The sequence below is a fragment of the Neoarius graeffei genome, chromosome 2, assembly GCF_027579695.1.
Source record: "Neoarius graeffei isolate fNeoGra1 chromosome 2, fNeoGra1.pri, whole genome shotgun sequence".
Classification (NCBI taxonomy): domain Eukaryota; kingdom Metazoa; phylum Chordata; class Actinopteri; order Siluriformes; family Ariidae; genus Neoarius; species Neoarius graeffei.
In genome coordinates, this window is record NC_083570.1 from 71,486,615 (window position 1) to 71,547,562 (window position 60,948).

General features: G+C 41.8%; 1 protein-coding gene across 1 annotated transcript; it reads right to left on the reverse strand.

The window, feature by feature from the left end:
• Window positions 1-5,674: 5,674 nt before the first annotated feature.
• LOC132881871 (proprotein convertase subtilisin/kexin type 5) lies at window positions 5,675-59,025 on the reverse strand. Its single transcript, XM_060914875.1, has 16 exons — window positions 58,591-59,025; window positions 48,093-48,296; window positions 46,691-46,759; window positions 44,296-44,338; window positions 42,523-42,668; window positions 41,419-41,613; window positions 38,612-38,698; window positions 38,278-38,476; window positions 33,195-33,418; window positions 32,261-32,503; window positions 26,101-26,346; window positions 17,811-18,009; window positions 14,900-15,105; window positions 12,193-12,293; window positions 11,225-11,396; window positions 5,675-6,833 (listed from the first exon to the last, which is right to left on the reverse strand). Exons 1-16 carry the CDS (start codon window positions 58,781-58,783, stop codon window positions 6,427-6,429), a joined length of 2,934 nt encoding a protein of 977 aa, XP_060770858.1. The 5' UTR covers window positions 58,784-59,025; the 3' UTR covers window positions 5,675-6,426.
• Window positions 59,026-60,948: the final 1,923 nt, after the last annotated feature.

The window sequence follows — 60,948 nt, forward strand, 5'->3', positions numbered from 1 at the left end:
GCGCTGACAAATAGTGGAGCAATATCAGAAAGGAGTTCAACAGTGTAAAATTGCAAAGAGTTTGAACATATCATCATCTACAGTGCATAATATCATCAAAAGATTCAGAGAATCTGGAAGAATCTCTGTGCGTAAGGGTCAAGGCCGGAAAACCATACTGGGTGCCCGTGATCTTCGGGCCCTTAGACGGCACTGCATCACATACAGGCGTGCTTCTGTATTGGAAATCACAAAATGGGCTCAGGAATATTTCCAGAGAACATTATCTGTGAACACAATTCACCGTGCCATCCGCCGTTGCCAGCTAAAACTCTATAGTTCAAATAAGAAGCCGTATCTAAACATGATCCAGAAGCGCAGACGTCTTCTCTGGGCCAAGGCTCATTTAAAATGGACTGTGGCAAAGTGGAAAACTGTTCTGTGGTCAGACGAATCAAAATTTGAAGTTCTTTATGGAAATCAGGGACGCCGTGTCATTTGGACTAAAGAGGAGAAGGATGACCCAAGTTGTTATCAGCGCTCAGTTCAGAAGCCTGCATCTCTGATGGTATGGGGTTGCATTAGTGCATGTGGCATGGACAGCTTACACATCTGGAAAGACACCAATGCTGAAAGGTATATCCAGGTTCTAGAGCAACATATGCTCCCATCCAGACGACGTCTCTTTCAGGGAAGACCTTGCATTTTCCAACATGACAATGCCAAACCACATACTGCATCAATTACAGCGTCATGGCTGCGTAGAAGAAGGGTCCGGGTACTGAACTGGCCAGCCTGCAGTCCAGATCTTTCACCCATAGAAAACATTTGGTGCATCATAAAACGGAAGATACGACAAAAAAGACCCAAGACAGTTGAGCAACTAGAATCCTACATTAGACAAGAATGGGTTAACATTCCTATCCCTAAACTTGAGCGACTTGTCTCCTCAGTCCCCAGACATTTACAGACTGTTGTAAAGAGAAAAGGGGATGTCTCACAGTGGTAAACATTAGCCTTGTCCCAACTTTTTTGAGATGTGGTGTTGTCATGAAATTTAAAATCACCTAATTTTTCTCTTTAAATATGATACATTTTCTCAGTTTAAACATTTGTCATCTATGTTCTATTCTGAATAAAATATGGAATTTTGAAACTTCCACATCATTGCATTCCGTTTTTATTTACAATTTGTACTTTGTCCCAACTTTTTTGGAATCGGGGTTGTACATTTTAGGCACCTCATTGGGATTAATCCTGAGATGGGAAGAAAGACCAGCCAGGGGAAGGTGGTGTCAAAGAAGACGGGAAAGCTGGTCCACAAAAAAGCAACAATGGTGAATCCCCATGTGGCCACTCTACTAAAAAATTTGATGGACTTTGAGTGGGGCTTTATTTAGCCAGTATAGTTCAGTCCATCTATCTCAGATGTCCAGGTTCATTTTTGGACCCACCATTGTTGAGAGCCTCTTTGATAATGTTTAATTGTTATTGTTAATGGAATGTGTGTAATTAAGTTAGCTTTTACTTAGTTTTCTTAGCTGCTATGCAGTTGATGCAGTGACTTTAACCCAACTGTTGTCTTTGGGTGAAGGGAGAAGAGGAAGGAAAAAAACTAGACCGGACAATTCCCCGGGGGAAATTGTGAGAGGATGCAGTGCGCGAAGCAATTCGGTCACGCATGTTTGCTGGCCGTGAATGTGTGACCTGCAATGATGTTTCAATGCAATGATTATGTGTGTGCTTGAGACAGCAGCCGTCATGAAGAAGAGCTATTCAAGAGCATAAACAATGTGACTACAGGCGGAAATTAGCATGTACTGCTATAACCTGGGACAGACATCTGTCCTTACCACAAGGATAATGTTTAATTTGTGCACTGTCCCTTTTAAAAATAAAATAAACTCTAAAAAGAGTGTTTGTAGTTTGTATGTACGAACAGAAGTGTTCCTAATAAAGTGGGCGGCTAAAGTGAAGTGTCATGCCGACCGAGGCTGTTTTTTTTTTCACAAAAAAAAGAAATTTACAAAATTCTTTCACAGTGAGCGCTAGAAGGGTCTCCTGAATAGACTGATGTAATTTTTTGTCCGTAGTGTTAAAAATGAGGACACTAGAGCGAGTTAAAAATGAGTGACTTTTCCGTCACGTTTATAATGGGTGTCAATGAGGCCTCTCGGCTGCCCTGTCCTCAGTTTGAGGCTTGTCATTCAAAAACTGTAAATCCTATCGTTTCGGTAGACACATTGTGTGAATCAGGACAAGTTTTACTACTACTTTTGAGAAAATCATGTCTGTAGAGTGAAATTTGTGGCTGAAAACACAGTTTAAGCGAGAAAGTTTGAGCTTTTTTTTCAACCTCTCTCCACTCTAAGCTAACGAGCTTCACTGGTGTGTAACGCAATAGACACCCATTCAAAAGCCGGATTTTCTCCCGGAACCCACATGGCGTTTGAGCCGGGACTGATCCGAAAGTGTAGAACCTAGCAGAAAAGTTGAATGCCAGATCCACAGAGGAGAAGTTTTCCTATGTTTTAGAGTTTGAATCACGTCTCTAGGTGAAAGCATGCCAGAGCAGCGGATGTTTGAAAAAGTGCTTTTTTTTCAATTAATTCCATAGAAATGAATGGGTTTTTTTTGGGCGATTTTTTCGCGACGTATGTATTCTGTAGAGAAAAGTAATAGCATAGCGAGTCCGATCGAGCCGCATGTTTTGATATATTGTTTGTCTGTGTGCGACGTACGGTTATTGAGTTAATCAAAATCGAAATTTGCGTAGGAATAAGAAGATTAAGAAGAAGAAATACATAGAACAACAATAGTTGCAGTGCTGCAGCACTGCATCCTAACTAGCAGTAAAGTTAAATGAAGTTGAACTGTCTGATAATTTGTACTCTATGCTTTGCAAACAGTCAAACCAGACCTGGTCAATTTTGACCTGGGGAGGAAAATACAAAGTTTAATAATGTCTAATAAATGCCTAATGTTGTAAGGCCATCTCTTGTCTGAGCCATTTCTGTGGTAGCTATTTTCTGTAATTTTTACTGTAATATTTTTACAGTAATAAACTGTTGTAGATCACAGTAGGTACACTGTAGAATAACAGTTTCAAGCTGGCAACTGTAGCTGCCAGTAGTTTACTGTAATTTAACAGGAAAATTTGTTACAGGGGCGGCACGGTGGTGTAGTGGTTAGCGCTGTCGCCTCACAGCAAGAAGGTCCTGGGTTCGAGCCCCGGGGCCGGCGAGGGCCTTTCTGTGTGGAGTTTGCATGTTCTCCCCGTGTCCGCGTGGGTTTCCTCCGGGTGCTCCGGTTTCCCCCACAGTCCAAAGACATGCAGGTTAGGTTAACTGGTGACTCTAAATTGACCGTAGGTGTGAATGTGAGTGTGAATGGTTGTCTGTGTCTATGTGTCAGCCCTGTGATGACCTGGCGACTTGTCCAGGGTGTACCCCGCCTTTCGCCCATAGTCAGCTGGGATAGGCTCCAGCTTGCCTGCGACCCTGTAGAAGGATAAAGCGGCTAGAGATAATGAGATGAGATGAATTTGTTACAGTGTAGGTGCAGTGGTGTATGTTAGGTTTTCGTGCGATTTCTGTATCAGAAATTCTACAAATGGTACCAAAGCCAGAGTTGTTTCTCTGGCTGGCATTTTGCAGAGAGATACTCTGGCTCCATGCTTATTTGCAATAGTTTGGGATTATGCTATGAGGCAGGCAGTAGGCAGCAGAGAACTAGAACTCAGATTTACTATTGAGAAAAGGAAAAGTAGCAGATCACCTCTGGCAGCAGTCAGTAATGGGGACTTTGCAGATGATATTGCCCTCTTGCATTACATGGAACTGAGCAGATGCTCTTATCCAGAGCAACGTACAATGAGTACAAAAGTCAGTTACATAAAGTGCTGAACTTCTAGACAAGAAAGTTTTCATGCCGACTGAACAAGTGACAGAATAACACAGTGTAATATTCTGTTGGCATGCCAATACTCAAACAGCCAAGGAAACAAACCAACCATATAAAAGTACAAACTAAATAGAGAACTCAAACAGCTATCACCAGGCTAGACAGTCGACAGCCTGGGTTGGTTTAGACCAAAACACAGTTATACAGTGGGCAGGGAAGAAGGGAAGGAGAGGTGCAGCCTGAAGAGGTGAGTCTTGAGTCTGCACTTGAAGGTGGTCAGGGAGTCAGCAGTTCTGACCTTAACAGGAAGGTCACTCCACCAACCAGGACAGACAGCAGTCTTGAGTGGGCTGGGCAGGAGTGGAGAGGAGGAGGGGCCAGGTGACCAGTAGTAGCAGAGCGTAGGGAGCTGGCTGACATGTAGGGGTGGATCAGACTGTGGAAGTATGTTGGCCCTAACCCCTTGAGAGCCTGGTAAGCTAGCACCAATGTATTAAATTTGATGCAAGCTGCGATAGGTAGCCAGTGCAGATCGGTAAGCAGAGGGGTGACATGGGAAGAATGAGGGAGGTTGTAGACCAGGCAAGCTGCAGCATTCTGGATGAGCTGCAGGGGTCTGATGGCAGAAGCTGGAAGGCCAGCAAAAAGAGAGTTGCAGTAGTCCAAGCGGGAGAGGATCCGTGCTTATCAGAGGAGTTGGCAAAGGAACAGGAACTTCTGATGAGAGTGGAGTCAGAAGCCACTATAGTGGGGCTACAATTCAAGGTGACCTAAACCAAAGCAACAGGATCCTATCGAACTGAAAGCAAAGAATGGAGCAAAAAATCAAATTTGTTGAACATTTCAAGTATCTTAGCTTATGGAAAGCATAGAGAAGTATTTGAATACTAGGAAAGCACGCACACTAAAAGCTTGTCACAAATTGAGCAAGACATAGATTGTCAAAGAAGATTAAGATCAGACTATTTCCAGCTACAGTGGAGTCTGTTCTTCTGTATGATTCAGAAGCTTGGACATTCGACAATGCTTAATGTGTTACGTTCATTATGTCTTCTTATTAAATCAGAAGGGTGTGACTGACCTGTCAATATTGACAGGGAGGTCACACTTCCATAACATCAGCTGATTATAAAGGCACGTCACACACCAACATCCGGGTGACACACTGATGAAGACGGAAGTTACACTGTCGAAATATGTCAGGTAAAGGAAAAAACTTTTACATGTCTGAAACAAAAGAAAACTAATGACTTGATTTGACAATGCTCTTGAAAAGAAGTTCGACGGCACATGTACCAAAATGCTGAGGATAGTTCTCAACGCATCATGGTGGCAACACATGACAAATAACGAGCTTTATAGTGACCTACCATGTGTGTCTGAGAAAATCAGACAACGGAAACTCAGAGTTGCTGGATACCACGTAAGACACAAGGAGGAGATAGCATCACGACTTGTTCTGTTACAGCCCAAATTCAGGAAAGTGAATTGAGGCAGAAGGAAGACAACTTATGTCCATACTTTACTAAAAGACACTGGATATAAGGATGTTGGAGAGATTAATGAAAGCTCGTGAAAATTGGAAGGGTACAGTATTGTTGCTAGAGCCCGATCGAGAGGTTGACATAGGTGAGGTCTGTATCAGACACCAGGCCTACATAGTCCTTAGGACTGCAATATATACTAAGTAACTTTAAAAACGCACAATGGAATTCAACACGATATCACTTTAGATCCATGCATATATTTGAAATTTATGATATTGTATGTAATGCACACACATCCTGAAACATCGATAAAGGACATTTATTGTCAAACTCAAGAATTAATTCACAATAAAAAAATTCAAAATGACAGTTGGTCCATGTTCACGAAATTACAGGTTCAGTATCGTGTATGACCTCCGTTTGCTTGCAACAAGGCGTTCACTCTTCGTGGCATAGACCTTATCAGACCATTGATCTGCCTCTGTGGGATCGCCTGCCATGCTTCCTGAAGTGCTGTTTTATCAATGTGCGTTTTTAAAGTTACTTAGTGTAGAAATGTTACAAAAATTAATACTTTAAAACACTTTAAAGACTTAAAGATATTTTATCGAAATTGCATGTTGTAGTTATACAAATGGAACATTACAAATTGTTACAATATGAACTGGCAATTCAATAAGCAATTCACTGAATGCAGCTATATTTACAAAATGGAACATGCCACCTGATACATATGCACGTCTTTTCCAAGAAAGACAAAACAATTGTTAGAGGAAAACATTCAAAAGGCATGAAACTGGAGTTACAAAGAATTTTTATATTTGTTCATTCAAATTCAGTTCCACAGATGGTTTGCAATCTATCATGTTAACTAATCATTCATGTTCAAATACAAAAACAAGTGTTTTATAGGTTTTGCTTACACATAAAATATTTTTACAATGGGAGAACATGTATGGTGCATGCTAACGTTTATTTAATTGAAAAAAGAAAAAATTATAATATGAAATTTGGAACTATCTGGATCTCAACCCCCTCAGCATGCCCTTTGCTCTCTTTATGCTCGGTTGAGGAGTGTGTTCTCATTAGCTTCATCCTCCTCTTCTTCCTCAAGCTCAGATTTGTGTATGAATCCATAGCGGCGATAGACCGATCCATCTCGACTTGTGTACACAACGTCTGCATCGTCTCCGCTGTCCTCGGGCTCAGGTACTCCATGGGGCATGGGACGTGGATCAGGCCTGGTCCCTGCGGTCCCGCTCAGCCTCTCATAACTCTGCCTCCAGCACAGCCTCTTCTTGGCACGGGCCTTTGCCAATGCAAAGATGCCCAGCGCAAGGATTACAACCAAGATCAGAGCAACAGGCAGGGCAGCAGACGTGTGCTGGTATACCCGAGACCTCAGATTCACCTCGTCTTCCTCAGCCTGGTTATGTGCTGACACTGGAGCCTCCAAACACAAAGCTGTGAAAAGAGTACATAAAACAGAAAAAAAAAAGCCCACAATAAATTCAATTAAACATTATGTTAAAATTAAATGTGATAGGGACACGCACGTGGACGTTAAAGGTTTGTTGAATCGCTCTCTCCGATAGCCACTTTATTAGGTTCTAGCTTGAGCTTTCTTCAAGTAAACTGTGCAGAAGTAGAAAGTATAAAAATAGTTGAATGCTTTATATATGAAAATGGGTAGTTATTAAACCCCTCTGTCTCTGATGAAAGTTTGGCAGCCCTCTGCAGTATTTAGGTAGAAGAGAAGGTTTTTCCACAAAGCGCAGGGGTTCCTTTGGTGATGGGCTTGCAGTTTTCCAACATGATAATTAGGTGTTCCATGTCCACCTTCTCACTCTGTAAGCAGCCTTTTCTTGTACAGTTCATTACAAGATAAACAAGTGAAAACCTAATAACAAGTAAAGAGATACAGCTCAATGCTGTATGGAAACCAGTACAAGCCACCCAAAAACAGAGTGCATTTAAAGAAGAGGAAGTGTGTAATAACTGATGGGCCAGTCACAGGGCACAATATTTCTATTTATAGCAATTTTATTATGTTCTCGCTTGATCCTTCCTAAAGTAAATTGTGTGGCAATTTAAAGTGGACATATTGCATCAAATAGATGCTAATGTAACACTATAGAATTCATACAGATACTAATAAGCAAATGATATGAGAATGGAGATGAGAATGTAGTGAAGATGCAAGGAGTAGACGTAAAGAAAGTTGGTGAATTCAAGTACCTGGGGTCAACTGTGCAGGAAAATGGGGGCTGCGATAGTGAGGTGAGAAAGAGAGTGCAGGCAGGGTGGAGCAGTTGGAGAAGGATTTCGGGAGTCATTTGTGATCGGAAACTCCCAGCAAAAGTGAAAGGTAAGATGTATAAGACAGTAGTGAGACCAGCTGTGATGTACGGATTGGAGACCGTACCCTTAACGAAGAGACAGGAGGTGGCGGAGTTGAGGATGTTAAGGTTTGCGATGGGAGGTTGGACAGGATAAGGAACGAGCACATCAGAGGGACAGCACATGTGGAGAGCTTGGGAATGAAGCTAAGAGAGATGAGACTGAGATGGTATGGGCACATCCTGAGAAGAGATGCAGAGCATGTGGGAAGGAGAATGTTGAGGATGGAGCTGCCAGGCACACGAAAACGAGGAAGGCCAAAGAGGAGATACATGGATGTGGTGAGAGAGGACATGAAAGTGGCAGGTGTGGTAGAGAAGGATGCGGAAGACAGGGAGCAACGGAGACGAAAGGTCTGCTGTGGCGACCCCAAAAGAAGACGACTAATAACGGATGCAAACGGTGCGCCTTTTGGCGGATGCCGCCTTTTTCACGGCTGTCTGGGGGACTTGTGTGAATCGTGCAGATCCGATGAGTTTTTTTTGGGGGGGGGGGGGGGGGGGGGGGGGGGGGGGGGGCGCGTTGGAGTGTCTGATTATAATTTCATCAAAGTAAATTCTGTATTAAAATTACTAAATAAGCAAATGTCGTTATAGTCCATGAAACATAGGAAGTACAGTATGAGAAGAAAACAGTAAATCAGAAAGCTGCGCACGTAAAGCCAATTACGTAACTTACGTTGGACTGATGGAAATCCTTGCGCGTGCAGCCAGCAGCAGATAATGGCGCGCAGCCAATTGGCTTTACGTGCGCAGCTTTCTGATTTACTGTTTTCTTCTCATACTTATACTTCCTATGTTTCATGGACTGTAACGGCATTTGCTTATTTAGTAATTTTAATACAGAATTTACTTTGATGAAATTATAATCAGACACTCCAACCCCCCCCCAAAAACAAACAAACAAACAAACAAACAAACAAACAAAAAAAACACTCATCGGATCTACACGATTCACACAAGTCCCCCAGACAGCCGTGAAAAAGGCGGCATCCGCCAAAAGGCCCGCCGTTTGCATCCATGTAATAAGCAAATGATATATTTTAAAAAAAAAATCTACATCCATTATCTACTGCTTATCCATCAGGGTCACGGGGAAGCTGGAGGCAATCCTAGCTGACTTCGGGCGAGAGGTGGGGTACACCCAGTGCAGGGTGCCAATCTATTGCAGGGCTAACACAGAGTTAAACAACCGTTCACACTATGGGCAATTTAGAGTAGCCGGTTGACCTAACCTGCATGTCTTTGAACTACCAGTCATATTACCTGCTACTGTAGATAAGCACAAGGGTGCAGAGGGTCATAAACACCGCCCAAAAAAAAATCATCGGCTGCCCTCTGCCCACCCTGGAACACATCTCCACATCCTGCTGCCTTAGAAGAACCAAGGCCATCACAGGAGACCCCTCACACCCTGCCCACCCCCTGTTTGATCTGTTGCCCTCGGGGAGACGCTTCAGGTCAATAAAATCCCATACCAGCAGACTGACAAACAGCTTCTTCCCATGGGCCATCAGGACTGCCAACAACTACGGACACATACACACACACACTCTCACAAACGGACTCACACAACACCTCCACCCCAACAACCAACAAATCTACCTCCGCTTCTTGTTTAAGCACCTTATATTTATTGCCTTTTATCTGCTAATTGCACATTTTATGTCTCAATTTTAAGAGACTATAATTAACTCCCTGACGTTTTTTATTGTATATTCTGTGTCTTTTATGTACATTTTATTTTTCTGGTGTATGGTGGCTCTGTGGGAGCACCCTCAATTTCGTTGTATCTCCCGGTACAATGACAATAAAGATTATTCTATTCTATTCTTTGGACTGCAGAACATGCACTCCACATAGAAAGGCCCCAGTCAGCTGTAAGGTTTGAACACAGAACCTTTTTCATATGAGATGACAGTGCTAACCATTACAGCACTGTGCAATGAAGAGCTATTTGTGCATCTGAAAGGGGTGACAAAGTTCAGAACACAAGGCAAACAACTTCTACTTAGAAGAACTACCAGTCATATTACCTGCTACTGTAGATAAGCACAAGGGTCTGAGAAAGCACACTTTAATCACAGGTTTGCTTGAAGAAATTATGTTGGATTTAGAAATAAAATGAAGTACATTTATCAACTTGATGATCTTGTACATCTTTACCCTGGTCACAAACATACACTCACTGGCCACTTTATTAGGAACACCCATCCACCTGCTGTTTTATGCAGTTATCTAATCAGCCAATCCCTTGACAGCAGCACAATCATGCAGATACAAATTAAGAGCTTCAGTTAATGTTCACTTCAAACATCAGAATGGGAAATATTGTGATCTCTGTGACTTTCACTGTGGCATGGGTGTTACTGCCAGATGGACTGGTTTGAGTATTTTAGAAACTGCTGATTTCCTGAGGTTTTCACACACAACAGGCTCTAGAGTTTACACAGAATGGCGTGAAAAACACTGAGCCCATGTTTACATTAGACCGTATCAGCGGATCATCAGATTAACGTTTTTAAAACGATTAGTGTGCACACAGCAACACCAATACACGATTTGCGTGCACACAGCAACGCCAATACACGGATACGCTCGGCTCCGCAGGCATCCTGCGCTCCAAATCACTCCGCCCTGAACAGCGAGTGCCCTCTGGAGGGTGCGCACTCCGGCCCTGCGCAACTCACACAGCACGCGAGTGAAGTGCACAAGCAGTGATTTCGGGACTGAGCCGCTGTGTGTGTGATCCCAGCGCATATCACTTACCACTTGCAAGTGGAAGGATGGCAAGCCTAAAGACAATCATAACTACACAATGGGCAGTATTTGCATCAGTATTTGCAGTATTTTCATACTTTTATACTCTTTAATGAAAGGTGATACAAGGCAGAAGTCCGCGCCGTTTTTCAGCAGTCGCGTCACATGACCAACGCCAGCGAATCAGGAAGGTGGATGTCACAGTGACGTTGTCCAATGACGACGCCAGCTAGAGCTCAGCACAGCGTATTCGCGTATCTCAATGTTTACACAGCACCGGAGCTGACACGATCTGGATTGAATACGTGGACCCTGGCGGATTCCCGTTTCTCGGCGTTTCCAGGCGGTTTAATGTAAACGGACAGTGCATCCGCGAAGAAAACAAGACAGATACGGTCTAATGTAAACTTGGCCTGAGTGAGCGACAGTTCTGTGGGTGGAAATGCCTCGTTGATAAGAGAGGTCTGAGGAAAATGGCCAGATTGGTTTGAGCTACCAGGAAGAACATAGTAACTCATAGCAACTCTTTACAACCGTGGTGAACAGAAAAGCATCTCAGCATGCAACAGCAGAAGACCACACTGGGTTCCACTCCTGCCAGCCAAGAACAGGAATCTTAGAAATCAAGAACAAGTTCCTATTAAAGTGGCTGGTGAGTGTATATTTCCTTTTAAAAGAGGTGAACTGAGAGCGCACCTGAAGCTGAGTGACAGAGACAGCAATTCCTGGTCAGTTCGTCTGGCTGGCAGCAATGCACACAGCGCCGGGTTACAGCATGCAGTCCAAAACCTGCGTGGCACGTCACACAGCTCTCAGGCCCCAGCCCAGAGCAGTGCTTACAGGATTCATTACAGGTCTCACACACCTCCTGATGAACACAATTCACAGACAAGCACTGCATTGTTGAATAATAGTATTAAAACTATAATACAGTAATCAAAGCACTATACAACACATGAGCCGTCCTGCAGTACAACAACTATCAGTCTAGCAGTCTTCCTGTTTATCTCCCATTTTCCTCAGTTCTCTCTCACACTCTTTTCCAACACCCTTACACTTCTTGATTATTAGGGTTACCTTTATTTTGCTTGTGACTTTGTCATCAAAATACTTTTTGGTCATCGTATACCATGAGAAAATAGAAAGGTTCCCCCCCCAATTTTTATTTAAGTCTTTAAAAGAATTAGGCTGGATGTTAACACTTTGAGCACATATTTCTACTAGCACATGCTACAATGTTGTAGTATTGAAGATCCCTACAGCCTTTTAAAAAAAATATAAATGGACACAAAAGATCTGATCCCCAGTTACATTGTGCTTTTTTTTTTTTTTAACCAGATCAGAACAGAGACCCAAATTAAGGTAGCTAAATAAAACACAAGCTCTTGTTGTAAGGGACAGGTGTTGCTCTGCTCAGCACATATACAGTACAAACAAACCCTCTGGGTGTTTATGGCCCTCTCTTACACAAATATAGCAAAGGCTACTGTCACTTTGACACTTAACTTGAACTGCCCCTGATTAAACAGTTACAAAATCATACTACTACAATCTATATTGCTAAGGATTTAGCTGTTCATTTTAACTGCAATGAAGCAACATCAGGCACCCACCCACACACACACACACACACACACACACACACACACGCACACAAAACGCACATTTTGAGAGTAGTAACGGCCTTCTTCACAGCGAGGGTAACACACCCCTTCCTGTAAAATACTTCCCCAATCGCACGTCAGACAGCTGTGAGGTGTGTTATCTGCAAACACGTGCACATTCACAAAGAATAATTGTTATGTGAACAGCTTAGAAAGTTTCCAGTAAGAGTTCAATTTGATAAGGAATTTGATCAATAATTAAAAAGGCAATAAGGAAACCATAAAGATATACATTTTGTAACCGACACTATCCATTCTGTGATAGATAATGTTATTACTTTCTAGTTTTTCCATCACTGGCTGTTCATGACAGCACAAGAGAAATCATTTCATTTCCTAGTTGACAGGATTAAATGTAATATTTCTTATATTATTACTAAGCACCATAGGAAGTTTGAAATGAACACTTTTAAATAGGATGTAGTGTACTCCGATTTGACATTAAAAGAACTACAGCTCATTTTAAAATACAAGCTTTTTCCTCGTGTAAATTTGGACAGTTTCTCACTAGTAATTTTCTCGATTCTTTTTGTTGCATTACACAACCACATTATGATGCACTTTTTAAAGGAAACATTATCAAATATACTCAGGGGATAGTTTATTAGATAGATCTACCTTGTATATACAATCTTTAAACATTTTTTCAGATGCAACTACTATAGAGGTGCCTTGCGCTGGCATATACACTCACCAGCCACTTTATTAGGAACACTTGTACATTCATGCCTTCATCCAACATCATGCAGCAGAAGCATAACACACAGGTCAGGAGCTTCAGTTGAAGTTCACATAAAATACAGAATGGGGGGGAGGAATGTGCCCTGGGTGACTTTGACCATGGCATGGTTTTAGTATTTCAGAAAATGCTCAACTCTTGACATGTTCACCACACAACAGTCTCTAGAGTTTACACAGAATGTTGCAAAACAAACAAACATCCACTTTCACCAGTTCTGTGGGTGAAAATTTCCATCTGGCATTACCATTCTGAAGCTTGATGTGAACATTAATGAAAGCCCTTGAGTTGTTTCTGCATGATTTTATGCATTGTGCTACTGCCACATGATTGGCTGATGTAGGAGTATTTACATGAACGTACAGGAGTACGCATGTTTACATTAAAGCACGGCTTTGAACCGGTTCAAGGAACGAAAACGAAAACCGGGAACTTTTTCTATTTCACATGGAACAGAAACGAAACCAGAAACTTTATTATTTTTTATGTTCCGGAACAGAAACGCTTATTAAAAATAATGGTAACCGGTTAATACCGGTTTTTATTTCGTTCCTCAAAGTTTCCGTAGCCTACAAATAAAAAAGTCATTCTTCTCCTGCACAAGTTTCTATGACCTGCTGGGGTTCACTTCCTGTGTGACGTTCGCTGACTGAATGGAGAGAGCAGGAGGGTGGACTACTATCACGTCTCCACATCTTAAATAAGAGGTAAATATTGCAGTCTATCGTTATTCAAAAACGTCAATTTCAAACACGATATCAATATATTTGTCCACGTTAATGAGAGGCTCGCGAACATTAAATGATGTTAACCTCTGTTAGCCTATCAATGCATAGGGCCTGACTAGCCTTTGGTAACACACTAAATGAATTATCTTTAATTTTTGGCACTTTTTCTGTTTGTGTAGATGGGAAGACATACTGAGAATCCAAATCGCCAACATTTGAAATAATAACTGTTTTGAATTATTTCTTGTCTTATTTAATGAAGGTTGTAATAGAATTAGCCTACATTTGGCTTAAGCTGGATGAGACAAAGACATAATTTTATAGCCATTTGTTAAACAGCTGACAGGGAACGTAATTAACCGTTCCAGGAACAAAATTTTTTTTGTTCTAACCGGTTCGGGAACGTCTATTTAATGGTGGAACCCAAAACTGGAAACGTTAAAATTCCGTTTCTGTTCGGAACGAACCAATAGGAAAAATATTCTGGTTCAAAGCCCTGCATTAAAGTGGCTATTGAGTGTAATTGCAGACCTGTAGCTCACCTGTTGCCATGTACAATTAGTCAGCAGCCCCTTAAACTGCCCATCACTGGAAATGACTGCCATATGACCATCACTAACCCAATATTTTTGGTAGTGAGCCATTCTCAGCACAGCAATTGTGTACACTTGCTGTCTTCATTTACATACAGACATTTAACAGCATTTAGCAAATTACAGACCTGGTTTATAGCCTCCATTAAAACATACCCTTCTCATGCTAGTGTAAATAGGTCTGGGTCTAAGAAAGCGAGCAAGACAAAGCTTGTTAGAGACGTGTTAATACAATATATTGCTACAGCAACAAATACATACCCTTCTCATGCTAGTGTAAATAGGTCTGGGTCTAAGAAAGCGAGCAAGACAAAGCTTGTTAGAGACGTGTTAATACAATATATTGCTACAGCAACAAATAGTAATTACAAATTTTGTTCCATCCCCTGTGCTTTTTTTTTTTCCTCTCTCACTTTTTCCAACAATGATCCTCTCTGTAACTCTCAAGATACTCTGTATTACAGACTTGTTAATTATAAAATAGGTTCATACCCTGCTTCAGTCATAAGGGCAGTTATTCAGATCCTTCACACACAGGATGTTGAAACATTACTAAACCAGGATTTAGATCAGGACAAACCCTTCAGGTTTGTGGACACATTAATAAAGGTATACAACTTACTTATTAAGGTGCTTGGAGTTTGTACCTGTGCACGTCTTGCAGCTAGTGTGACACTGCCCACAGGTGTGCGCGCTTTGGTAGAAACGGGGAGGGCACCGCTCCACACACACCTTGGTGCCCTGTAGCTCCAGCAGAGGTGGGACGCAGACTATGCAGGCATCCGGTTCTGGGCCCAAGCACATTTCACAGGACACATGACACTTCTCACAGCGGTGGCCTGTACTGTAGTACCTGGTGGAGAAAGCAGAAATATAGTACATCTCATCTCATTATCTCCAGCCGCTTTATCCTTCCACAGGGTCGCAGGCAAGCTGGAGCCTATCCCAGCTGACCACGGGTGAAAGGCGGGGTACACCCCGGACAAGTCGCCAGGTCATCACAGGGCTGACACATAGACACATATAGTACATAAGTAACCTTTTGTCAAATAACTTTGATTTCTGAAATTCTAGATCATCTTAATACATTTATCAAATTGTGGGGAAAAAAAAAAAAAAAAAAACCACAGGTCAGGCTCTGAGAAGATCAGGATTTTATCACAACTGCCTAAGTGCTTCCTTTCCCCTCGACTGATTCCTTCTCATTCATTGTATATTCATACGGACAATTTTGTACTGTCCATCTCTGTGACTATTTACTATAAACACCAGTACCCAATGCCATTACATTTGATGGTCCTAAACAGAGCATCAAATATTAATTTGAATGCATGTGAATGGTTTTAGAATTACTCATTAGGCATAATTCAATGTGTGAAGGTAGGAGATCATTTACCAGTAAGCAAAAGTGTCACACTGGGATCCATCTTGGGTCCTATCCTATTTTTATTCATGTAGGATACAATATACTGTTTCAATATTAAATAGTTCTGATATTTATACAATGTTTTGTATTGCTGCGTCTTTGGTTATTAAAGAAGCTTCAAGGTGCCTTTACTATAGTTTAAAACCTTCCCATAAAAGCTAATAACAACAAAAACTATTTTGTTGTTCACCAGAGCTAGAAAGCTTGAGCACAGTGATGTACTGTAAATACGCTGCAACCCTGCTGTAACAAACTCCTTGGGGGACATCCAAATTGTTTGTTATACCGACAAGTTCGTAACACTGAAATAAACCCACTTGTCACACCACTCACTCACTCTTGCGTAAAACAAGACCACTGTGTTTAATTTATATTTACACTTACATATTTACAAAGTAAAGGAAATAAGGTCACACTCGCCGTTGTTTGCTGTCCACATCTTTTCTTTTCAGCCCATCATGTTGATTGCAGTTGCAGACAAAGTCTCCGAGCTCTTTTTCTTTAAAAGTTAAAATTGAATTTTTTGGGAGACCATATTCTTTCAACAAATTCGTTGCTTTCTCACCACACTTTAGCTGGTCCAGGATATGAAATTTGTCTTCAATGGTGTCATGTCCGCACGCACAGCAGCGTGGCTTGAACTGTTTCTCACATACACACGCGCAACGCCATTAGAACTAATTATTATGCACCTGTTCCAAATTAGAGCACAATCACAGCATGCGCTTATAAGGACTCTCACTACTCGCAGACTTTGTGAAGTACACACACTGTACCTTGTAGCTCACGTTACCAAGTCTTTTGTAGCACTGTGCTGATATTCTGGTTTCTGACTCGGTTTTCTATTTTGGATTTTGCCCTTTGTTTCCACCTTTGATATCCTGTCTTGATATCCATTGCCGGTTTCTCAACTGATTTTTGATCACTGATTTGGAACTGTTTGCCAGAGTGTTTTTAAATAAAACTCTTCCAGCATTTATCTTCTCAAACTCAGTCTATCTCCTGCATTTTCTGACAGATGGAAAGTATCTTACATTTACAAATAGCTATGACAACAGCGCTTACGGAGTAAGGACATGAATAAAGCTGCTTTTAGCTCATAATAAAGTCCTTTTAAGGGACTTTTTGACGTCAGTGATTGCTGGTCTTGATAACTGCTAGTGACTGACACCTAAGCAAAGCGAGTTAAGCTTTTGTTTTATGGTGTTAGCATGTATTGTTAATTTGACTGTGGACTTGATTACTTATTATTTGTCTTGGGGGGGATGCATGGCTCTGAGATATTTTTTTTGAAGACTCCGACTTATCATTACAGGCAGGGGACATGAACTTGGTTCCTTATACGCAAAAGTACGTAGTAAGAGTTTGTTATAGTGGAGTTGCAGCGTATTTAGAATTTAGATTGCAGGCACACTCATTTTCAAATGTAAGTACTGTATAAAACAAGGCCAAGGATAGCAGAATTATGATGCTCTCAACTTTAACATCTCTCTTCCTTTACAGTGCTTGTAAAAAAACTCACCTCTATTTTGTAAATCTAAATGTGTCACAGTATAACACGGATGTCAGATTTAGCAAGGCAGTCAACCTGCTCAATGACGCACTACTACTTGCCTAACCTTACCCTTTGATTACAGTTGGGTCTTATCAAGTGCAGTGTTGTCTGTTGAGATCAGCTTGATACCAAGAAGTGTACTTACCAAATGTTCAAAGCCTAGTGACATGACATGCCCTGAGACACGAAAGAGCCCAATTATGTTTGTTCAGTATAATTAGTACAAAAGAACAGCTGGTGTGTACCAGTCAGTCTTTGACAGTGACTTCAGTAGAAATGTTTATCCTGTATTTAAAAACATGCAAATCAGGATCATACAGACTTCGAAATGATAATATATTTTCTGGGAATGTCTTCACACCTGCTCGGTCACTCAGCTTCAGGTGTTTGTTGTAACACCTGCCCAACAATGTATTTTCTTAAATCAATACTCTTATCTGTAAAGCCTCAGAAGAATGAATCAGTAGTCAGTCATCATTTGTTTATGAACATTCTATTCAAACATCATTTAATCTCTACATGTTTGGCCAGTGCTATTGCCTGCAAACTGAAGTAGTACGTGTGGAGTGAGTTTTACCCTGTGGGACAATGGCGGACACAAAGATGAGAGAGCAGGTGTAAGTAACCAGGAGAGCAGCTCAGACAGTCTTTAGGAGATGCTCCAGAGCATGTGGCACACACATGATCACATGGCATACAGAACCCCAGTTCAATGCCATCAGCTTCCTCATGGGCACTGTATGTGTCACCCAGACACTCGGTTAAACAAGAGCCATCTGTGAAGACACAAGCACATGACCTAAATTTTCTACATCAGGAGAGAATAGTACTTACAAAAGAGAGAGCCAACAGGAACTAAAAGCCGACAGTTAATCAAAAGTGAGAATTTTCTTTGGTTTGTGTCTTCCTTGTGTGCTTTTTGTTTATACAAAGAAAGCTAATGTAATTTCCTGGTTATATGATGGCTGTGGTGCTTCTGAAGTCAGGCAGAACCCGGAAGTCACGCACCTGTGCTGTGTATTTTTTAGTCTTCGTTTTTAGTTTTTAACGTCAATTTCGTAAATCTTTTACTTTCCTTGGTCTATAGAGTGCTCCGAGATGATGCTAAAAATAGTAACACTGCGGTCTGCGAGGCCATCTTGGAAGTCACTCGTTCCAGAGCGCTCATAGAGTACACATCATCTATTTACATTCACCGATTCGTTTCCGCGTTAGAGGGCTTAGAAGCTTGGATTTTTTAAGAATATGGAGCACTACTGTGAAAGTTTGGATAAGCAGGCACGGGAGCGTTATGCTGAGAAGTTATGTTTCATTGGGAATGTAGATCCATACACTGTTAGTGAGAAGGAATGGAAAGCTGACCCCAGCTTGTTGCCACATGTGACATACATCGATCTTGTGAACTATCTAGTGTTTCACCCAAGTCCATTTTGTGAACTAAAGGATTTCCAGAACTACAAGAGTATGGAAGCATACGATAGATTTGTGTCTAAATAATGTTTGAAAAACTATTATAATTATTATCAATTATTTTAGTCAGTGAATAAAATGTAGGCCTAGTATGTAACTTGTACTAACAGCATGTGTACATAAACATTACTAGGCCTAGATCTTAAATGCCATTTGATGCAACAATGCACTGCAGTAGACATAAGCTACCTAATGTGACAAATATATCCATTAATCATTGCTGAAAGTACATAGAAAAGATAATAGTTTGTATCACATTTATTTTAGTAACTATGAAATTCAAGACAATATCAACCTACCTGTCACAAAGTAATCAGAACAAATCCGGATACAGTTAAGTTGTCCTAAATTTGATCGGTTAATAGCAGCCAGCCACTGTCGTCTCCTCCGCTCGCTTTTCTCCTGTGCTGCAATTCCCTGGTTAGTCACGACTTTAGGGAGTCTGTAGAAGCTTTTGCCACCCTTTTCCCCCCGGCTACTACAGCCAACAATGACACACGTATTCGGCATCGTCACCCCTTTTTGCTTCGCTGAACAACAACAATGCACTGACACAGCCTGACCCAGGCGACCTTTGACTTCCAATATGGCCACCGCTGGGTTCGCGCTGACCTCGAAGCACTCTATAGTTGAACTTAAGGGTTCTAAATTTTGGTTGAAGTATTTAGTGGCTCCAAGATGTTCTCTTATTCCAGAAATTACTTGAGCTTGCGAAATTGGTGGAAGCGAGTAAATTACTCAAGCGAGTAATTTACACAAGAGTGTTCTACCACTAAATCCATTTACATGGGCTAAAATCTGTGCATTTGGCCTATCAATACGATCTCGTGGATGTCGAGGAGGCAAAAGGAGGAAATCTTTACAACCCATCACTGAATCCAACTCTAATTCTTTACAAAATGGACCCCATATTGTCAAATTCATTAAATAGTCAAGCATCGAGGAGCAACAATGACTCATTTAATATTCAAGGTAATGAATCATTAACAGAAGAACTTATTCCAAACAACGACTCATCTGAAATACAGCATAAAGTTTTTTCGTCCCAAGACGAAACGTTATGTCCCTTGTACCCAAGCTAACTGAAGTTCAAGAATTCATTCATCAAAATAACATTCATCGTACTACTCACTGAAACCTGGTTAAAGGACTCCATACCAAATAGTGTCATCAGCATTCCTGGATATACTGTCATTCGTAGAGACAGAGTTACCAACAACCATGGTGGTGTGTGTGCCTATAGTCGATAACAACTGTAAGCACAAGGTTTTAGAAGACGAACTTACCTGTTGTCATGATCATGAAATTCTTTGGTTATACCGAAGACCAGCTCGTCTTCCTCGAAGTTTTTCCAACCTTACTGTCAGCGTGGTATATCATCCTCCCGGAGCAGATGACAATCACTTTCATGATCATCTGTTTCAATCCCTAACTTTGGCTGAGTCAAAAATTTCCAAATTGCGCTCTCATTGTGGCTGGCGACTTCAATCGCCTTGACACAGACAATACAGAGACACTTTCACCTCAGACAAGTAGTGAAAGTACCGACTCGTAAAGATGCCATGCTTGATTATGTCCTTACCAACATGTACAAATTCTACGATATTCCAGTGACCTTGCCACCTTTTGGATTGTCCGACCACAATACTGTAATGGTACTGCCAAAGTTAAGGACTAAAGCCTTAAACAAACGGAAAGTCATTCACAGGCAGGACTGTAGATCTAGCTGTATTTACATCCTTGGGTAGATACTTAGTCAGTGGATTGGCCAATATTATTTGCTTCTTCTGTAAACTGAAGACCAATTACAGATATTTCAGGAAATAATCCATATTGGTCTTGACCTGCTAATGCCTGTATGGAAAATCTATGTGAACACAGCTGATCCTCCCTGGATGACTCAAAAGCTAAAGTCACTAATCATGAAAAGACAACGTGCGTTCTCCACTAATGGTGCAAATTCTACCTTGTTCAGATATTACAGGAATGCAGTAAGTAGACCAAGAAAGGTGTGCAAGTCTCATTTTTATGAGTCCGAAGTGGAACATATGAGAAGTCAAAACCCTAAAGCCTGGTGAAAAGAGATCAGACAGTTAGGTGGTATGAAAGAACTTTCTGGAGAGCTTCTTACGCAATTAGATATCGAAGAAATGGAATCCCTTTCTCACCAAGAAATTGCAAGTGCAATTGGCAATGCATTCCTAGAGCCATTGGAGGAATACCGACTATTCAAACCACTGAGCAAACTTCCCTTGGAGGAATGTCCAGTTTATCCCCATGTGTCTGAGTCAAGAGTTCTGTCGCTGTTGCTAAAGTTAAACCCTTCAAAGTCCTTTGGTCCTGATGAAGTTCCTAATTGGTTTTTAAAGGAATTTGCTAGCCTTTCCAATTAGAGTCATCTTGAAGTCTTCATTTGAACAACAATGTCTGCCCGCTTTGTCGAAGCAAGCTAACGTGTGTCCTCTTCCAAAGATCATTCAGAACTTGGGAAAAGATCTACAACCAACTTCATTAACACCGTGCATCTCAAAAGTCGCCGAGGATATCATAGTGTCTGACTATGTTAAGCCTGCTGTTCTGAAAGTTATAGATTGTCATCAATATGGTGCAATACCTAAATCTTGTACCACGATTGCATTGCTGGACATGCTTCACAAATGGACACTTGAAACTGATGGTAATGGGGCCACAGTGAGAGCAATTCTCTTTGACAAGAAAGCGTTTGATCTAATTGATCACAGCTTACTAATCCAGAAACTGTGCAAACTTGACCTGCCCAATAGCATTGTGAATTGGATAATTGACATCTTAAATGTGAACGCTTCCAAAGAATTAAGTTAGCAGATGATTGTTATTCTGAGTGGGGCTCCGTACCATCTGGAGTCCCTCAAGGGACAAAACTGGGACCTTGGCTCTTCCTTATTGCTATCAACAATCTTACAGTTAATAACTCTAACGTGTGGAAATTTGTCGACGATATCGGAAACAATACCAAAGGGCCAAACAAGCAATGTGCAATCTATTGTTGACATAGTATCTCGCTCAGAGATACTAACTAGAGATAATAACTCAGAGAAATGCAAAGAACTTCGAATCTCTCTAAGAGCCAGCAAGAGTTTAGCAGCATTATCGTCAACGACAAGCCTCTTGAAGTGGTCAAAAGTGCAAAGCTTCCGGGTATAACAATTAGTAGTGACTTCTCATGGAATGAATATGTTAACGAAACCATCAAACAAGCATTGAAAAGGATTTATTTCCTGATACAACTGAAGAGGGCCAAAGTACCAGTCAACAAACTCAAGACCTTCTATACATCGTGCATTAGATCTGTACTGGACTATGCTGTGCTGATCTTTCATTCTTCGTTACCCAAATACTTGATTGAGGAAATCGAACGAATACAGAAACGTGTGGTATCGATAATTTGGCCTAAACAAGCATACGAAGGGGCATTGCAAGAGCTTAACATAGAACGTTTAGAAGAACATCATAAAGACATTTGCAAGTCAACATTTAATTCCATCGTTGTCAAGGATTGCGAGCTGACAACCGCATAAAGAGGACAACCCCTTTAATGTCTACCTTTCTTCGACCGAGGAGCTGTGTCCATCACCCACGGGCACCACAATCTTCCCAGGAGTTTGCTTTCGCCTCATGGAATGTACAAGGTTTGACCTCAACCAATAAGAGACAGACAATGGGAACTGACTGTGAACATTACAACACTGACATTGCATGCATCCAAGAGACAAAAATATCGATCCAGTCTGAAGAGACACTTCATACGTACAGGCCACACTTTAATCCTTACGGAACAGAAAGAAACTACCCATCACGGGTTGGGCTTTGTAATAGGCCCAAGGCTGCAGAGCCACGTCCTGAACTATGGACGTATCAGTGATAAGGTTGCCACAATTGATCTGTCTCTCCTAACAAAAAGTGGTAATAACACCAAATGCCGCATTGTCAATGTCTACAGTCAAATGTCAGAGAGCCCAAGAAAACCCACTCCTGGTGGAATCATTCTACGATGAACTAAGCAATGCAATCATGGTCCCATCAAGATGGTTATTATTTGTGTGTGGCAACTTTAATGCCAAACTGGGGAAACTCAACAAGATAGACTTTGACATAAGGCTAAACTCATGTATGGGATCATATGGAATGGGCAAAAGAAACAACGGTGAAGCACTAATATCCTTCATGAGTGAAAGATTCAAACTTATTCTTGAATGAAGCCAAGACAGAATTCACCCACGTCTACTTGGCCGACACACTGGAAAAAGATGAGAATGAAAAACCCCTCCGAGGCCAAGAGGAATGGAGAAAGAGTAAAATTCTGGGTTCCCTCCTCTGTAGCTCAGCTGACATAGCAGCACGGTGTATCATGGGCAATATTGCATTCAGGTCCCTCTGGAAAATCTGGATCCATAGATCAAAAATTCCATTGGAAAAAAAAAGCTACAACTGTGCAATGCCACCTGTGCATCAATTATGCTTTACAGCTGTAACAGCTGGGCAGCCCCGCAGACGGTCATAGACAAGCTTGACGCCTGCCACCGAAAACACCTACGAACAATCACAGGACATCGATGGCCAAACAGCAGGATTTCAAATAAAGCTCTGTATATGCTGTGCAATACCAGCCCGCTGTCAACAAAAGTAACACATGCCAGGTGGTCCATGTTTGGACACATTCTAAGAACGCTGACCGACACACCTGCACAACAAGCACTGGACTTTGCCTTAATAGGGTCTAATAGATACAAGTCTGGAAAAGGAAGGCATTGCAAGAACTTACTGAGTATTCTGAGGGCAGACCTCAAAGAAAGAGGACTAGGACCGTTACGGTCAGAAAGGAAACTACAGGAGCTAAGGAAGCTCGCAAAGAGCAGGATGCAGTGGAGAGGGTTGAAGAAAGACTGATTGCAGCTGCAGAGTGTCCAGACCACTGCAGCAGCAGAACACAATGGACTATTTAATTCCATAGCAAATAATAGACAGCATAAACTTTATGGTCTATTGCCCCACCACCACAAGTCTAAATACAATATCAGACATAAGCACAAGTACATTATACCTAAATTCAAAACAAATCATTTGAAAAACTCTTATATCTTCATGCCGCAAGTCTAATTGAATTTGAAAGTTGAATTGAAATTGATCAGGAAAATTTTATTGAATATTTGTATATATAGTTAGTATTTACTTACCATCATTTATGTAATACGCAATTCAGCGTATTGGGGCTGCGATGTATTTGTTAATAAAGCATTTCTCATTTAGACTGAACAAAAAGGAGCAAAGTTTTTTTTTTTTAAACCATCAAAGTACAAGGATATACAGTTGTGGTCAGATGTTTACATACAATGACATGAATATCATCTTGGATATGAATGTCATGGCAATATTTGGGCTTTCAGTAATTTCTCTGAACTGTTCTTTTTCTGTGGCAGAATGTACAGCATACATCTTTAATTAAAAAACACACTAGAATTTGGTGCACAAGTTTTAATTTTCTTTGGGTTTTCTGAAATCAACACAGGGTCAAAATTATACATACAGGGTCAAAAACTTACATACGCTCACTTGGATTATTAATTCAGAGGTGCTGAAACTTCCAAAATGTCTTATCTTGCCAAGGCCGAGGTCTCTTAACTTCCTGTTAGTGATCATGATTGACTACAGCTGGTAGCTTCCTTGTACCTTCATAAAAAGGGTTTGTTTAGAGCACTCACTGGATTGACCAACACACAGTAAAATAGGAAAGTCCAAGGAGCTCAGTGCAGATCTGAGAAAGAGGATTGCAGATAGACACAACTCTGGAATGTCTCTTGGAGCCATTTCTAAACAACTGCAAATTCCAAGATCAGTTCAAAAACAATTGTATCCAAGTTATTGTGAGGTGTAGTCACTTTGCCAAGCCACTTTGCTTCAAGAAAACCCAAAATGTCACTCTCAGCTGAAAGGAAATTGGTTTGGATGGTCAGGAACAACCTGGGAACCATCATGGCACAGCTCTGCCATGTACTGGAAGCTGATGGATCACTGTCTACAGTTCAGATCACCATAGACTAAGAGGCTGCTATGCAAGAAATAGCCCCTTGCTCCAGAATTGACACCTTCAATCTTAAAGTTTGAAGCTGACTACATGGACAAAGAAAAAGCCTTCTGGAGGATAGCTGTATGGTCAGATGAGACAAAGATTGAGTTGTTTGGCCACAATGACCACCATGTACAGAGGGGCACTGTACCAGCTGCTGGTGGTGGTAGGATCATCATGCTCTGCGGCCGTTTTGCTGCCAGTGGAACTGGTTCATTGCATAAAGTGGATGGAATAATGAAGGAGGACTACCTCAGAATTCTTCAGCATAAACCATCAGAAACTTGAACATGACTTGGGAGTTACAACAGGACAATGAACCCAAACACACATCAGAGCTGGTTGTGGAGGATAAAGCAGGCCAACATTAAGCTAAAAACAAGTCATGACTTCAACCCTATTGAAAATATATGGACCGTGCTTATAAGTAGAGTCCATGCCAAGAAGGGAAAAAAAAAAAAAAAAACATTTTTAATTGAACTCTACCAATTCTACCATAGAGAGTCGTGAAACGTCCAACCAGAATTCTACCAGAAGTTTGTTCATGGTAAACAAGAATGTTTGGTCAAGGTGAAGCTTGCAAAGAGACATTTTATACAAATATTAGGTGTGCTGTATGTATATTTTTGACCCTGTGTTGATTTCAGAAAACCCAAAGAAAATTAAAACTTGTGCACCAAATTCTAGTAGTTGTTTTTTTTTAATTAAAGATGTATGCTGTACATTCTGCCACGGCAAAAGAACAGTTCAAAGAAATTACTGCAAGCCCAAATATTGCCATGACATTCATATCCAAGATGACATTCATGTCACTGTATGTAAACTTCTGACCACAACTGTAGGCCCACTTATGCACCTTTTAGCCATAATCATCTCTCAAATATTATGTAAATACAGTGTTTATCCATTAACTGGCAAAACCTTTGCACAAATGGTTCTGAAGTACCTAATATGCAAGAAAATGGAAAAAAACGTTGATTATGGCAAGAGAAGCCCATCAACCTGTATGATTATCTTGAAATGCAATGAATCTAACCCAAAATAAAACTTGCACCCATTTTACAAATGCATATACAGCAAACTATCAAAACTAATTGTAAAGTTAGGCTGTAAAATTGATTGTAAAATTAATCATTTCTATAGGTTTTTTAGTGGGTCAAAGCTGTTTATTATTTGGTACCAAGTTTCTCTTGTAAGGCTCAAAAAAAAAAAAAAAAAGGTCTGTCATAATGTCAAGGAAAATCACATTATAGAGACACTTTTCAATTGCTCAAAGAAATGAATGCACTCTCACTATGGAGATATCGGGGCAGGGCACATGTCTGACAATCTGTAGGCCCAGGGCCCTCACAAGACTGGCAGTGACGATGGCATGCCTGACATGTGAACTGGTTGGCATGGAGGAAGGTTCTGGGTGGGCAGTCTGAGTCTCCGGTCACGCCACACATCATGGTGTTGGGGTCCAGGGCTAGACCTTTCACACACTGAGTGCACTGGGTGGGTTCTGGGCCCATACACAATGCACATGTCTGGTGGCATTCTAGAGACATGAGAGAAAATTTTGGTTAATACTACAAAATGCTGCCTGCTGTATATGCAAATTCCAAACTCACTCTTCATGTCACTGCACAAAACACCCCAGAATCCAGAGATGGTTTTGCCCAGATATTTCAAACTATGACCCATATATGACCTACCTGGATATTACAAATTATGACCTACTGGTCACCTGGCCCCTCCTCCTCTCTGCTCAAGACTACGGTCTGTCCTGGTTCCCTGCTGGTGGAATAACCTTCTCACTGAGGTCAGAACTACTGACTCCCTGACCACCTTCAAGCACAGACTGAAGACTCACCTCTTCAGGCTCCACCTCTCCCATTCTTCCCTGTCCACTGTGTAACTGCATATTGGTCTTGACCAACCAAGGCTGTCCACTGTCTAGTTTATTTTTCTCTATTTAGTTGTACTTTGTCAGCTCATTTGTATGCTTGAATTGTTTTCCTTGGCTGTTAGCAGAGTATTGGTACGTCAACAGAATATTACACTGTGTGTTATTCCATCACTGTTCAGTTGGCACTAGAACTTTCTTGTCTAGAAGTTCAGCACTTCTTGTACCTGATGTTTGCACTTCTTGTACATCGCTCTGGATGTACATCTGTTACAATCCCGATTCCAAAAAAGTTGGGACAAAAGTACAAATTGTAAATAAACATACATACATGTTCTCAAGCAGTATATAAAAAGGTACAAATAAGTACCTTAGAGGGTACTGCCCCAGTGACACGCCACTACCACTAAAGGGACAAGAATGCATTTTATTTTCTGAGAGTGCTGCTGCCCATCTCAGTCCATGTTAATAATGTTCCTTGGTACAACCCCGATTCCAAAAAAGTTGGGACAAAAGTACAAATTGTAAATTAAAACGGAATGCAATGATGTGGAAGTTTCAAAATTCCATATTTTATTCAGAATAGAACATAGATGACGTATCAAATGTTTAAACTGAGAAAATGTATCATATTTAAAGAGAAAAATTAGGTGATTTTAAATTTCATGACAACAACACATCTCAAAAAAGTTGGGACAAGGCCATGTTTACCACTGTGAGACATCCCCTTTTCTCTTTACAACAGTCTGTAAACGTCTGGGGACTGAGGAGACAAGTTGCTCAAGTTTAGGGATAGGAATGTTAACCCATTCTTGTCTAATGTAGGATTCTAGTTGCTCAACTGTCTTAGGTCTTTTTTGTTGTATCTTCCATTTTATGATGCACCAAATGTTTTCTATGGGTGAAAGATCTGGGCTGCAGGCTGGCCAGTTCAGTACCCGGACCCTTCTTCTACGCAGCCATGATGCTGTAATTGATGCAGTATGTGGTTTGGCATTGTCATGTTGGAAAATGCAAGGTCTTCCCTGAAAGAGACGTCGTCTGGATGGGAGCATATGTTGCTCCAGAACCTGGATATACCTTTCAGCATTGATGGTGTCTTTCCAGCTGTGTAAGCTGCCCATGCCACACGCACTAATGCAACCCCATACCATCAGAGATGCAGGCTTCTGAACTGAGCGCTGATAACTCGGGTCGTCCTTCTCCTCTTTAGTGCGAATGACACAGCGTCCCCGATTTCCATAAAGAACTTCAAATTTTGATTCGTCTGACCACAGAACAGTTTTCCACTTTGCCACAGTCCATTTTAAATGAGCCTTGGCCCAGAGAAGACGTCTGCGCTTCTGGATCATGTTTAGATACGGCTTCTTCTTTGAACTATAGTTTTTTAGCTGGCAACGGCGGATGGCACGGTGAATTGTGTTCACAGATAATGTTCTCTGGAAATATTCCTGAGCCCATTTTGTGATTTCCAATACAGAAGCACGCCTGTATGTGATGCAGTGCCGTCTAAGGGCCCGAAGATCACGGGCACCCAGTATGGTTTTCCGGCCTTGACCCTTACACACAGAGATTCTTCCAGATTCTCTGAATCTTTTGATGATATTATGCACTGTAGATGATGATGATGATATGTTCAAACTCTTTGCAATTTTACATTGTCGAACTCCTTTCTGATATTGCTCCACTATTTGTCGGCGCAGAATTAGGGGGATTGGTGATCCTCTTCCCATCTTTACTTCTGAGAGCCGCTGCCACTCCAAGATGCTCTTTTTATACCCAGTCATGTTAATGACCTATTGCCAATTGACCTAATGAGTTGCAATTTGGTCCTCCAGTTGTTCCTTTTTTGTACCTTTAACTTTTCCAGCCTCTTATTGCCCCTGTCCCAACTTTTTTGAGATGTGTTGCTGTCATGAAATTTCAAATGAGCCAATATTTGGCATGAAATTTCAAAATGTCTCACTTTCGACATTTGATATGTTGTCTATGTTCTATTGTGAATACAATAGCAGTTTTTGAGATTTGTAAATTATTGCATTCCATTTTTATTTACAATTTGTACTTTGTCCCAACTTTTTTGGAATCGGGGTTGTAAATGGCATGTGATGTGATGTGATGTGATGTGATGTAATGTAATATGATGAAATCCATGTCATATACTCTCAGATCATGGCGTTGGCAAATAAAATCTCCAGATTCCTGCAAAATTAAAAAAAAAAAAAAAGATATGCCCAGATTCTTGGGGTTTTGGTGCAGTGTGTCTTAAACCTGAACTAAAGCACCTTCACCTCTTCAGAAACAGAAAAAACCCACCCATCCTAAACATTATGCAAGGCATTATAATACACATTATAATTTACATCTTCCTATGCCACGTTCTACTTACTCAGTTCTGTTTAGGTGAAGGTATCCTATTACTGAGTTTTACTAAAAGTGCAACAACAATTTTCTTCAATTGTGTAGTTTATACACAAGACAAAATCTAGGCTGCACAGACTGGTTTACCAATACACTCCTCACAGGATGAAGCCAAGTCTACAGTCAACTGCATTAGACTACTCTGAAAAGCCTTCTTTTTAAATATACCTATCAGGCATAACATTAAAACCACCTGCCTAATATTGTGTAGGTTCTCCTTGCGTCACCAAAACAGCTCTGACCCATCGAGGCATGGACTCCACAAGACGTCTGAAGGTGTGCTCTGGTATCTGGCACCAAGACATTAACAGCAGATCCTTTAAGTCTTGTAAGTTGTGAGATAAGGCCTCTATGGATCAGACTGTTTGTCCAGGACATCGCGCAGATCCACCATTGGATTGAGATCTGGGGAGTTTGGATGCCAAGTCAACACCTTGAACTCCTGCTGAACGAAGCCACTTCCATTAGGCAATACCGTTGCCCTGAAGGGATGACTTGGTCTGCAACAAACTTTAGGTAGGTGGTACATTTCAAAGTAACATCCACATGAATGCCAGGGCCCAAGGTTTTCCAGCAGAACATTGCCCAGAGCATCACACTGCCGGGTTGCCTTCTAACACACAGTGCATCCTGGTGCTCTCTCTTTCCCAGGTAAGCAACATACATGCACCCAGCTGACCACATTATGTAAAACAAAGCATGATTCATCAGATCAGGCCACCTTCTTCCTTTGCTCCATGGTCCAGTTCTGTTGCTCATGTGCCTATTGTAGGCCCTTTTGGTGGTGGACAGGGGTCAGCATGGGTACTCTGACTCGTCTGCGACTACGCAGCCCCATACCTCGCAAGCTGTAATGCACTGTCCTTCTATAATTTGTGCTACAGTAGCTCTTCTGTGCGATCGGACCCGATGGGCTAGCCGTCACTCCCTATGTGCATCAGTGAGCCTTGGGCACCCATGACCCTGTCACCAGTTGCCCTTCCTTGGACTGCTTTTGGTAGGTACTATCCACTGAATTGTGGGAACATTCCACAAGACCTGCCATTTTGGAGATGCTCTGACCCAGTCGTCTAGCCATCACAATTTACCCCTTGTCAAAGTCACTCAGATCCGAATGCTTGCCCATTTTTCCTGCTTACAATGCATCAACTTCGAGAACTGACTATTCTCTTGCTGCCTAATATATCCCACCACTTGACAGGTGCCATTCTAAATGAGCTAATCAATGTTATTCACTTCACCTGTCAGTGGTTTTTATTTGATGGCCAATTGGTATATTTAAAAAAAAAAAGATTAAAACATGAGTATAATTAAGCAGGATCTATTAATTGGCATATCCTGTTAACTGTTCAAAAGCGTCTGTTTGGCATCTTTTATTTAATATCTAAAACAAGTCCAATTCACCTAGGGCGTAATCTAAAGTCACATGCTTAATGAACGTAGGAAGGTGAAATCAGCGTTAAATTATTTACTTTTTTTACATCAATGATACCGTTATAATAAAAAGGGATACGATCAGAAAGGCTGCCTTGTCTCAAAGGGAGACGAGGCAGCCTACAGAGAGGAGGTCCTGAAGTTGGCAGCCTGGTGTTCAGAAAATAACCTCGCTCTGAACACCAAGAAAACCAAAGAGCTCATTGTTGACTTCAGGAAGCACAGCACCGACCTAGCCCCCCTCTACATCAACAACATGTATGTGGAGAGGGTCCACACCTTCCGGTTTCTCGGCGTCCTCATCTCCGCCGACATTTCCTGGTCAGTAAACATCACAGCAGTCATTAAGAAGGCTCAGCAGCGGCTACACTTCCTGAGAGTCCTCAGGAAGTGCAACCTAAACTCCAACCTGCTGCTGACCTTCTACCGCTCATCCATTGAGAGCCTGCTGACGTACTGTATTACAGTATGGTACGGCAGCTGCACTGCTGTAGACAGGGAGAGGCTCCAGAGGGTAGTTAAGGCAGCACAGAAGATCATTGGCTGCCCTCTCCCCTCCCTGATGGACGTTTACACCTCCCACTGCCTTAGCAGAGCTAAAAACATTATCAAGGACAGCTCCCACCCTGGCTTTGATCTGTTTGACCTGTTGCCCTCAGGGAGGCGCTACAGGTGCATCAGGACAAAGACAAACCGATTCAAAAACAGTTTCTTTCCAAAAGCCATAACTGCCCTGAACTTGGATATGCTCTGACTTGATAGTCTATTTATTTTACTATGTGACTCTCCTCGTGCAATAATGTATAAATGTGCAGTACTTTATAAGGGACTCTCTCTGTGCAATACTTTTATAAATGTGCAATACCTCACTCTATAATGTGAAACACAACACATTCACCTCACCTCAGGACTGTGCACCTTACATACAGCACATGCACCTTACACACAACACATACACCTTACACACAGCACACACACCAAGTCTGTGCACCTACCTTACCTTGCAATACTTCATAAATAGTATTTTATAATGTGAATCTCTCATGCAATAATTTTTTATAATGTGACTCTCTCTGTGCAATAATTTATATGTGCAATGAGCAATACCTCACTCCATAATGTGTAACACAACACATACACCTCAGGACTGTGCACCTTACCCCCCTTACACACTCCCCCACCCCACCCTTTTTTTTTTCTCCCTCCCCTTCCTCTCTCTCTACACGCTGTTTTGCACTGTTATTGGAGATGCTTTAATCTCATTGTACATGTGTATAGTGACAATAAAGGCATTCTATTCTAAATGGCATCCTAATGGCAGTGGCCTCTTCTAGCAGGGTAATGCACCCTGCCACCCTGCAAAAATTGTTCAGGAATGGCTTGAGGAACAAGACAAGAATTCAAGGTGTTGACTTGGCCTCCAAATTCCCCAGATCTCAATCCGATCAAGTATCCGTGCAACGTGCTGGACAAACAAGTCCAATCCATGGAGACCCAACCTCGCAACTTACAGGACTCTCAAAGGGTCTGCTACTAGTCTTAGTGCCAGATAACCACAGCACACCTTGAGAGGTCTTGTGGAGTCTATGTCACGATGGGTCAGAGCTGTTTTGGCAGCACAAAAGGAACCTACACAATATTAGGGCAGGTTGGTTTAAATGTTTTGGCTGATCAGTGCAAGATAACTTTGCCTGGCATAAAGTAAATTTACCCTGGCATTCCATGCTGGCAGGCTGGTAGTAGGTGCCAGCAGGGCATTCCTCTGAGCATGTGCCTTCATACAGCTTTGGGGCCAGAATGGAGCAGCTCTCACAGTCATCTGAGAGAGGCCCAGAACATGTAGCACATGATTCATGGCACTGCACACACACGCCTTGGTCCAAGTCCTCAAAATAACCCTCTGGACAGCTGGCTTTACACATGCCATTCAAAAGAAGGTAAAGAAAAGTACATCCTGGAAAATACATGTACAAAGCATATACATGAGGGGGATGGACTAAAGATCACTTCAACAGGCTAAACATAATATTAAGCTTGATATTCTGGCTGCTCCTTAATGGAGTCTCTAAATATAAAAATATAAAACATTTTCTGGAAAAAAAAAAAAACCCTGTATTCAAAAAAAAAAAAAACGGGGGTATGTTCACTTCCTTTTTGTTTGATAAAAGGTATATTTAGGAACTTGCCACTGTACTTATCTTTGCATTTAAAATCATCTCCAGGATTATGGGTGTCCTTTTGGTGACTGAACATATCAGTTGAAGCGAGCACACACCGTGTACTGTATATTATTGTGAATGCATAAGTATTCACCCCACTGCTGTCAAGCTCCTAAATTTGTTTTTTTAAGATAGTTATAAAATCATATGTTTTGATGGCAAGTGAAATGATAATCATTAACACATTTTTGTTCCCGTATTGTTTCCCCAAACAAGCTCTTTTTTCAAATCGTGTGATTCAATGAATTTAGAACATAGATTCTGAATTAATTTGGTTGTCAAGATCAGATTTGTTAGGCTGGTCTCAGCCATATGTTTGACACCCCTGCTGTATAGTAATGTGGTGGATCATTGATGTTTGGAATGAATGAATGAATGAATGAATCTTATTTCTAAATTGCTACTGCTGCATGTGTGTGCACTCACTGGTGCATGTGCTCGTATCAGTGCAGATGTCACAGTGAGGGCCACAGCGTCTGCATGTGCCATCCTCAGCAGCATAGGTCCTCACTGAGCAGTTTTCTCTGCACATGCCACTTTCCAGGAAAAGACCATCTCTACATGTAAGACACTGAGTTTTGCTCCCATCACAGGTCAAACAGAAGTCATCACAAGGCTCACATGTCCCCTCTTCTGTCTCAAAATAACCACTGGCAGTATGTATACACACACACACACACACACACACACCACATTTGGATGGCATAAATCAATATTGAAACACTATTAAAGTAATTTGTGGAAAAAGAGTCAAGTACAGGTGAAAAGTTAGTTGACTGAGCACCTAGAAAAGTCAGATTTTGCATCTGGGCTAGTATTTATTTATTTTTTAAATTCATAGTTGCCCAATGGATAAGTAGGTTTGCCAGAAAAAGCTCCTACCCATTCTTTTCCCTTAGGCCAAGTTTACATTAGACCGTATCTGTCTCGTTTTCTTCGCAGATGCACTGTCCGTTTACATTAAAACACCTGGAAACGCCAGGAAACGGGAATCCGCCAGCGTCCACGTATTCAATCTAGATCGTGTCTGGTCCGGTGCTGTGTAAACATTGAGAATACGCGGATACGCTGTGCTGAGCTCTAGCTGGCGTCGTCATTGGACAATGTCACTGTGACATCCACCTTCCTGATTCGCTGGCGTTGGTCATGTGACGCGACTGCTGAAAAACGGCGCGGACTTCCGCCTTGTATCACCTTTCATTAAAGAGTATAAAAGTATGCAAATACTGATGCAAATACTGCCCATTGTGTAGTTATGATGGTCTTTAGGCTTGCCATCCTTCCACTTGCAAGTGGTAAGTGACTTGCGCACAGCGGCTCAGTCCTGAATCATTGCTCGTGCGCTTCACTCGCGCGCTCTGTGAGCTGCGCAGGGCCGGAGTGCGCACCCTCCAGAGGGCACTCGCTGTTCAGGGCGGAGTGATTTGGAGCGCAGCCGCTGAGGAGGAAGCGATGAGCCGCACTGACATTTCAACTTACGTGCCGAATTAGTCATGTGATTAGCGTATCCGTGTATTGGCGTTGCTGTGTGCACGCGAATCGTGTATTGGCGTTGCTGTGTGCACGCTAATCGTTTTTAAAAACGTTAATCTGATGATCCGCCGATACGGTCTAATGTAAACCCCACCTTAGTCTGTATTAAGGCATTTAAACGGCTAACTACCCAGCCATACAGTATTAGCTACCATTTTACTGCCAAGTCAAACGGTGCTCCAGGCAACCTAAACATGAGACTGGGCAGCACAATGGCGCTTCCAAGTGCCTCGTGGGCTAGCTAGGTAATGCAATATTTGTTCACCCCTCACTGTCAGAAATAAAAGGTCCAGGAGGAGTCCATTTCTGTCCCTCAGGGTACAGTCTACACTAATGTACCCTCTAGGGATCATTAATGGACCTCAAGGTAACTATGTGTACCTTCGTAGGGTCAAAAAGGTACATACATGTTCTCAAGCAGTATATAAAAAGGTACAAATAAGTACCTTAGAGGGTACTGCCCTAGTGACACGCCACTACCCCTAAAGGGACAAGAATGCATTTTATTTTCTGAGTGTGCTGCTGCCCATCTCAGTCCATGTTAATAATGTTCCTTGGTACAACCCCGATTCCAAAAAACTTGGGACAAAAGTACAAATTGTAAATAAAAACGGAATGCAATGATGTGGAAGTTTCAAAATTCCATATTTTATTCAGAATAGAACATAGATGACGTATCAAATGTTTAAACTGAGAAAATGTATCATATTTAAAGAGAAAAATTAGGTGATTTTAAATTTCATGACAACACATCTCAAAAAAGTTGGGACAAGGCCATGTTTACCACTGTGAGACATCCCCTTTTCTCTTTACAACAGTCTGTAAACGTCTGAGGACTGAGGAGACAAGTTGCTCAAGTTTAGGGATAGGAATGTTAACCCATTCTTGTCTAATGTAGGATTCTAGTTGCTCAACTGTCTTAGGTCTTTTTTGTCGTATCTTCCGTTTTATGATGCGCCAAATGTTTTCTATGGGTGAAAGATCTGGACTGCAGGCTGGCCAGTTCAGTACCCGGACCCTTCTTCTACGCAGCCATGATGCTGTAATTGATGCAGTATGTGGTTTGGCATTGTCATGTTGGAAAATGCAAGGTCTTCCCTGAAAGAGACGTCGTCTGGATGGGAGCACATGTTGCTCTAGAACCTGGATATACCTTTCAGCATTGATGGTGTCTTTCCAGCTGTGTAAGCTGCCCATGCCACACGCACTAATGCAACCCCATACCATCAGAGATGCAGGCTTCTAAACTGAGCGCTGATAACAACTTGGGTCGTCCTTCTCCTCTTTAGTCCGAATGACACAGCGTCCCTGATTTCCATAAAGAACTTCAAATTTTGATTCGTCTGACCACAGAACAGTTTTCCACTTTGCCACAGTCCATTTTAAATGAGCCTTGGCCCAGAGAAGACGTCTGTGCTTCTGGATCATGTTTCAGGCATGAAAACGGGTCAGGGGTGAAAAAGGTGAGAAGGGTGCGCGAGTGGTGACGTGGCCTCTGGTGTTATTTTATTTTGTTTGGGCGGTCCTCCCCTAGAATAAATATTATAGCCTCCTTACTAAATATACTGTATTGACATTTGCACAAGGACATACAGTACAAAATACAAATTCAAATACATGTTGTTATAGTGAAATTATGCCCTGGAAAAAATGCGAATAATAGAACAAAGAAGTGGAGAACACACAAGGAATAGTGATCATTTTTTCCTTTTATTTGCCTGGACCACCAGTGTCTCCATGGCCCGCTTTCGCCGAGATGCCACATGTTTCAGCCTTGCCCGCTTCTCTCCTTCAGCAGTCCGTTTCTTGGCCTGCTGAGCACTGCAAGTTGCTTGAGAGCCATACAGTACTTGCTCTGCTGCTTTTCCTCCTTGTTCACCCTCTGCTGGTGTTTGTATGTGGCTGCTGCAGAGTTAATGTTCTGTCCACTTCCCCAAACTTCACGTCCTCCCTTCTAAAGAGCTGCATAGCTGTCTTCCCCCTGGACATCAGCGTGTACTTGACCGTCTGTATTGCATTAAATGTTTCCACATTCATGTTGCCACTCCTTTGATCAATTACATCATTCATCAGACTAAATGAGGACTCGACTCCAGGTCCATGAAAGATGGAGAGGCAACACTTAACCAGTGCACCCAGGGAGGGGCACTTGTCAGGTTTGTCGAAGACATGACCCCACCACTCCACGATGCTCTCTCCCTCCTTGAAGCTGGGGATGGTCAGGTCAACACTGAACCGCACAAGTTCCCTCTGGATATCCTGGTCTGCTGGCAAGAGGTGCCCCAGCATACCACTCAGCCTGCCGAGATATGGAAGTACCTGCAGCTTTCAGTTCTTTTTAAATCAAGGCTGAATACTTTCTTCTTTGCTGCTGTCTTTTATTAAATCAAATTTGAGACTTTTGATTTGATTTCTTTTAGCACGGACAGCACTACAAAATGGCGTCTCCACTATACAGTGCCCTATATAGTGAGTAGCGAGCAATTTCGGACACAGGGATTGTCAAAGGACACGCGCGCCCTCTTTCGAATGCTGACGTAATCAAGCCGGAAGTTTTGTTTGTTTTGATAGCAATCAGGAAAGTTTGAAAAAAGTAGGAAATTCAGTCCGATGACTCAATCCAGCTTCCAGCTTCTGGTGGTCTGGTCTGCACTCTGACTGATGTGTGCACGCTCTGGCCAGCAGGAGAAGAGGCGCAAAATAATGCTGCTTGCCCTTCGCAGCGAGATGTACTCATCACTATGGCATCAATATCAAAGCAGGAGGAGGAGGCGCAAACCGGCACAAACTGTCTATGGGTGCAAAGCGATCTCCTTGCCCTTTGGGTCAATATCAAACACCCCCCCCCAATTTTTTTCTCATCGGATCTACACAATTCACGTAGGTTACCCATTTTGGTTTCAAAACGTCGAATTTCACCGAAAGGTGAGGGATTTTCATGTATGATGTTTAGATACGGCTTCTTCTTTGAACTATAGAGTTTTAGCTGGCAACAGCGGATGGCACAGTGAATTGTGTTCACAGATAATGTTCTCTGGAAATATTCCTGAGCCCATTTTGTGATTTCCAATACAGAAGCATGCCTGTATGTGATACAGTGCCGTCTGCACCCAGTATGGTTTTCCGGCCTTGACCCTTACGCACAGAGATTCTTCCAGATTCTCTGAATCTTTTGATGATATTATGCACTGTAGATGATATGTTCAAACTCTTTGCAATTTTACACTGTCGAACTCCTTTCTGATATTGCTCCACTATTTGATGGCGCAGAATTAGGGGGATTGGTGATCCTCTTCCCATCTTTACTTCTGAGAGCCGCTGCCACTCCAAGATGCTCTTTTTATACCCAGTCATGTTAATGACCTATTGCCAATTGACCTAATGAGTTGCAATTTGGTCCTCCAGCTGTTCCTTTTTTGTACCTTTAACTTTTCCAGCCTCTTATTGCCCCTGTCCCAACTTTTTTTTGAGATGTGTTGCTATCATGAAATTTCAAATGAGCCAGTATTTGGCATGAAATTTCAAAAAATGTCTCACTTTTGACATTTGATATGTTGTCTATGTTCTACTGTGAATACAATATCAGTTTTTGAGATTTGTAAATGATTGCATTCCATTTTTATTTACAATTTGTACTTTGTCCCAACTTTTTTGGAATCGGGGTTGTATTTTTGTGTTTGAGGGAATCCTAGTTGTGTCTTACTCAAATACAGTATGTAAGCAGGAGCTAGCTTACTTATCCTGTTTGCAGTTATGACACCCGACTGTCAATCTAAGGGCCTCTCACACAGCTCTTCTATTAAGACAACAGAGACGGTTAATATAACTTCACTGTCATCCAAAAATGGTAGCACTGCTAATAAAAGGGTCTGGGTGACTGGAACCATTACAGAACTAAGACCGTGCTAAATTGATCACAAAAGCTTCCATTCATTATGAAATCACAATATATAGCTTGGCTGAGTTAATTACTCACTCTGGACACTCTGACCAGCAGCTGCCCTGGAACAGAAAGAGTTGATAAGGGCCACTCTGACACCTCAAACATTGGTCCCCACTTTCACATTCCTCACAGTTAGTTGAGCACTTCTCACACTGCTGACTGGAGCTGTTCCCATAGAACCCTAATGGACATTGCTGCACACACACTGCCTCCTGCTGCTCCAACATGTACCCTACACATGCACACAACAGAATTTTGCAAATCACAAATTCAGACATATTTTTAAAAATCTCGTCAGTAGAATACACAGGTACAGTTTGTTTACTAGACCATAAATTAGCAAACAGTGAGCCTGTCTCTACATTACCAGTAGCACAGGTGTCGCAGTTTTGTGCTGTTGGACCATAGCATGTCCTGCAGGACACATCACAATAACGGCAGTCACGAGTCCCACCTTCAGACATGAAAATAAGACATCACTGACTTCACTCTTCAATTTTTTTTTTATTTCACGTTGAGACAATACCAAAATTCTACCTGATCCATGTACAATGCAGATCCATGTTAAATTTTGGAAGGGCTGCCATTTCCTAATGACTGAGAGTTGACTCAAAAAAAATAAAATAAAAAATTGGAGGTTTTTGTCCTCATGCATGATCGATCGATCAATACTTACTTTATCCCCAAAGGGAAATTCAAATATCCAGCAGCTCATTTAAAAAAAATAAATAATTTTCCACCAGTCATAACCATTAAAAGATAAATAGAATTAGATAAAAAATAGGGATAAAAAAAATAAAATATAACCAAAATAAAAAACATGATAAATAAATAGATAAAAAGTGCAAGATGAAGGGGAAAGGGTCAGAGGGCATTAAAAAGTCTTATTGCAGTGGGGACAAAGGACCTCCTGAACTGCTCAGATCTGCAGCACAGTGAGAGGAGCCGCCTGCCACCCAACAAGGAGAGGGTGTCTGCTGTTATCCATTATGGCTCTCAGTTTGTTCAATGTACCCCTCTCCACCACAGTTCTAAGTAGATCCAGCCTCCTGCCACATGTTGGGGAGGTGGGGGAAAAAAATCTGCAAAATCTCCGATGAAGTGGTGAAAAAGTTCTCTAAAAACATTAACCATGTAACATTACATCATGAGAGCATCTACAGAGTATTGGTACTGAAAAATCATAATGCAGACTTGATGCAGCATTAAAAGGTGTCCAGCAGAGGCCAGCCTGTTACTGTATGCAAACAAATGTCTAAGGAACTTGGTCAGCAAAACGTTTGAAATTCTTTTCATGAATACTGAAAAACTGAACTGTAACATCTGATATTTTAGTGTGTCCTTTAAGGCTACATCCACACGACAACGGCAACGAGATGTTATTTAAAAAAATATCGCGTCCACATGGGCAACGATCAGTAAAATATCAGGTCCATATGACAACGCAACGCTTGCTGAAAACGATGCAATACACATGCCACACCTCTAAGGGCGCTGTAAGGCGGTCCCTTCGGAGACACCAGAACAATAGAAGTAGTAAGGACGCATGCACAAACTATTATGCGCGAGACTTCATATTAGCTACAAAGTCAGAAAAATCTGTTCGTAAAATTACGTTATAATGACCAAATACAATGAAAAGTGTTTTTCCAGTCTCACCTGTGAAAGGTAATCCCATGTGATCTCGTTTGGACGGCAAACCTGTTGGTACAGTTAAACGCAGCACATGAATGAGGCATCTTTATTCTCCGCTTTGACCCATCCAATATGGCGGCGAGGATGACGTATGATTCTACGCGGAAGGCGGCGTCTTTAATGGTCCGGAATAAACTGAATGCTACACGTTGATGGATTAATTTGTTCTTCTATGCCCTTTTTGAGGAATGTATTGTAGGACTTAAACCAACATCTGAAGAGGTGAGATCGCTCCTTTTTTTCCCTATTTTTGCTGGCGGGATTGACTCTCTCTCTCTCTCTCTCTCTCACTTTGCACCATTACACAATAAATATCTCATCTCATCTCATTATCTCTAGCCGCTTTATCCTTCTACAGGGTCGCAGGCAAGCTGGAGCCTATCCCAGCTGACTACGGGCGAAAGGCGGGGTACACCCTGGACAAGTCGCCAGGTCATCACAGGGCTGACACATAGACACAGACAACCATTCACACTCACATTCACACCTACGCTCAATTTAGAGTCACCAGTTAACCTAACCTGCATGTCTTTGGACTGTGGGGGAAACCGGAGCACCCGGAGGAAACCCACGCGGACACGGGGAGAACATGCAAACTCCACACAGAAAGGCCCTCGCCGGCCACGGGGCTCGAACCCAGGACCTTCTTGCTGTGAGGCGACAGCGCTAACCACTACACCACCGTGCCGCCCCTACACAATAAATATTCACAGTGAAAATATTCTGTAAGTGCGTTTCATGAACCAAGTTATAGGATTTGTTGACAACTCGCATCGAGTTCGTTACACTTCTACCCAGCGTGAAGCACTCACAGTCATGTGGTTGTGACGTCATCGTAAACAAATCCGTTCTACTCATCCAGACGACTTCGCAACAGCGCCGTTGCCAGATCTTTCCACTCTGGAACCCGTTCTCAAAAGATTGCGTTTTGGGGCACCCAAAACGCCGGTGCCGTGTGGACGCCAGGCCGAAACGATAAACAATTGTATCGGATTCACCTGAATCCGTTGCCGTGTGGACAGGGCCTTAGATTTACGTTCACTTTTTCCTTTGATAACATGTGATGTCTGATGGTGTAAATTGGGCCATTAAATAATATCCTACATTTAAGATCCCATATCATTAATATGTTATATTCTTTCAAGGGAGAGTCTATACAGTATATGCACCCCAGTGAGAACAGTAATACAGCAACTATTTGGCTATTTACACCTGGGCAGGGTTTCGGTTAGGGTGTAAATAGCACTGTTTGCTACAAACACCTAGATGCTTGTTTTGTCTCTGGGTAGTGCTGTATACACCCAGGAGTAACTAGCCACCCCAAGTACAGTAGCAAATAAAGTACAAATAGCTTTATTTGCTACTGAAACCCGAGGTGCAAATAGCATCTGCATTAATTCAAGGATGTCATTCCTGTCCAAGAGGCACTGAGAGTAAAGACTACCGATTTCACAATTTAAGTGCTCTTATCATACTTACTATCAAAGTACTGGCCCTCAGGGCAGCTGAGAATGGGACATGTCCCATAAATGGGGCGGTTCCAGCCATTGCACCTGTCACAGTCTCTAGCTCCTGGGCCATGGCAGGTTAAACATGAGGCATGACAGGGCTGACAGTGCCATCCTCTGGCATCCTCGAATGTGTCCTGGGGACATTCATTCACACAGGCACCATCTGAAAGCAAAATAAATAAATAAATAAAAAGGAAAAACACCTCCAAGTATTGATCATCTTAAACAGCAATACTACAAAGAGATTACACATTCAGAACTGATAGTTTTCATTTATCTTTTCTCTCCTTTATCTTAATCTAGGTCTTTATTATTCTCATGGATTAATCTCTTTAATCTTGTCCAATACGTATGATTTCTTTCATCTGTGTACGCAATTGTACATTCGACATGATTTAGAGTGCCACTGCATTGCTATACTTTCACAGCACTGACCTATGATTCCACACTTTGCATTTTGCTTGTTTGCATTCATTCATAGGTGTGGATTTCCAAGTCAAATGAATATCATGACCCCGATGCACTTGTGCTCGCTTTATCATAAGTATGCGGACGCGCACACAGAGCATACTTATATAAAATGATATTTAATCCTATATCAGAATGTTTTGAAAAAGCTTACACAGTATGTAGTAAAAACACAAAGAGCCATAATGGATGAAAGAATAGGGGGGTGGGTAAAATGACTCAGGGTGGCACAGTGGTGTCGTGGTTAGCACAGTCACCTCACAGCGAGAGGATTCTGGGTTCGAGCCCAGTGGCTGACAGGGGCCTTTCTGTGTGGAGTTTGCATGTTCTCCCTGTGTCTGCATGGGTTTCCTCTGGGTGCTCCGGTTTCCCCCACAGTCCAAAGACATGCAGGTTAGGCTAACTGGTGGCTCTAAATTGACCATACGTGTGAATGGTTTGTTTCTATATCAGCCTTGTGATGATCTGGCGACTTGTCCAGGGTGTACCCCGCCTCTCGCCCATAGTCAGCTGGGATAGGCTCCAGCTTGCCTGAGACCCTGTACAGGATAAGCGGCTACAGATAATGGATGGATAAAATGACTCCGGTGGATGCTATACGCACTGTGGAGAAAGTGGCCTGGCTGACAGGACAGACAGAGCGTCTCACTCCTGCAGTCTAAGCAGGACTCTTGGCAGCTGAGACACACAGCCCTGCTTGGCTCCTCGTAGCTCCTCTGGGGGCAGTGCTGGCGACACTGATGCCTGTACCTACACACAAAGAATTAACAACAAACCTTTGTGTCTCAAATCTCAAAATAGTCCATTTTAAATCTTCACTAAGGGGAACCATATTAAAAGACATTTCCTATTGGGTTTACTGTCATTATTTATTAATTCATAGTAATTCCTGAATGAAATGCTTGAAGATTAAATAAAATAATAATAAGCCATGACTATTAAAAGGAGTTAGTCAGACATTATACGTATTACACCATGAATAGAATGAGCAGGTTAAATGTTTTCTTTAAACAGTAAACAGAGATGATGATATTTCAAAAGGTCAAACAGCCAGCCCTCCACTCCAGCTCTTGCCTTTCTCTCCCAGGCTGAGCAGCACAAAGAGACGTCTAAGACAGCCTGGTGAACTGGGTGAACAGTAACCAGAGAACACAGTCCACCTACATACTGGAGAGCAGACTAACACCTACAAAGCGACAGCACACCTGCTGCGTGACACTTAGCCAAGCTTGAAAGCATGAAAATGTTCAAACTCACTGTTCAGCTCTTACATAATCTCATAATCATAGATTTGGTAAGCAAAGGAATATATATATGTGGCCTGCTGAAAAAATTAATCCTTCTCCTCACTGAAACGGTTCAATCGATCTTCTGGCTAGTGTGTTGCAAATCAGGTCTGAGATCACATGAAGGATAATGTGTGGGGATCATAATTCAGCGATGTGACATACAAGATGATGATAAAAATGGTTTCATATTTAGGTTAGACTAGAGAGAAGGGAGCGCCTCAAGCATGATGTAATGCCTGCTCTTTTCACTTCACCATGGGTAAAGACTCCAGTACTGCTTGGCGACCTCCTGCTGTGTTGCTGTGCTGCTGGAATTAGTAAAGTAAGAGCAGCCAGCACATTTATCAATGCTGCTGTAGAACCTAGCTCTCCAATGGACACACAGAAATACAGAGAGAACTAGATGGATGAATCTCTCAGTGCAAATACTCTTTGCCCATGGCAATACATGTTTGTGGCTTACGTTTCTTAAATACAGCAACGATTATACATTATGGTCAGAAAGGACAATCAATCAATGAACGAGTGCATGACACCTAGTGTTTCTGGTAAATTAAAAAAAAAAAAAAGTTTGTCCTTTCATCTGGTTTCTTCACATTTAGGTAAACCATGTGAGTAGACAAGACGTCCACAGCAACAGAGCAAGCACAAGGAAAGCATGTGGAATGTTGGGTCTTCATTAGTGAAGACCCTGATGACTCCAAACCACACAAAGAGAGAACAGAAAAAAAAAAGGTCAGATAGGCAGGCAGATCAAGAAAGAAAAAAATAAGCTGTAATGAGAGAATCAGAGGGAATAAACAACCCCTAAGAGGCAGGTAAAATCTTAACAAAAGAGGCATGTTGATCTCAAGTAACCAGGCATGACTATGTGCCAACAGAAACCTGATGCACACAACAGTAAAAGGCCATAACATGAGGGAAAAACTCACAATCTGTTATTTGTTCACTTGCTGATGCAGCACAGCCTGTGCATTCCACACAGCAGATAACAATAAAGAACAAACACCTAGACAACAACACACTTCATATGAACACTGTAACTTACTGGCACACAACGGTCATGCAAAAGTAATAGATCCACTCACAGAAAGTAGCCATCTGTGCAGCTCTTACAGTACTCTGGATCATCTGGTATAAGAAACAGAGTCATCACTGACTAGCAAACATTTCAAACTGTACATGATTATGTCACATCACAGTTACCTGCAAAGGAAGAACTAAATTATTATTAGTACTTAATTGAAATAGTGCTGCTTTAATAAGTAAACATACCCTGTGTCCAAAATCACTCACTATATACTGGACTATATAGTGAGTTCACCATTCTGTAGTGCTGTCCGAATGTATAGTGAGAATTTTTACACCCTATAGTGCACTCAAAGTATCCCACAATGCACCATGAAAAGTAGTGTACAACCGATGGTCACTAACCAAGCAATATATGGACCCTTTTCACGTGACGTCACGACAAACGCGGCCGCCATTTTGGACGTGTACTACCAGTAGTTTACCACAGCCAGCATTGAGGAACGGCAGCAAAGAAAGTGTTTATTTTCAGCAAGACTTCCATCATGCCACTATATTGTTGTGCACCTGGATGTAGTAACCATCAACAAACAAGGCAAGGGTTATCATTTTATCGGATCCCGGTAGATGCTGACCGACGGAGAAGATGGATAGCGGCATACCAACGCTTGTGCAGTGACCACTTTGTTGGAGGTAAGACGAATAAAATTAGCCAGAAAAGGCATTACATTGCTGTTAACATTCTGTGGCGGCGAGTGTGTAACCAAATAGGTTAAAATAACCCATTGTAACCTCTTTGTTCTTCTGTAGTAGCTATTAGTTAGCGCTGTGTTCCTTTGCTGTTGGTAGACTGTAGGACAGATCAGAGGCAGTGTCCTACAAACAGCGCTTAATTTGAGGGGGAGCAAGCCGGAGCGCGCTCCGGAACCTCGGGCGTTGGCTCCGGCAGCTATTTACACTGGATCCGGTGATCCGACACCTCTTTTGACTATGTAACAAAAAAAATAAATAAATAAAATAATAATAATAATAATAATAATTAAATAAAAAAATGCAAGTTTATTTACTGTTAATGTCTGATTTTGATATCTGTCTTGTTGGTGATTTCTCTCATGAAACGACATCCACAAAATATCTGCAGATGAACTTAATTTGCAGTGTTATTACAAAACATGCCCAGAAGCGCAGCGCCGCGCCCCTCTCCTCTCCTCTTCTCTTTTTTTCCGCTCCGGAGCCGCTCATCCTCTGCGCTCCGGGACCTCCCACTTTACAAATTAAGCACTGCCTACAAATAAGTGTTCAAAACAAGAGGAACATGTATTTGTCTCTTAAATCCAGGCCGTTCCCTGTAATCTGTAACAACGGTTGGAGAAAGTAATGGCAAATAGTGAGTGCACAAACCGTAGAAGGTAAACTGTACACAGCGCCAGGGCAGTGTGATGGTATGTCTACTTTTAGATTGTGTTAGCTTATCAATGAACACACTCGTCACTCGATGAGTTTCACGTCTTTACGACGGATACTTAAAGGTGTGTTAGGTATTATTGTTGCAGTCTAAGCAGTCATTGTAGCAGCTAGATGAGCGAGAACCGAAAGGGTCTGTGCCATAAACCGTTATTTCTGTACGGCGTTGCTAATGTGTCGTTACTGTTGTTATTTCTCCCTCTGCTCGCCTTGTAAATGCCCTACGTCGCTGGATAGCGAAGGTGTTTTCTGCATCTCGCTCCTTTTTCTTGTATGTTCTCCGTTTGTCGCCTTCCTCGCATTCAAACCAATTCGAGCCGAAGTCCGCTACATGTCCAAAATGGTGGTCGCGTTTACGAAGGTCACGTGACTGAAAAGGGTCTATACCATCATGCATTGCGGTTGTGCTGAAAGAGGGGGAGGGGGAAAAAAAAAAAAAAAAAAAAAGTGTTTTGGGGTGAATGGACAAAGGAAAAAAACATTATAAACTGACATTCAAGCATAATTAAAACATAGTAAAAAAAAAAAAAAAGACATAAAATACAAGAATAAAAAATTTACAGTACAGAGTGAGGGATTAATCTAAAGTCTCAAATTTGATTTAATAAAAGGCAGCGGCAAAGAAGAAAATATTCAGCCTTGATTTAAAAGAACTGAAAGACGCAGCAGACACAAAGTACTTTGTATGTATTAAATGTGAGAAATACACCCAGCATAATCTCACAAAAATACATCCATGCATTTATTATTTTGAAAACCCACCAGCCGACTGATCTGGCACGTTTTAATTGTGCGACAGTAATGACGTAAATAACAGTGCGACGGAGTAGTGTCTGAAAGCATTCCCCCCCCCCCATTTTACCAATGAGCTCTTTATATAGTCCTCTATATAGTAATTCCCTATATAGTGCATAGGGAGTAGTGAATGAGTGAGTGATTTTGGACACAGGGATAGATAAACTCCGTGAGACTGAGAACGGTCAGATTTACCAGCAGAGCAGGTCTTGCAGCCAGTCTCACAGTCGATGCATTCTCCAGAGTCGGGGTCCTGGACCTGACCTGTAATACAATAGTATAAGCAGTAAAATAAAAGACTGCAGTGCATGTATAAGAAGCATCAACACAAACCCATTTAATCTGTTTAACAGTGATTTTTACACTTATAATAGAAAGTTTACAGAAATTTAAGTTACCAGATAATAGAAAATTCAAGTAAAAATACTGAATACCTTCACAGGTAACACTGGGTTAAATCAGGTAAACTGGCCTACTTATATTCCCTACAACCCAAAATGTATGATTTCCACAGACGAGGTAATGAGATTATGAATGCATAATGCAGAGGAGTCCAGTCTCCTTTATTACTCTACACTGAAAATATCTCATTAAAAAAGTACAGTCTTAAGACTTACAACTATTAAATTGTTAAACGAATGTGATCTTTTAAAATGGACCACCAGTTCACCTAATGTGGGAAAGCTTCTCTTTTTATTTACAACATTAAAAATGTCCCATGAGCTATTTAACAGTTATTCCACAAAATCGAGTTATATATGAGCTGATAGCTGATGAGTCGCATAGCATCGAGTTGGCTATAAACCATGTATTGAGTGGAATAACTGTTTTATTCTATCCACATTCACTGGATTTTGAGAAACAGAGCATGTTTATTTTTTGCAAATTCGATAAATAAAAACTTTACACAAAACATGTGACAAAATAATTTCCGCTTAGAATGCAAACAAACCGGCAAAATGACAGTAGCAATTTGTGAAAAATGCTATAATAATTCTTGGAAAAAAAAAAAAGTTATCAAATATTTTTATTCCATATTTTGTTGCTTTTTTTGTATTTTTGGGGATTTTGTTTTCGAGTAAAGTTTTTATTTTGTCCTCGCTCTGCCATTTTGTTTCTCTCTACTCATGGTATATGAGCTGATAAGCCTAGTAGTAGAGTAGTCAATCAGAGCATGCGATTACTCATATCCAGTGAACGTGGGTATAATAAATTTCATTTATATTTAACTACAGACACCATACAATATTTACTGTGAAACATTGATGATTTTTAATGAGTTATTTGTAACAACTGGCTATGTAAGAATAGCACAACAGGGCATGAAGTTACAGGTAAATAATCAACAGGGTGGTGTGAAGCCTGGACCACTTTTCAGAGCCATAATGTTAAAGAAAATTAATCTATATTTTCTGCCCATTCAGAACCAAGAATGCAACACCATGGCAACTTTCTTGGTCCCATTTGACCTGATGAGCCACTTTCCCTGACTTCTTCCTACTCAACTGAGCAGTTCTTGGTCCATGTTTATGACAAAACCATATAACTGATGCAGCATAGGTGCAAACAGATCTCTTTAATTTCCTTCTTCACATACCCACACCGCAGGGAACTGGCAGACAGAGCCCACTCTGGACTTTATATCCTTCCCTGCACTTGGCGCAGATGCTGCCATCCACGCAGATCTCACAGTTGGCAATGCAGGGCAGGCAGGTGTACTGATCTCGGTCTGGGTAGAACTCCCGCGGGCAGTGGGCTCTGCAGTGGCCCTGGTACAGGAAGCGCTCCCTCCCATCCTCATCTGGAAATGTCAATAACATCCAGTTAAGGTTTAATATTGGCCTACTCAATGATGCAAAGCGGTCGCCATAAAATGACCTCCACCAATGTGAGAAAAGGAGCAGATTTTCTTACAAGAGTTAAAATAAGACGGGGATAAAATGGCACTCATAGGTTGTTGTTAAAGGGCAGCATCTTCCCATGCCCTCAGCTCTCTTCTGTAATGCCTTCACGGGCCTTGCAGTGTATGTAGAGTATGCACTTAATAAATTGCAACCTGCCATCACATGGGTTAAGTGCTATGAAAACAGCCAAGCGACTAAGGTTGAAAATTCACAGAATGAAATAAGCACCAGCACAAACACCTATTATTTTATATAACTCGGAAACGGTTATTAGTCAACACCAAATACTATGCATGCAGTTAAATGGGAATCACAAAACTGCCAGGAATAAATAAGGAGCTTGCTTTTAAATGTTGTCATCTGTCTGTGTCAGTCAAGAAGTTCTCTCTAAATAGCAACAGTGGGGGTGCTCTGACTGGCACACATTGTCAGGACTGGAAGATAAATAAACAAGGGCAATCAAGAGTGAATGTCACTGGCAGTGTGGACTTGGTTTTGCAGCCTTAAGCCCCGTCTACACGATCATACATTTGTCCAAAACATTATCATACAAATGTATGATGATGTTCAAGTTTGTATGATCATGTTGTGGATTTCTGTCCACACGATCATACATTTTGTATGTCACATGACAGGCAGTGTAGATCACATGACCCGAATTAACAATCTGATTGGTGGATGACCCAAAATGTTGTAAGATGTTGTGAACATTTGTTGGAAAGTAGAAACACGATTCTAAAAATTTGAACATCATCATACAAAAGGGGTCACCAAACTTTTTTCTCTGGGGGCCACATTGTCGTTCCTGACTGTGATGGGGGGCCGGGTCAGCTATATAACATAGAATTGTATGACCCAGACAAATATGACCACCAGCAGGCCTCATTGTGTAGTAGAGATTGCTAGCCTGGCACAGCCATCCCCATTACTATACTCTATCCCCACTACTATATCCCCACCACTATATCCACACTACTGTATCAACACTTGATTCCTGGCACATGTTTATCTTTACTAGTGGTTTGCAAAAGTAGTAATCGAGTCTTCACACTTTGTTTTAATTTGAAATACCACAGATATTCCATTTATTTTCTAATAAAAATATCAAAGCTGTCAACGTAAGAAACATCTGCCTAGTTGAGGTGATTGACACTGGCAAAGGTGAGTGGAAAATTATAAATTGTAGGTAGGCCTGTTGAGATTATTAATAATATTAATAGTGTGCAGCACTTAATAAAAGGTCAAATAAATAGGCCTATAAAATAAATACATTTTAAAAAAACAGTGAAATTATAATATGAGCAATAGATCACAGCAGTTGTGCTGTGTCCTGCACGTCATTGCTCTCATCCATGGCCAAAGCAAAAAACTCGAATTCTGACTCTCTCATTCAGCTGGTCATGCACGTTGTCCCCCAAATCTTGGGTTCGCCTGGTCATAGTAGGTGCGGAGAGACTCACCGCGTTGAGCGCATCCTTCTTGTCGGGACACACCTCCTCGGCCACAGCAAGCATGCATACTTTAACAAAGTCCCCATCAGTAAACGGCTTTCCATGGGTAGCTAGTAGGTGAGCTACCTTATAGCTAGCTCGGACAGCAGCCTGGTTGATCTGGGTTTGGTGAAGGAATACATTCTGTTGTGCAGCCAGTCCGCATTTCATCTTCTGAATCCTGTCTTCTCTTGTTTGCCCTCGCAAACTAGCATACTCTTTGTGGCGGGTTTCGTAGTGACGACGCAGATTATATTCTTTGAAAACCGACACACTTTACATACAAGACAAACTGCACGGTCCTTACACTGAACGAAAAATAATCGGTGGTCCACTGTTCTTTAAAAACTCTGCACTCTGTCAACTTTTCGCTTACCGCTAGCCATTTTGCGGTCCTGAACACTGACGGTTCTCTGCGCGTGCGCTGCCTGTCACTGCTTGATCGCGAGCATATGACAAAAATTTGGAAAATATGAATAGTTCATTTTATAACTAAATATCAATTTTAAATTGATAAAATCAACAAAATACAAGATGCAGACATATTTGCCAAAAAGCAATTAAAAAAAAAAAAAAAATAGGCCATGACCACTTTTGGGGATTGCCTCATAGGGCCGGTTCAAGTGGTGGGGGGCAGAGGGGCTGGGGGGCCGGTCAAAGGGGGGTGGCGGGCCGGAGTCGGCCCGCAGTTTGATGACCCGTCATACAACGTCATACAAGTATGACGTTGTTCAAGTTTGTTGGGAAAACCGTCCACACGATTATACATTTGTCCATGAACATCATCATACATTTGTATGACGATGTCCATGGACAAATGTATGATCGTGTAGACGGGGGCTTTAATGTACGGCCACATTCTAGGGTATCTGGGAAGACCTTGAAGCTACACGGTCATTCTGAAGAACAAAAGGCAGAAGAACCACAGTCCCGACTGTGCTGCTGGTTATCTATGGTCATGCTTACAAATAGTCTTGCTAGATCCACTCGGGCTTCCAGATTTTTCAGTTGCTACTGACAGGCTAAAGATCTTGAAGGAAAATAGATGAATATCTAATCTCTGTGAACCTCTAGATGGTCCTTTCTATTTTATAATATAATACAGGAATGCACAATTAAAAAAAAAAAAAAACTATTTTGAAGCCTATTACATGTGCTTATTTGATTAATCTTTGACAGAGATATATAAACTTTATAAAAAGCAGGGAACAGAATTGAACTTCCAAACTAGCTCAATTAATTGTTATATTATTTGAGTTTTAATTAGTTTTTGTCAAATGACGAGTGTCTAATGCTTTTCAGTAGGTTCAAACATTTTCATTGTATTGCCATTTTAGTTTAAATCTTGTTTCATAAAGCATTAAAGAAGACTACAGAATAAAATCAAAAGTTGTAAACAATTTGCTTTAAAAAAAAAAATGCTTTCAGCCAATTTGAGCAAGGTGGCTGGGTGTGGTGGCTGTTACTCCTTCGTAATCTTAAACAAATACGACTCAAAAATGAAACACAATGAAGAATGACATTAGTGTTAGATGGCTAATCTACAGTTGGCTATTCATAGCTGGACTCTACAGGAACGAAGAAATGAAATCAAGTGGTCTAAGCAGCAGCACATACTAAAGTATCAAATACCCTGAAGGCTCCGACTCTTACAATGGCTCTCTGTTTACTATTAACTGGACCGTTAAAGGAATACTTCAAAAGTTGCTCAATTTAAACTATCTACTGCATTTGTCGGGTATTCAGAGATGAGACTGTTGTCTATTAAAAGCTGGGACTAGGAGTACTTTTTCATTTACAGGAATTTGTGATTGAGTCATTTTTGCAGTCACCATGGTCTGATCATGCAAAATGGTGTAAAAGCTCAGGGGAAGGATAAGGAACCAGAATTAAATTTTTACTGTATAGGCAAGTTTAAAAAAAAAAAAAAAGCTACATTCAGCCATGTCTGTCTCATAACACCTACACTCACCATCTACTTTATTAGGAATACTTGGACAATTGCACATTCATGAGGTTAAATCAGCCAAACTTGTGGCAGCAATGCAATGCAAAAATTAAAAAAAAAAAAAAATCTGAGACCATCATGGGCATAGACTCACCAAAACTGGGGGTGGGTTTCCCAAAAGCCTCTTAACGCTAACAGCATCTTAGCTAGGAGAGTGTTCATTGTGCTGCTCGCTCTACCATTTAACGATGATCTTTGCGCCGCGATGCTTTTGGGAAACTCAGCCCATGTTTACATTAGACCGTATCAGCGGATCATCAGATTAACGTTTTTAAAACGATTAGTGTGCACACAGCAACACCAATACACGATTTGCGTGCACATAGCAACGCCAATACACGGATACGCTCGGCTCCGCAGGCGTCCTGCGCTCCAAATCACTCCGCCCTGAACAGCGAGTGCCCTCTGGAGGGTGCGCACTCCAGCCCTGCGCAGCTCACACAGCACGCGAGTGAAGCGCACAAGCAGTGATTCGGGACTGAGCCGCTGTGTGTGTGATCCCAGTGCATATCACTTACCACTTGCAAGTGGAAGGATGGCAAGCCTAAAGACAATCATAACTACACAATGGGCAGTATTTGCATCAGTATTTGCAGTATTTTCATACTTTTATACTCTTTAATGAAAGGTGATACAAGGCGGAAGTCCGCGCCGTTTTTCAGCAGTCGCGTCACATGACCAACGCCAGCGAATCAGGAAGGTGGATGTCACAGTGCCGTTGTCCAATGAGACGCCAGCTAGAGCTCAGCACAGCGTATCCGCGTACTCTGAATGTTTACACAGCACCGGAGCTGACACAATCTGGATTGAATACGTGGACGCTGGCGGATTCCCGTTTCCTGGCGTTTTAATGTAAACGGACAGTGCATCCGCGAAGAAAACGAGACAGATACGGTCTAATGTAAACGTAGCCTTAGGTGGGGTTTACATTAGACCGTATCAGCGGATCATCAGATTAACCTGTTTAAAACGATTAGTGTGCACACAGCAACGCCAATACACGATTCGCGTGCACACAGCAACGCCAATACACGGATACGCTCGGCTCCGCAGGCATCCTGCGCTCCAAATCACTCCGCCCTGAACAGCGAGTGCCCTCTGGAGGGTGCGCACTCCGGCCCTGCGCAGCTCACAGAGCGCGCGAGTGGAGCGCACGAGCAGTGATTCGGGACTGAGCCGCTGTGTGTGTGATCCTAGTGCATATCGGGCATGCGCGTCACTTACCACTTGCAAGTGGAAGGATGGCAAGCCTAAAGACAATCATAACTACACAATGGGCAGTATTTGCATCAGTATTTGCAGTATTTTCATACTTTTATACTCTTTAATGAAAGGTGATACAAGGCGGAAGTCTGCGCCGTTTTTCAGCAGTCGCGTCACATGACCAACGCCAGCGAATCAGGAAGGTGGATGTCACAGTGCCGTTGTCCAATGAGACGCCAGCTAGAGCTCAGCACAGCGTATCCGCGTATTCTGAATGTTTACACAGCACCGGAGCTGACACAATCTGGATTGAATACGTGGACGCTGGCGGATTCCCGTTTCCCGGCGTTTCCAGGCGGTTTAATGTAAACGGACAGTGCATCCGCGAAGAAAACGAGACAGATACGGTCTAATGTAAACTTGGCCTCAGGCCTGGACAGTTGAAGACTGGAAAAAGACAGTCAACTGTCCAGTTTCAGAGCCTGTGTCCATGATATCCTCAAATTCCTGTTCTTAGCTGACAGGAGTGGAACCCAACGTGGTCGTCTGCTGTTGTAGCCCATCCAGCCCAAGGTTCACTGCAGGCTTGTAGTACTCGAGTCCAGGATTCGGACTCGAGTCCAACTCGTGCCCTAATTTTAAGGACTCGTGACTTGACTGGGACTTGAGCACTGACGACTCGGACTCATGCATTAACTGCATTCAGACTCAAAGTGGAGACGGGGACTTGGATTTTTTCTTTATTTTCTGTAACATGCCATAATAATTTGGCACAAGATATTTATATCTACATTAATTTTTGTACTAATTTTGTGCAAGAGTGTCACACCTGCGAGCTTTGGCATGTGCATCAGATAGACTCAAGTGCGCTCCGGACAGCACACGCGCCAAGTGGACTCTCACGCGTGCACTGTAAACAACTTGCACAATCAAGGATTGCACAGGATTAAGGTACAATCAGCATACCGATATAAAAACTGTGAAAACACACTTACTTTGCGAAGTATTGAGTTGTTTTGCTGACATTACCAAGGGTTATTTCCTTGTTTGGTTTCCTGATCCCTGATTTCCTGTTTCTCGTCTTTGATTCTGCTGAGTCTACGATAGCCTGTTTGTGCCTCGCTTGACCTATTGCCCGTTTCACTATTTTGCCTGCCGTTCTGGATTGTTTACCTATCTTCACTTGTATTAATAAACATACCTTCTGCACTTGCATCTGTCTCCCAACCATCTCTGACAGAATACTTCACACTCCCTGACAAAGAGAATGCACATTCACCTGCTCATACATCATATTCAGGAACAAACTAAGGTTAACGGCGCTAAAACAGCCACCGTCAAATGGTGCGGCTGGAGTCTTGTTCCCAGACTCAACTCGGATCAATAGTGAACTCGACTCAAATTTTTTTTAATGACTTGGACTCGACTCAGACTTGAACACTGGGGACTCGAGCCTGGACTCAGACTCGAGATTTAGCAATTCGACTACAACACTTGTTCAATGTTCTGTGCATGCTAAAATGCATTTCTGTTCACTACAGTTGCAAAGAGTAATTATTTGAGTTTGTATATTCTTCCTGTCAGCTCGAAATAATCTGGCCATTTTCCTCTGACCTCTTATCAAGATAGCTCTGCGAGTGGAAATGTCACTTACTCAATATTCTTGTACCATTCTGTGTAAGCTGTACAGACTGCTGTGTATGAAACTCCTTGGAGATCAGCAGTTTCTGAAATACTCAAGCCAGTCCATTTAGCAGCACTAACCATACCTCAGTGAAGGTCACGGAGATCGTGTTTTCCCCCATTCTGATGTTTGATGTGAACATTAACTGAAGTTAAATGACCCGTACCTGCACGATATTTTGCACTGCACTGCTACCACTGACTGCGAGCTGGCCTAGTGGTTAGTGTATCCGCCTCTTCACCAGGAGATCATGAATTCTACTTGCAGTCGGGTCGTACCAAAGATCATCTTAAAAATGGTACTTACTGCCATTTGGTAAGGCATGCTGCAGTAAAGATGTGAGTAGGGAGTCAAACTCTCACAGTTACCAAAGGACCAGCCCCCACACTGTAACCCTAGCTATGTAATAGGTGAGAGAAATTGAGATCGGTGCCGCCTGATGGGCCTTAAAGTTAAACAAAACCCCAAAATAAAAACACCATTTACCGATCATGGCAAGTGCCCTGATGTGCCCTCTGCATGTTTAAAAGAAAACTTTAAAACAATAATTTATCCATTTAAAAAAAAAAAGTTAAAACATTGCTAAAAATAGGCTGACCTGGCACAACCATTTGCACTGAAACTGGATACCCGCCTATGACGTAACTGGTACACTAGTACGCCCTTTACCTTTGTTACACAGAGCAATCAAATAAAGGCTTCGAACTCTCTTAAATACGGTAAAAATAAAATCCCCGGGCGCCACTGCTCGCTCCCTTTGTGTATATGTGTACACACAAGCGTTTTCATTGCTTCAGATGGGTTGAATACAGAGAAAGAACTTCACTGTGCTGTAATGTATATGTGACAAATAAAGGCTTCCAATTCTAAAAATCTACTCAAATTTTCTGTAACCATGTGATTTTTACTGGCAACAAACTCTGCGAATCAACAGACTTCACTTTTATGAAGTCTGAATCTCACTGGCTCGATAACACATATGCAGTACTGACACAGAATACTAGTAAACAACCCCAATTCTTGCCATCTAAAAAGATCGCTTTTCTCAGTGAATAAAAACAAACAAAGGCATGGCATATAAAACACAAGGAAAAATACACCCAAACGCTTGACACTCGGGTATCTTCAGGGTTGTTTACAACAATTTAGAAGTGATGTGTCCATGAGCTCCACTAGCCTTGGTAAGTCATGTAACGTGTAAGTGACGTCACAATCTCGGATTCTCTCGCATAAGTTGTACTCCGATATCTTTTAAAATCAAATCTGGATACAGTATACAGGTACAAATATGAACAAGTGAACAGCTGAACATGTCTTGGATGGATATCTGTCAATATAAAGGAGTTTATTTTGGGGTTAAGGACCTGGTTAGCACTTGGATAGGAGACTGCTTGGGAAGACTAGCACAGGAAGGAGTTTGATGGATTAGAGAACTGCATGAATGTGCAGGCGTAGGCTACAGGGGTCCTTTATAAAATGTATTGACTGCCCCAACAGCTGCCCTTAGACTTCTGTTATGAGTGAATTTTGAATCATGACCTTTTTTCCAGTTGAAGGAAATGTATGAAAAATCTTGCTCATTATGGATTTTTCTACTCTTTTCACACCTGTTTTCCAGTAGTATACAGTGGTGCTTGAAAGTTTGTGAACCCTTTAGAATTTTCTATATTTCTGCATAAATATGACCTAAATCATCAGATTTTCACACAAGTCGTAACAGTAGATAAAGAGAACCCAGTTAAACAAATGAGACAAAATATTATACTTGGTCATTTATTTATTGAGGAAAATGACCCAATATTACATATCTGTGAGTGGCAAAAGTATGTGAACCTTTGCTTTCAGTATCTGGTGTGACCCCCTTGTGCAGCAATAACTGCAACTAAACATTTCTGGTAACTGTTGATCAGTCCTGCACACCGGCTTGGAAGAATTTTAGCCCATTCCTCCGTACAGAACAGCTTCAACTCTGGGATGTTGGTGGGTTTCCTCACATGAACTGCTCGCTTCAGGTCCTTCCACAACATTTCAATTGGATTAAGGTCAGGACTTTGACTTGGCCATTCTAAAACATTAACTTTATTCTTCTTTAACCATTCTTTGGTAGAACGACTTGTGTGCTTAGGGTCGTTGTCTTGCTGCATGACCCACCTTCTCTTGAGATTCAGTTTATGGACAGATGTCCTGACATTTTCCTTTAGAATTCGCTGGTATAATTCAGAATTCATTGTTCCATCAATGATGGCAAGCTGTCCTGGCCCAGATGCAGCAAACCAGGCCCAAACCACGTTTCATAGATGGGATAAGGTTCTTATGCTGGAATGCAGTGTTTTCCTTTCTCCAATCATAACGCTTCTTATTTAAACCACAAGTTCTATTTTGGTCTCATCCATCCACAAAACATTTTTCCAATAGCCTTCTGGCTTGTCCACATGATCTTTAGCAAACTGCAGACGAGCAGCAATGTTCTTTTTGGAGAGCAGTGGCTTTCTCCTTGCAACCCTGCCATGCACACCATTGTTGTTCAGTGTTCTCCTGATGGTGGACTCATGAACATTAACATTAGCCAATGTGAGAGAGGCCTTCAGTTGCTTAGAAGTTACCCTGGGGTCCTTTGTGACCTCGCCAACTATTACACGCCTTGCTCTTGGAGTGATCTTTGTTGGTCGACCACTCCTGGGGAGGGTAACAATGGTCTTGAATTTCTTCCATTTGTACACAATCTGTCTTGACTGTGGATTGGTGGAGTCCAAACTCTTTAGAGATGGTTTTGTAACCTTTTTCAGCCTGATGAGCATCAACAACGCTTTTTCTGAGGTCCTCAGAAATCTCCTTTGTTCGTGCACTTCCACAAACATGCGTTGTGAAGATCAGACTTTGATAGATCCCTGTTCTTTAAATAAAACAGGGTGCCCACTCACACCTGATTGATTGAAAACACCTGACTCTAATTTCACCTTCAAATTAACTGCTAATCCTAGAGGTTCACATACTTTTGCCACTCACAGATATGTAATATTGGATCATTTTCCTCAATAAATAAATGACCAAGTATAATATTTTAGTCTTATTTGTTTAACTGGGTTCTCTTTATCTACTTTTAGGACTTGTGTGAAAATCTGATGATGTTTTAGGTCATATTTATGCAGAAATATAGACAATTCTAAAGGGTTCACAAACTTTCCAGCACCACTGTATATCACTACACTGGGACTATTAAATTCCTAGCTAAGAGCAGGGCTGCTAAAGAGTAACAAAAGATATGTATTGTATTATATACCGTATGCTTAAGGTTATTGTCTGTTTTGTGACTTGAAAAGGGAAGGGCTCTCTCTATTGTTTCGCTTGTGAATGCATAACTCCAACTCACAGGCAACAACACAGCCCCCAAACATCCCCCTGCAACAGCTGGAATACACGGGGACGCGTTTACACTTACTGTACGAACTGAATGATTTGTGGCATAAAAAATTAAAATATTCCTTCTGGAAGAAAAAAAAGTGTAAGTGTGAGGTTCAGTCGGGAACAAATGACGGAAAACACCAATATGACGAGTCTTTTTAAAACAATTTCACTTAAATTTCAACAACAGAGTTGTGAAGAAGCGATACATTAATAATGTCTACAGCTTGGAAGGGAAATCAGTGCCCGCCGTTTAAAACAAACAAACAATTCGGGTGGCTCGGGCGCATGCGCGGAAGAGTTCAACTACAATTCCAGTTGAGTGCGTAGTGAAGAACTTGTAAAAGTTTAATTACACGGATAACACTTGGTTTAAAGAAAGAGCTGCGTGTCGGAGCGCTTACCCGTTCCGCAGGCTGTGCACTGGAACAGTTCATGGCCCTCACACTCGGTGCAGGTGGGATGACACAAGACGCAGCGGGTTTTAAAAGCGAACTGTCCGCTGGGACACGACACTTTTGCTTGTACAGAAATAAAAAGGCAACTCAGTAATAATGTTACACCAGCGTCCATGTTTTTCCGGGTCCTGAAAGGCATTTTCAGCGCGCGGTTTGAGGAGTGAGTGAGTGTGCAGCTGAACCAGCGCTCCGGCTGCACAACAAACCCTGCCTGCTGCCCGGGCTCGCGCGCTGAGTCCACCTACAGTCGAGCTCCACTCACAGAGCACTGAGGGCTCACAGCGTTTAGAGAATGTTTGATAGTCTCTGATGAATAATTTATCCAAAATTCTCTGCCTTAGTTGCATAAACACACATTTTTTTTTCGCGGTTCGGATTGGCTGGCGAGCGGGTGCGTATCCTACGATATGGACCTGGCGACTCGCTCGTTCACAACAACAAACATAGCAACATTTTTTTGTCAACATTTATTTTTTTTATAAGATTATCAAAAATCTTATACATTTTTGCCAGCATTTCTCAGGAGAATAACATTAATTTTACAGCATAGATAGTGATAACGACATGTTCACAGTGAAAGCGAGTTTTACTGCCCTGAGGAAGAAGAAATATAAACATTTCAGGAGAAAGCTAAAAACCTGTAACTTGCTAACGCCGAGCAAAAACATGGCTGAATCCTGAATGACTCCTATTTGTATAAATAGGGGACTACATAGGCAGCAAAATGTAGTTGTTTTCCTGCCATGGAAGTGCACTTGTATACCGAGGAGGAAGCCATTTGCATTACAGCCGTGAATGAGGATTCAAAATAGCATTAATTTTACAGTGTTAACAGTGAAAGCGAGTTTTACTGCCCTGAGGAAGAAGAAATAAAATAAGATATTTCAGGAGAAAGCTAAAAACCTCTAACTGTTGCTAACGCTGAGCAAAAACATGTCTGAATCCTGAATGCTCCTATTTGTATAAATAGGGGACTACATAGGCAGCAAAATGTAGTTGTTTTCCTGCCATGGAAGTGCACTTGTATACCGAGGAGGAAGCAATTTGCATTACAGCCGTGAATGAGGATTCAAAATGGCGGCTCGGTTTTCCCTTTCGGGCGCTCTCGTTTTCTGTTAGAATTTGGTAAAGAAAAAAATTAATATATTATTTATGAGCTTAAGGTCGGTCCGTATGGTGAAATACCGTGACCTCGGTCCAGAGGGCCTCGCTCAGTACTTTCAAGACCTCGCGGTATTTCACCATACGGACCTCCCAGCTGCAGTCCAAATCCTGCGCTCTGATTGGCTGGCGAGCGGGTCCGTATCCCACGGTACAGACCCCGGTTATGGACCTCTGGCGACTCACTCGTTCACAACAACAGCAAACATAGTAGAATTTTTTGTCAACATTTATCTTTTTTTAAAATAAGATTTATTTATAAGATTATCAAAAATCTTATACATTTTTGCCAGCATTTCTCAGGAGAATAGCATTAATTTTACAGTATGGATAGCGATAAGGACAGTGTTCACAGCGAAAGCGAGTTTTACTGCCCTGAGGAAGAAGAAATAAAACATTTCAGGAGAAAGCTAAAAACCTCTAACTGTTGCTAACGCCGAGCAAAAACATGGCTGAATCCTGAATGACTCCTATTTGTATAAATAGGGGACTACATAGGCGGCAAAATGTAGTTGTTTTCCTGCCATGGAAGTGCACTTGTATACCGAGGAGGAAGCCATTTGCATTACAACCGTGAATGAGGATTCATTCTCATCTCATTATCTCTAGCCGCTTTATCCTTCTACAGGGTCGCAGGCAAGCTGGAGCCTATCCCAGCTGACTACGGGCAAAAGGCGGGGTACACTCTGGACAAGTCGCCAGGTCATCACAGGGCTGACACATAGACACAGACAACCATTCACACTCACATTCACACCTACGGTCAATTTAGAGTCACCAGTTAACCTAACCTGCATGTCTTTGGACCGGGGGAAACCGGAGCACCCGGAGGAAACCCACGCGGACACGGGGAGAACATGCAAACTCTGCACAGAAAGGCCTTCGCCGGCCACGGAGCTCGAACCCGAACCTTCTTGCTGTGAGGTGACAGCGCTAACCACTACACCACCGTGCCGCCCTGAATGAGGATTCAAAATGGCATTAATTTTACAGTGTTCACAGCGAAAGCGAGTTTTACTGCCCTGAGGAAGAAGAAAGAAAAGAAAACATTTCAGGAGAAAGCTAAAAACCTCTAACTGTTGCTAACACCGAACAAAAACATGGCTGAATCCTGAATGACTCAATTTTGTATAAATAGGGGAC

What these genes read in the sequence shown, in the direction of transcription:
- LOC132881871 (XM_060914875.1), bottom strand. Translation starts at nt 58,783, where the DNA reads ATGCCTTTCAGGACCCGGAAAAACATGGACGCTGGTGTAACATTATTA. An exon ending in GCCAGGCCACTTTCTCCACA is followed by an intron (nt 41,614 to 42,522) that starts GTGCGTATAGCA and finishes TTTTGCTTTCAG; the next exon opens with ATGGTGCCTGTGTGAATGAA. An exon ending in CCTGCCCCGATATCTCCATA is followed by an intron (nt 18,010 to 26,100) that starts GTGAGAGTGCAT and finishes GTGTCTTCACAG; the next exon opens with ATGGCTCTTGTTTAACCGAG.